The 72,089-nt window shown below is 38.2% G+C and overlaps 1 protein-coding gene across 1 annotated transcript; it reads right to left on the bottom strand.

Annotated features, from left to right (window-relative positions):
- Positions 1-20,540: 20,540 nt before the first annotated feature.
- LOC118574673 (circadian clock protein PASD1-like) lies at positions 20,541-51,262 on the bottom strand. The gene is made up of 16 exons (XM_036175598.1): positions 51,209-51,262; positions 50,346-50,509; positions 48,844-48,929; positions 41,501-41,590; positions 38,218-38,317; positions 36,415-36,564; positions 35,234-35,364; positions 33,532-33,605; positions 30,113-30,200; positions 28,666-28,834; positions 25,854-26,284; positions 24,359-24,427; positions 23,653-23,790; positions 23,477-23,565; positions 22,251-22,443; positions 20,541-20,648 (listed from the first exon to the last, which is right to left on the bottom strand). Exons 1-16 carry the CDS (start codon positions 51,238-51,240, stop codon positions 20,541-20,543), a joined length of 2,112 nt encoding a protein of 703 aa, XP_036031491.1. The 5' UTR covers positions 51,241-51,262.
- Positions 51,263-72,089: the final 20,827 nt, after the last annotated feature.

The following is a 72,089-nucleotide window of genomic DNA, read 5'->3' as shown; positions in this document are numbered from 1 at the left end:
TATAGAAGAAATCAAAAATGAAGTGGAGGAACAGATACAAAAATGGGAAGAACACAATAAAAAATACAGGAAAGGATGAATAAAGCAGAAGAAAACAATAAATCCTTGAAAGAAAATCATGATACACCAATGAAAGAGATGAGAGAAACAGTCCAAGACCTGAAAAGGGAAATAGAAAAAAATGAAGAAAATACCAGCAGAGGGAATGCTGGAAAGAGAAAATCTGAGTAAACAGACAGGAACTTCAGAGGCAAGTATAACCAACAGAATGCAAGAGATGAAAGAGAGGATCTATGGAGTTGAAGATACAGTAGAAGAAATAGATTCATTAGTCAAAGAAAATACTAAAGCCAACAAAATCATGACCCAAAATGTCCAAGAATTTTGGGACACCATGAAAAGACCAAACCTATGAATAATAGGGATAGAGGAAGGAGAAGAATACCAACTCAAAGTCAGAGAAAATATATTTAACAAGATCATAGAAGAGAACTTTCCCACCTTAAAGAATGAAATGCCTATGAAGATACAAGAAGCTTATAGAACACCAAACAGACTAGAGCCCCAAAAAAGTTCCCTTGCCACATAATAATTAAACTACTAAATGTACAGAATAAAGAAAGAATATTAAGACCAGCAAATGAAAAAGGCCAAGTGACTTATAAAGGCAAACCCATCAGAATAACACCCAATTTCTCAATGGAGATATTGAAATCCAGAAGGACCTGGACAGATGTAATACAGACATTAACAGACCATGAATGCCAGCCTAGACTAATATACCCAGCAAAACTTTCAATCATCATAGATGAAGTGAAAAAGGCATTCCAAGACAAAGCCAGATTTTAACAATGCTCACCCACAAACCCTGCCCTACAGAAAGCACTAGAGGAAAAATTCCAACCTAAGGAAGTCAGATACACCCTCAAAAACACAGGCAATAGATTACACCACAGCAGTAAACCCCCAAGAAGAGAAGTACATACACACACACCCACACACACTCATACACACCACCGCCAATAAAAAAAATAATAACAGGAATGAACAATTACTGGTCATTAATATGTCTTAATTTCAATGGACTTAATTCACCTATAAAAAGACATAGGCTAACAGAATGGATACAAAAGCAGTACCCATCTTTCTGCTGCATACAAGAAATGCACCTCAAATTCAAAGATAGACACTACCTAAGAAAAAAACGCTGGGAAAAGACTTTCCAATCAAATGGTCTTAAGAAGCAAGTCCATCCTAATATCCAGCAAAATAGACCTTAATCTAAAATCAATGAAAAGATACCATGATGGACATTATAAACTCATCGCCGGAAAGAGCCACCAAGATGAAGTTTCAATTCTGAACATTTATGCCCCAAACACAAGAGCATACACATATGAAAAAACAAAAAACAAAAAACAAAAAACTACTATCCTGCCCTGTCCTTAGTGCATGAGCTGGCTGTTTGGAACCTTGGGTTTATGCAGGGACACTTTGCTCAGCCTGGAAGGAGAGCACTGGACATGCCTGTACTGAATACACCAGGTTGATTGAATCCCCAGGGGAGTCTTGGAACTGAAGGAGATGGGAATGGAGGGGAGGGCCTCGAGGGAGGGTGGGGGCGGGGCAGGAGACGGAGGACAGGGGAACCCATGGCTGATGCATAAAATTAAAACACAAATATAATAAATAAAAAATGAGAAAAAAACTTTACTAAACCTTAAATCACATATAGAACCCCACACATTAATAGTGGGAGACTTCAACACCCCACTTTCACCATTGGACAGAACTGCCAAATTGACACTTAATAGAGAAATAAAGGAATTAACTGATGTTGTGACTCAAATGCACTTAATCAAAATGTACAGCATCCCCACTGAACCTTCTCTAAAATCAATTCATACTTGGCCACAAAGCAAATCTCAACATATACAACACAATTGGAATATCCTCCTGTGTTCTATCAGACCACCATGGTTTAAAGTTAGATTTCAACAACAACAAAAACTACAGAAAACCTACAATCTCATGGAAACTGAATAATGCTCAACTGAATCACCAATGGATTAAGAAAAAAGAAATAAATTAAGAACTTCCTAGAGATCAATGAAAATGAATAAATACACCACATACCCAAACTTATGGGACACTATGAAAGCAGTGCTAAGAGGGAAATTCATAGCACTAAATGCCCACATAAAGAAGTTGGAGAAATCTCATACTAGTGACTTGACAGCACACCTGAAAGCCCTTGAACAGGAAGAAGCAAAGTCTCCCAGGAGGAACAGATTCCAGGAAATTATCAAATTGAAAGCTGAAATCAATAAAATAGAAATAAAGAGAACAATACAAAAAATTAATAAAACGAAGAGTTGGTTCTTTGAGAAGATCAACAAGATAGACAAGCCCTTATCCAAACTAACCAAAAGATAAAGAGTGAGAGCATCCAAATTCACAAAATCAGAAACAAAACGGGGGATATAACAACAGACAATGGGGAAATCCAGAGAATCATCAGGTCATACATCAAAAGACTTTATTCCAAGAAACTGGAAAGTCTAAAAGAAATGGGTACTTTTCTGGATAGGTACAACACACCTAAGTTAAATCAAGACCAGATAAACAATTTAATAGTCTAATAACCACTAAGGAAATAGAATCATTCATTAAAAGTCTCCCAACCAAAAAAGCCCAGGACCAGATGGTTTCAGCACAGAATGATTCCAGATCTTCAAGGAAGAGTTAATATCAATACTCTTTTAATTGTTCCACACAATAGAAGCAGAAGGTACATCACTAAACTCCATCTATGAGGCTACAATTACCCTGTTTCATAAACCAAAAACAAAGAAGCAACAAAGAAAGAGAACTACAGGGCAATATCCCTCATGAACATCGATGCAAAAGTACTCAATAAAATACTGGCAAATAGATACCAAGAACACATCAAAACAATTATCCACCATGATCAGGTAAGCTTCATCCCAGGGATGCAAGGGTGGTTCAACATTTGAATGTCTGTCAATGTAATACACCACATAAACAAACACAAAGGAAAAAAAAAGACACATGATTATGTCACTAGACGCAAAAAAGACATTTGACAAAATCCACACCCCTTCATCATAAAGGTCTTGGAGCGATCAGGAATACAGGGGACATACCTAAACATAATAAAGGCAATTTACAGCAAGCCAACAGCCAACATCAAATTAAATGGAGAGAAACTCAAAGCAATTCCCCTAAAATCAGGAACAAGACAATGCTGTCCACTCTCCCCATACTTATTCAATATAGTACTTAAAGTTCTAGCCAGAGCAATAGGACAACATAAGGAGATTAAGGGAATAAAAATTGGAAAGGAAGATGTCAAGTTTTCCCTATTTGCAGATGACATGATAGTATACATGAGTGACCCCAAAAATTCAACCAAGGTACTGATACAGCTTATAAAAAACTTCAGCAACAACATAGCAAGATACAAGATCAACACAAAAAAATCAGTAGCCCTCCTAAATACAACAAACAAACAGGCTGAGAAGAAATCAGAGATACATCCCCCTTTACAAAGCCACAAATGATATAAAATACCTTGGCATTACTCTAAATAAGCATGTGAAGGACCTATATGACAAGAACTTTAAGTCCCTGAAAAAAGAAATTGAGGATGTCAGAAAGTGGAAAGATCTCCCATGCTCATGGATAGGCAGGATTACCATAGTAAAAATGGCGATCTTACCAAAAGCAATCTACAGATTCAATGCAATCCCCATCAAAATAACAACACAATTCTTCACAGACCTGGAAAGAATTATACTCAATTTCCTAAGGAAAAAAAACAAACAAACAAAAAAAAAAAAAAAAAACAGGATTGCCCAAAGAATCTTGTACAATAAAAAAACCTCTGGAGGCATCACAATCCCTAACCTCAAGTTCTATTATAGAGATACAGCAATAAAAAAAAAAGCTTTATACTGGCATAAAAACCGACACGTGAACCAATGGAATTGAATCAATGTCCCTGAAATTAATCTGCACAACTATGGACATATCATTTTTGACAAAGAAGCCAAAACTGTAATATAGAAAAAAGAATGCATCTTCAACTAATGGTGCTGGCATAACTGGATATCAAACTTTAGATGGCTGCATTAGATCCATATCTGTCACTGTGCACAAAAATTAAGTCCAAGTGGATCAAAGACCTTAACATAAATCCAGTTACTCTGAACCTGATAAAAGAGAAAGTAGGAAGTAGTCTTGAACGCATTGGCATAGGAGGGCTAGGTTCTGGTGATGGTGTATTGCTCTTTCTTTTGTTGTATGTACTTCTGCCTTGACGTCTGCCCTTTTCCTTGTGGATTCGTTCTTGTTCTTATCAGTGCAGTTGGTCCAGACAGAGCTGACAGATTTTGAGAGCCTCTCTCTGGTCCAGATGGAAGCTCTGAGCTGGATGGGAGCTCTGGTGCTGATGGGAGTGCTGGCCGGATGGGAGCTGGGGGCTGGTCTCTGAGTCTCAGGAAGTGGATGGGATCTGTGTGTCTTGTCCAGATGGGAGCTTGGGGCAAGAAGGGAGCTATGGGCTCTGGTCCAGATGGGCATACTGGGACAGGATGGAATCTCGGGGCTGGTATCTAAGTCTGTAGAAGTGGCTGGGGTCTCAGGCAGATAGGTGTGGGGGTAGGGCATGGAGGTTGTAGGGTCTACCTGGGAGTCTTGGAGAGGTGGAACTTTCCTGGTGGGGTTGGGGAGGTGTCCTGCCCTGCCAACTTGGGCAGGTCTTCCCCAAAATGGCTGGTGTTCAGTGCTCTGACCTAGGTGTAGTCCTCTTTGGGTATGAGTCCAGGCACTCAACTCTGGTCCAGATGGAAAAATCCTTTTTTTTTTGTTTGAAATTTTTATTATATTTGTGTTTTAACTTTACAAATCAGCTATGAGGTACCCTGTCCTCCCATCTCCCGTCCCCACCCCTACCTCTCCCCAATCCCCTCCCCTCCATTCCCATCTCCTCCAGGGCCAAGACTCCCCTGGGGATTCATTTTAACCTGGTGGATTCAGTACAGGCAGGTCCAGTCCCCTCATTCCAGGCTGAGCCCAGTGTCTCTGTGTAAGCCCAAGGTTCCAAACAGCCAGCTCATGCACTAAGGACAGGTCTCCGTCCTTTCTTAAACCTTTATTATTGACAAGTTATTTTTTAATGAAATTCTGAGGCCTCCAGCACATTTCCTTTCAATAATTTATCAATCTCATCAGTACCTTGTGCTAGAGAGCCTGGCATACCAGTATGGGATCAGGTGTGAGTTATATATAAAGGATGACTCCTTTTCCTGGTTGTAACTTGTAACTGAATAAATAGTGAATATAATTCTGACTCATCAGGGATAAATTCAGCAGTCTCAATATGTAATACCACTCTTTCAGCATACTGAGAGACAGTAACTATGTTGAGAGGTTCTGAAAAATCCATTAATATGAACAGAATAGCATACAATTTTGATTTTTGAACTGAATTATAAGGACTTTGAACCATTTTACTTAAATTTTCTGATTTGTAACCTGCCTTTCCTTGTTTGCTTGTATCTGTATAAAATGTACAAGCTCCAAATATGGCTGATTCCTGTACAATTCCAGGCAAAATCCAATCAGATTTCTTTATAAAATCAATTCTATTGCTTTGGAATATTTGTTTTTAATCTCCCCCAGAAGAATTACTGCAAGCTCTTTGCCAAGGTTCACTTACTTCCCATAATATTTCAATGTCCTCCTTAGTTAAAGGTATGACAATTTCTGCCGTGTCTATTCCTGCTAATTTATGAAGTCTCAATGTTCCTTTCAAAACCAAGTCAGAGATTTTTCAACATAATTTTTTAATTTTTTACTCTGTTTATTTGGTAAAATTATCCATTCAATATAATATCTTCCCTCTGCATTAAAATTCCTGTAGGAGAATGCCTAGAGTATGGTAAAATAACATAAATGCAATCCACCTTTGGATTGATATAATCCATGTGTCCTTAATGTACTTTCTTTTCTACCAACGCCAATATTTTCTCTGGTTCAGGTAGTAATTCTCTTGGACTCTTTAAGTCCTTGTCACCTTCTAAGGTTTTGAACAAATTATTCAGTTCATCATTTTTTACTCCAATCATAGTTTGTAGATGAGAAATGTCTCCAAATAATCTTTGAAAGTCATTAAGGGTCTGTAATCAATCTCCGAATGTGGACCTTTTGGGATACAATTTTTATAGACATGTTTTATATACTAAATAATTAATAGAATATACTTTTCGAATCTTTTCAGGAGCAATTTGTAATCCCCAGCAAGGCCAAATGTTCTTTACTTCTTCAAAAATTCTTTCTAATGTGTCTGCATTTGAGTCAGATAATAAAATATCCATATAATGATAAATTTTGGATTTAGGAAATTATTCACATATCACTTCCAATGGCTGTTGTACAAAATATTGACACAGGGTTGGGTTATTTACCCAGTTTATGATTTGTTTCTGAGGTTAGAGGGATGTTAACCTCAGTATTCCATTGTTGCAAAAGGTCTCGACTCCACAGGTTCAGAGATATGTTAACCACACTGGGTTTTAATATTCCTCTCTTTCCTTCTGTACCTATACATTCAAGCCATCTGGCACTGTGTTTCAATTAAGATAATGTTCCAATCCCTAACAACTGAATGTTTACCTCCTGAAGAGGCCAAGTTGGATGACAAAGTTCCAGTGTCACCACCTGTGTCTACCAGACCAGACAACAAAACATAACTTATTCTTATTGTTAATTTTGGGCTTTGTTCATTTATAGAAGTTTGCCATAAATTCTCTTAATAGTTTCTCCTTAATTTTCTGTTCTCTCTGTCTCACTTGTTCCATCATCCCAAGCAGCATGGTTTATTCCAATAGGCACTTGGTTATTTAATTTTTCTGAGTAGGGATTTTTCCATGAATGCAAGAAAGTTCTGGACTCTATTTGCTGAGGAGCCTCTGGGAGTTTCCTGACTGAGGCATAAAATTACCTTGTCTATCCCTTGATGCTCTACATTTGTTCATCCAGTGTTTACCCTTACCACACCTATTGCATACTCCAGAAGGAAGGGGCATTCTGTTCCCAGTGTTCCTTGAAGAAACATTGTTTCTAGGAATGCCAAGTTTACAGTCCCTTTTCCTTGCTTTCCACATTCAAAACTTCTGGCATTCCTCAAACCTCTTGAAATAACTTCTCCTTTCCATATATTATCATGGCCATGAGATTCAACATTTATTGTGTCTCTAATCCAATCCTCTGAGGTTGCAGATCTTGCCTTTGGTGGCCTGATTATTTTCTTGCATGCTGCATTTGTGTACTCAACAGCCAAACATTCAGTTATTATCTGACTAGCTTTTGAATTCATGACCATTGTATTTACTGCTGAAGTCAGTCTTTGTAAGAAATCCCTGATGGATTCTTTTGGGCCCTGTATAACTTTTGTGAATGACTCAGTTTTCTTTCCTGCTTCCTCAATTCTGTCCCATGCATTCATGGCTGCCATTTGACATAGAATTAGGGTTTGTTTATCATACAAATATTGTTTTTTATTTCAGATTATTGGCCTTCTCCAAAAGTTGATCCTAGGAGATTTCCACACCTCTAGCCCTCCACTCACTTTCTATGGTTTTAGCCTCATCTCTGAACCACTGTAGCTGTGCCCTTGTTTCCATGGCAGCATTTGCCTGCTCATTCTTGTCCTGAGGAATAATCTTATTATAAGTTGACCACTAGTTTTTGCTTTATAAATGGGAAATACATGCCATAAGTAACTATTACCTCCTTAAACCTTTGAAATCTGACATTTCAATTGGAATCCAATTATTTTGTACATCTTCTTGACGAGGTAGCTGTTGTACAGTTGCTGGATAAATTAAGTTTGATTGTTTGAAAACAGATTTTCTTTCTTTAACCTTATAATCCAATCCTGAAATAATTCCACCCTTAATTTCTTCTGAGTCTTGATTTCTCTATAATTCATTTTAATAGTATTTTCTTTTCTTTTTTCTTTCTTGTTTTGAAGATGCATTTATTTATTTTGTACACAGTGTTCTGGCATGTATGCTTATACACTAGAAGTGAGCATGAAATCTCATCATAGATAGTTGTGAGCCACCATGTGGTTGCTGGTAATTGAACTCAGGACCTCTGGTGTACTTAACCTCTGAGCCATATCTCCATCCCCTTAACAGTGTTTTCTAAAGCTTTTATCCTGGCACTTCATTGAATATCTTTTAAAATTGTAATATAAGGATAAATAAAGTAATAATATGCATAATTGCTGTAATGGACATCCCATCAACATTAATCTTCTCATATATTGTTCCATTTTCAGACTGCCTAAAGTCTTATCAAACAAAGATCAGTAGCCTTGTATTGTACAGATAATACTCATTTTTTAATGTGGAAAAATTTTCCTCTTTTAAGTAGTTTTTCCCTTTAAAATATCTGATATCTTAATTGACTTACCAAGTCTGTGTAGAACAGTAGAAATCCAAGGGAATTTCAAAACAGCAACCTAACATCTGAGGTGGGAATCCAGAGAGAGAGAGAGAGAGAGAGAAGAAAGAAAGTGTAGCCAATGTAAGGATTATGTCCTTAATTACATCCCCAGTCTGGGACAGCATCCTAGCCTAAAAAGAGTGCATGCCCTCGCTATGCCTTCTCTTTCTGTATTGCCTCTACTTTGTATTCTATCTCTTCCCCATGGTCTCTCTCTCTCTCTCTTTTTCTCTCCCAATGACGCTCTAGAATGTTAATCATGACTTACGATTCTTCTGTCACCAATACATGCAGCACTCTCCTCCATTGGCATTGCCACTACAGGTGGCAGCCAGCCAGCCACAATCACCCACATTTAACCAAAATCTGGTGCTGGTCAAACTCAGACCACTGAGGACCTGCTGTGACTGCTGCCTCTTGCCAGCTCCTTCCTCATCCAGTTAGACCACAACACCTTGTGCGTGCACATGTCCCTTGCCTCTTCTGAACCCCCACATAGCTACCACTGCTGCTACCACCATGATTCTTTACCACAGTGAGTGAGTCTGCCATTCTCATTGCTTTAATCTGAGCTATATACTTTGCAATGGACACCCAGGGGGTTTTCCTCAGGCTGCGCTGGCAACAGCACACATTTTTGCTCCTGACAAGGGGGTCAACGCTGTCTTGGGTCCACCATGGACTAACTACAGTGCAGCTGAAGCCCTTAGCATCCCTTGAAGAAGAAGATGGGTAACTTGAGCTGATTCATAGATCTTTCTTCACTCCTCAGTGATGCCTGAGATTGGAGTCTGATCCGAGTTTGTTCTTTTAATTTTTAATTTTTCTCTTGGCTACAGCCATGGGACAAAGGGGTGGATACATTTACCAATTATATTGGCAGATGGGGCGGGTACCAGCCAATCTGGCCACATAACAGTTTTGCTGGAACTTCTGTCAGCAAATGGGCAATAGCCATGGGAAAGAAAGAAGGGCACTGGTAAATGTGGCCACATAACAGCATCACGGGAACTTCTGCCAGTGAATGGGCAAAGAAAAGAGTTACTTTATCCCCAACATTTCTGCTAAAGCTCTGAACCCTTCTCCCTCCCCATTTCTGCCTCTGCCATGTGCAACGTTTTCTGTCTGACTTCTGTCGGCAGTGGGCAGGCTCAAATTGTTTGGGTTGGGCGGATTCAATGGACTCTCGTCCTAACTCACTCTACCCACTCATTCTCAAACTGCCTTTGGAGACACAGATGGATCTGGAAGAAGCTAAGATCCATACAAATAAGTTTACATAGTCAGGATAAGCCCAAAATCAGCTTATAGCCTCAGACAAGTCTTCCAAAAAGATCAGTTTAAAGTCTGCCTCCTAGCAAAGCTTCCAAAAGCTGTCATTAAGCCATCAATCATGAGGAAATAAATTCAGGACATGAAGTAAAATCTGTCTCTTGTTCCCCAGACCTCCCCAACTGAAACTTGAGCATCTGGAGATGGTGGGTTCCTGACCCCACAGACTAAAGAGTCATCTGTGGCATTTAAGGTGTGCCAGGGAGGACATAAAAGCCTGAAAACAAAATTGCCAAGTGCTGGCACCCACTGATTCCCAAAAGCTGTTGGGTCCCTGTTTTAAACCAGGAAAGAGGCCACAGGCTAGCAAATGCCCTGCCAGGCCATCACCAGCCTTGTTAAAAGTGCCGCCCTATAAAGACAACCAGTCAGCTGACTGCACCCAGGCACCAATACACATGGATACATAAAGCTAAGAACTCTAGAAGACCTATGCTTGGCTAGAGACATGGCAGAGAACCCAGAACACAGCAGGGAAGCAATCCATTTCTTTTCTTCTGGACACCAAAACCATTGACTCAGTCCTGGGAGTTTTGGGATGTCACCTTTCCTTTATCATGGGGTACAGAGGACAGCTTCACTTAGATCACCAGATTTAATTGCACTTTCAGAGTTACTTAATGGAAAAAATTTCCAGCTAAGATAAGAGCTCATTGCCTAACTCCAGAACTACTGCCTGTGTTTCTCACATGCACACAAACATTGCCCTGATCTTTGCTTGTTTCTAATTCAAAAAAGTAAGTTTTCATATACCACATGCTTTTCTCTTCCCAGTTCCCTGTTATAAGTCACTGTTCAGCTAATGGTACAGGACCACCACAGAACTGGAGTCCAGAGATCATCAAGTAAGAAACTATAACAGCTAAAAGGTATTTACACCCCTAGACCCAAAAGTGTCTGGGCGCTAAAAAAAAAAGACTTTAATGTAAACTTCTATTACTGTGAGATGCTTTTAGTTGATCACCTGTCTCCTGGATGCCAAATGAGTAAAGCAAACAGGTGCTGTAAAATAATCTGTCTCTGACAAAGATTAACATGTTTCAAAATCCATCTGGACAGGCCAAATCCACCAACATAAAATAATAATGATTGTTTTCTCTCTAAGGTTTTTTCTATGTCACCAACATCTTGTCAGACAGAAGGTTCCCAGCTACAGCCAAGAGGGATACATGTCTCCAGAGAAAATGGATGGCAGACAGTATCCCACAATGCCTGTCTACCTTGGAAGACTCCCCCAAGAGCCAACCAATGTCAAACCATCAGCTGGAAGCAGCTTTTGAGAGAAACGATGCCCCTATTCCCATCTACCTGATTTTTTTTTTTTTTAATAATAAGTGAAAGTCTGGGATGTAAGGATTGTGTGCTTAATTACATCACCAGCCTGTGATGGCATCCCAGCCTAAAAAGAGGGCATGCCCTCTCTTTCTGTATGGTCTCTCCTTCTGTATTCTCTCTCATTCTCTCTCTCTCTCTCTCTCTCTCTCTCTCTCTCTCTCTCTCTCTCCCCCAATAAAGCTCTAGAAAGGTAACCATGGCTCATGAATCTTCCATCACTAACACACCCAGCACTCTCCTGTGCCAGCATGGCCAGTGCCTGCAGCAGACAGTTAGAAGCTCTGCCTCTTAACTAAGAGCCAGGTGTTCTGGGGAAAAGATGAAATCTAGCCACATGCTTCTGCTTGAGATGATTTGAGCCTGAGATCCAGAGGCTTCCTTAGGCTCTGACCACATGAGTTGGTGATTTGGCTGCAAGCAGCTCCAGCTTCAATTTCATGTAGCTGCTGCAGCTACAGTTGAGTGCAGCACTTACCATGTGCAGCTAGACCAGTAGCTCCAGCCTGGCCTGAGGCATGTAAACTCCAGCTAAGCTGGGGACAAGCCAAGCTGTAACCACCAAACGTTTTTAAAGAATTCTTGCCATATGGATGCCGCATGTAGAAGTAATTCTAAACAGTCTTATTAAATAAGATACACAAAGCGAAATAGAGAGTTAAAAGCCCAGAGATCGAGCAGTAGCCAAGAAATAAGACCACCTTATCTTATCACTTGCTGCTGTACTTGTCTTGAGAGAGAGAACTTCTTCCTGTGTCCTGTTTTTTATAGTCCTTGTGTTCTGCCTTCTCATTGGTTCTAAACCCAACCACATGACTTCCTCATTACTGCCTCTCTCTACTGACTTCCAGGTCTTTATTGTCTGTACTGAGATTAAAGGTGAACACACAGAGATTCTGCCTGACATGTGATCTGATTAAGGACATGTGCTACCACTACCAGATTTCTGCTTAATGGCTTGCTCTTGGCTCTGACCCCCAAGCAACTTTATAAACATAAAAATAAAATCACATTTTAGCACAAATAAAATATCATCATGTGTATGGACTAAGGAATATTGTGTATGCAGATTCATGTTGTATCATCAAAGATTAAATATCAGCTGGTTGAAGATTCTTCCCGGAACACATAGTCCTTGTTAATTTCATTTATTTATTTATTTATTTCATTTATTTATGTATAAGTGTGTGTGTGTATACATATGCATAGAGATGTGAGAGTATAGCCTGGAAAATAGTGTAAGATTCCCTGGGGCTAGAGTTACAGGCAGATTTGAGCCACTCAACATGGGTGATATGAACTGATCTTGCTCCAATTGCTGTTCTTGATAACAAAATAACACCAAGTGTAAGTTACAAAGAAAACATCTGATTCTGGCCACATTTTTTGATGCAAAGGTGAGAAAATGAATGTTAACTTTGCTGGCAGAGTCTCAAGGCAATGAATGGATGAACTGGTAAGAGGTGGGGAGTTGTCACATTTGAGCATATTCATAATCTTCCTTATAAAATCATAGTATTCATGAACAGTTAGAACCCTGATGAGTTTATCTAATTCTAATCATCTCACAATGTCCCTTCACCTAAATCAGATTAGTTTTCTATCCTTTATACTTCACAATGGGGAATACATTTCAACATAATGAAACTTTGGGGACAGCAAAACCATATTGACTCTATAGGAAATAATGTCCAAGATTTCATGAATATGCTGTGGGTCTTCACGAATTACACTGTAGTTAGAGGAGTGCTGTTGAGATACAGTGGACTGATTTTCAAATAACATCAAATTCCCACATACTGGTGCTTAGAAATTTACACAGGCATGTTGTGAAGATACTATGAAACCCATGACAGCATATTTCTAGCAAATGTAACTAGAAAGATGGCAGTTCTATTCACTGAAAGATGCAGGATAATGGCAGGTTTTGAAATTCACATCCATGCAGATTAGAACTGAAAGGCCATGCAGATATTTATATTTTAGGGTTAAAATGTAAATAGGTACAAGAATTAGTCTTTGTTAAGTAAAGGAGTGGTGTGTGTGTGTGTGTGTGTGTGTGTGTGTGTGTGTGTGTGTATGAGGTCATCTAGGGTGTAAAACAATATAGATAAATCTAAGTTCCCAGTCCTATGCCCTTCAATATTGAGATGTGTCTCAAAGCATCTCCTTGTTGTTCTTCCTTGATGACTGTTACTCTCAATGAAGAACCCAGGGGAGGTAATGGTTGGCAAATGAACCAGCATTGCTAAGAGCCATAGAACATGGGAGTGAGAGGGAGATATGGCAACCTTCTAATTTTCAATCTCTTTAACAAGAGCTGATTCTGTGGAGTGGTAGGCACCAAGGCAGCACATGTGTGTTGATCATTCTGGGCATGGAGACAGGATTAGATGAAGACAAGGGCTTAGAAATGTAACAGGAACATGTGGTGCTTGCTAGAGAGAACACACAGAAGTCAAGAATTAATATGATTTTTGGGGGGAGGGATATTAACACCATGCTTGCATGCTGATGGGATTGGTAAAACAGAAAGGGGGATTTAATGATGCTGCAGGGGAGTTATAAATAGAATAGTATGAGATATGATCCAGCACATAGGTAACAGTATCACTGTTAAGAAAGAAATGTGTATTTTAGCATGAGGAAATGTCAGGTACAGAGGAAGTCAAAAGAATCCCCACTGAAGATATTCTGCAGCAACTTCTGTTCCATCCCTCTGACTTCTAAATTGAATACATAGAAGGGAAGGCATGGAGACCTGGAGAAGAAAGCAAACTGGTATGATACAAAACATGAACATCCTGAGCATGGAAGAGTGTCTAGGTGAGACTGCTGGAGGTTGTGAGCCTATAGGTTATGCGATTTGTTCACCAAATTTTGTGATTCTCTCTTGTCGAATGGAGACTCTGAGATCATGAGGGATGGGTTCATCCCATGTTTTCTACTTTCTTTCTGATCAACTGGAGCACAGGCAAGAAGAGCAAAGGAGCAACTATGGTGAGAGGATAGAATGTCTGAAAAGGTTGAAAACAGAACACCCAGGGTCACAAGAGAGCCCACTGAAGAGCTGCAATACCGCTAGTCAGCACTAGGGGGACAAAGATGACACGGAATAAGTCTGACCATGCCCCATCTGGCTTGGAGCTCCTTTGTCTAAGAGCATGTCTGGCCCTGCTGCCCCCTTTAAAGCATCCTAACACTGGGAGGTGCATGGAGCTACCTACTAAACTGGAGCCATTGCTGACACCACACAATGGCTGATGTGTGGTATGGTGTGGTGTGGTGTGGTGTGGTAGGCAAGAGCAAAAGAAAATATGAGCTTCAAGAAATAAGAAAAAGCCTTCTTGATTTACATGTCTTGGCCTCCTTCCTGGTCCACGTGTGGGTTTAGGGCAAGACTCCAACACTAAAGTAATCACAGAAAACAGACACTGAGTTTTGGGGGGACCCCACACTGTGGGAAGCTGCTGTGAAGAAGAAACCTAATTTAAATGCTTGTCTTAAAAAGTCATGAGACCTGTTCGCTAAGACTAGGACCATGACATGTAGCAAAATGAGCTGGCCCAGATCTCTGGGTCTCCTGTAATCAAATGGGCAGTGCCTTCCAAAAGTGTTCTTGTCCAAGGGGGAACCATTAGTTAGCATATCTTCCCTAATGTCTCATGGCCTGTCCTAAGATGAACTTGGGTAGATGAGACAATGTAAACACTACTCCTCACTCTTGCCTTTATCTCCTCATTCATTTATTCTTTACCTATTCCTTCATGAATCTCAGGAGAGGAGAAATACAGGCAAGTTCTTGATCAGTGCTTTTTACCCTTCCTAATGTGACCATTTACTACAGTTCCTCATACTGCCGTGACTCCAAACCATAAAATTATTTTAATTGCTACTTTATAACTGTAATTTTGCTACTGCTATGAATTGCAATGTAAACATCTGTGTTTTCTGATGGTCTTAAGTGACCCCTGTGAAAGGGTCATTTGTGCCCCAGTGGGGTTGTGACACATAGGTTGAGAACTGTTGTCCTAGGTGATAGATAGGAGGAAAGGGAAGAGTCAGATAGATGTATGAGTATTATCTTGATAATTGAGAGGCTGAGAAGGGCTGTTCTTGTGAGAAGAAAGTACAGTGGTCAGATGAGAGAAACAAGAAGAAGATCCACCTAGACCAAGAAAATAGAGAAGTGCAATCACTTAGGAAGGACTAGTCTTCCCACATGCTCATCCCTGCACAGGCTCAGTGCCTGTTCTGTACCTTCATAAGTGCTCAGGAGGAGGCCACAGGCTGATTAGAGATGACTAGTTTGTTCATTTATTCCTTGTTTCCTGGATCCTGGGGAGCTTTGGAATACAGAAGAAGCCCCTGCTGTCAAGCAACTGTGTTATCCTTACCCCTGCAATTCCATGAGTCAACAAAGGGATTTACAGGTGGTTCAAGTGAAAAGTCAAAGTATTGCCTTGGTTCTCTACCCTAAATCTCAGATGGACATTGGTGGACACTGACCATTGGCAGGTAAGGAAGGTGAAATAGAAGAGCACCACTAAGCCAGGAAACCACATCACCTGTCTTGGGGAATTTACTGTGAACATGTTCCCCACACAGACTTGCCTAGCAGACCACATACCCAAAGGCTCAGGTTTAAATCATCCCATGACACTGGCTCTTACCTAACAGCTAAAGAATATTTCCTTGCTGAAGTCACACTCCACTCTAAGTCATATGAATTTCTAGCCCCTCTCCCAAATACTTGCCCCACAGGCTGGGACTTGGATTACAGAAACACTTGAATTCACTATTCTAATTACAGCAGTTTGTCTGTACTATCTGCTATACTTTGCCTCTATGCATTTGACATGTTTTGATTCTATAGGAATATGGCTTTTGTTTCATCACCAAGGTAACTATGTGGTCAATTACCCTTTGACTCTTGGGCAGGAAACATCCAAGGCTCCAGAAGTTTCAGGTGTCTTGGCATTTAACTATCATTGTCAGCCTCTCATGCATTCATCACCCCATCTCTCTGCAGTGTCAGGATATGTTTGCACCATGGAGGAATGTCCAGAAGCTAATTGGAGCAACCAAACTGTTGGTAGTGTGTTGACTTGTCTCATCTACCCATTACCTCCCTGGTTTCATCTGACTGTAGCCATCGCAGGTGTCAGAACACTGATGGAGCAGGAAGCAGCAAGGGCTGCCCATTTACTGGCAAGGTACACTTGAGCCAGATAGACTCAAGTAGTGGAGGAACACTTTCTTGCCACATCCTCTCAGATTCTGTGCAGTGGTTTCAGCCAGCCTTGATTTCCCACTTGCTCTTTTCTCAAGCAACTGATTTTTTAAATTTTTTTTTCGTGAAACATTTTCCTGTTGTCAACTAAGCACAGAATTAATGAAGACAGTTGCCTTGACTATTTGGGGAAATCCAGTTAAATTCTGCAAGGCCATGAGTTGTGTGAGTTAAAGGCACATCTAAGGTCTGATCCAACTTCTACTAGTTGTAAGGCAGTTTAGTAGAGGTGACGATGCATGTACCTTAGATGCTGAAGTGAGTCAAGGATGCTCCAAGAGAGCCAGGGCCTCTTCCCACCTGAGTTCTGCAATGTGGGCAGGGCTTGGAGATGCACAAACAGGAGGAAAGGAACTTTGTGGTGTTTAGAATATTGGCAAGATAAGAAGGCAAAAAGATGCAGAATTTTTTTTTTTTATAAAACCAAGTTGTTTCCTCGATCTGAGGGCAGATTGTATGAGGGGAGGGAAGGTACAACTACAGAGGAAAGGAAATGATAGGACCAAGAAGGAGAACTTGGATTGCGTCAAATAAGAATAGATAGATGAGCATGCAGTAGTGCCTGGCTTACCCATTAATGCTCAAAAGTCCAACATTTAACATCGCCTGTGGCTTATTTAATATGACACTAGCTCTGAAACTCAGTTATTTTTTAATTTGAGTTGGAAAATGAATAAAAATATATTGATCACTCTGCCCTACTTCCTCCCCTCTAGCTTCTCATATTTCCCTTCCTACCATCATTCCCCACCAATTTCATGTACCCACTGAAAAACCCACTGAGTCTCTGTAGTGCAGCCAGTATGTGCATGGGTATAGGACCATTCACTGGAACAAGGACAGCCTATGAGAAGCTGGATCCCAAGAAAACCAACCTTCCCTCTCCCAGTATCCCTCTGGTATCATTGGTGAATGTAGTTTAAGGTTTAAAGCCTTGGGGCCACTCAGTGGTGCTGTGTAACTAGGGTAGCAGACCCTGTACCAGTTCAGCTAGGGCAAGGTGTGACTTCTTACCACACCAATGAATCCTGCTTTAGGCTAAAACACTCAGCACAGGCATTCATCAGACAGTTTTAGAATCCCAGTAGGTAGAGGGAGTGAAGGGTTCCCTTGGAGTGCACCAGGGGCTCAGATGCAAGTCTTCAGATGGCTCAAGATCATAGCAGGTGGGATGGGTGATTACTATAGAACAAGTGCACAGCTCAGTCAGGGTGAACAGAATTCACATGCTAGAATGTTCCAATAATACTTTCCTTTTCATTGTCAAGATACACTTTAATAAATTGCTCCAAATTTTCTCCTGTATATTAGCTCGTGCTGTGTTGTGTGGTGTGAAGTGTTAAGGAAGGATATGGACTGAGGCTGATAGTTTGTATAACACTCTTCTTTCTTTATTGTAAAGTCCATTTGGGAACAGTAATGTTTATAAATGTTTGAATATGCAGCTATAAGACTGTGAATGGAATGTTGCATTACATACATGTCAAGCCTTGTCCTGTCTACATGGAAATCAACAGGAGTGGGGTTAGAGTGACTGTCTAGAAGCTCTGTTGTGTTTCCTCCGTTCACTTCCACAAGCCACACAGACATTCAATTCCTGAGCCTCCCAAGATTGGTGAATTGAACTTGGTCTCATGCTGAGAATATAAAAAATTCAAACTAACTCTACCATCCCAGGTCTCATAGGGGTCTAGTAAGGTGGTTCATCTTGAGGCCACCTTATTGATATTATGGCTAGGAGCAGAGAAGCCCCTGAAAAGGGATATCAGATGTCTGATTTGAATATTGGGCATACTGACTACTGTATTTTGTGGTGTTCAGGAAGGCTGGGCTCTGGTACTTCCTTTTCAGTTGCTCCAATCTATAGGCTCTGATAGCCATTCCTGTGGTGTGTGTCAAAGTTGGGGCAGTGAGACTCTTTGATCACCATATTAGGCCAGCTCCAGCTATGGAACCCTGTGGTCACAAGCTCTAGCGAACTTCTCTGTGCTTCTACTTCCCCTCAACTGGTATGGGCTGAGCATATGGAGTGAGGGAAACAGACAAACCAGGAAACACTGCAATGTCAGCATTACCTGCTCCCTAACAATGTTAGGGCCTTTTTGCTCATCCATTTCAGGGCTGCTCAAGGAGATTGTCATCAAGAACAGGGATATTATAAACAGTAATGTAAAGCAGTCAACCACACAGGTGACCACCAGGCTCCTGGGACTCCTGTGCCACCCCCCGCCCGAATATTTGATCAATCTTACAGCTTCATCCAGCAGTCCCATGTTCTGTGAGGAAAGTGCTCTGTTCTCTAACATCCTATTCTCCAGCTGAACACGAAGAACTAAAATGACTTTCCAAATACATAGCTTTACCTTTGATTATGAGAACTATGAATACTGTCCAGAAAGCCACTGAGTAAACTTTAAAGTCATACTGGCACCAGGGCGATTGAGTAGCTATGAAAAGCCCTCAAGCAACTACCATCCTCTTGCTGTCCTCAAGACAGTAATCACGTCTGAAAGACTTCATCTCCAAATCCATGATATTTGAGGTTATGGCCTCTGATGAATTTAGGGGAGCACACAAACATTCCTTTTATAATATCATGGTACAAATCATGTGGCCTGAGATATGTCATAACACTCTTGGCTGTTTCCTTTGCTTTCTTAAGATTATAGTTACAAAAGATTATAGCCTTTCAAAAGACATGGGGTGATTTAGGGCAGGACCATCCATGCCCCAACCCCTTCTACGTCCACCACTGTATATACAGTAGGGGATATGTTCTTCTTGGTGCTAGACCAATGAGCAAGATGACCTTTTAGGCTGTAGTGCTGGGGGGATTATCCCCGGAGCACACTGTCCAGCCACTCTAGTATAATTGCGGGCTCTAGGTTCAGTGGTAGACTCCATCTTAAAAAGTAAGATGGATGCCTCCTAAACAGATCAAGCTATTCAATTGTCTCACTTATCCACCCAGTCTGTGGGACCAGGACCTGTCCTTAGTGCATGAGCTGGCTGTTTGGAACCTTAGGCTTACACAGGGACACTTTGCTCAGTCTGGAAGGAGGGGACTGGACCTGCCTGTACTGAATCCACCAGGTTTAAATGAATCCCCAGGGGTGCCTTGATCCTGGAGGACAAGGGAATGGAGGGAAGGGGGGAAGGTGGGGTTCAGGGCGGGAGGGGGGAAACCAGGGGAACCCATGGCTGATGTATAAAATTTAAAATACATAATAATAAATAAAAAAATATTTTAAAAAAGTAAGATGGGGACAACACACATGCACACAAAGGCAAATCAACCAAACAAAAAGGCTGCAGACTGGAGAAGGGAGCCTATATTCATTGCCACACAGGAGAGTAGTAGCCACTGATCTCTGTAAGTTTGGCAAATAGGATATGCCAGGAACAGGTACTGCATGAGATTTTTAGCTATATAACATGGGTTCTTCATCAGGACAAAAGCAGGGGTCCACCAAGTCAGTAATAGTCCTAGGATATCAAAGTCAACCACACAGAAACATGACCTAGAGTAAAGCACAGTGTTTATTAAGCAAAGATGTACCTTATTTTGAGCAGATATTAATTTCTCACAATTGGTACCTATTTAACACATGTTACACAATGTAACAGTGTTATAGGGCTACAGAAGGAAGGTGGGAATAAGTAAAGATTAAGACCCCAGAATTTGGGAAAAGGACACGGTGGAAAGTTTTTTTTTTCCATATTGCAAACGTGTGTGGCATTTTTTTATTCTGGCAAAAAAATGTCCCCTGAAATCCATCCATTGAAGTCAGCTTGCCACATGAAATAGCTTGGGGCAAGCAGGGGCCAGTGAATACTTGTTATCACACCCAAAGTTGGATGTGACCATTTGCTTCTGTAGCATCATTTCCAATAACGTGATTATGCTTTAAAAATAATTAGAAAATAAATTTGTGAATAGAGAAAAAATAACCCACCCTCCCTCTCCCATAAAAGGACTCTGTCCATTTGGTATGTCCCTTTCCCAAACAGACCACGGCGGTCTGTCTTCTGACTCATCTTCCTCTCATGGATGTGGATTGATGTTATATTCAGCCTGAACATAACCAGAATTTTCTTGACCACGGGGAATCACATGTGGCCCATTCTCTCTTTGGGGGTTAGAAGAGGCAAGCTGAAAAAAAAGAGGGGAGGGTAAAAGGGTGAAATATTTAGTTATAGTTCTTTGTCCCATTTTGTGGTAATGGGAGGATTCTTTTATTTCAAGCTAGGGAGCAACTGACAAACGCCTTTGCAGTAGGGGCTCACAGGGTGCTATCAGGAGAGAGAGAACAGGGAAAGACATGAGGCCTGTCCTATTCCTTCTTCCAGCTGCCTCTTGACTTAATGGCAGTCCTGAGACCTCAAAATTGCCTTTTAAGCTGAAGCATGTGTTTCTGGCCATCAACTTTTCTGCAACCAGGCCTAGAAAAATCCACCTTTAGGCTTGGATTTGCATTTCTACATTTCCACAGTGGAAGAAAGGCAGTGTTACCAAGATGTCAGTTGTTGGACTCTTTTTTACTCTATTTTGAAATGAAACAGGACCCAGTACATGAAACCAAGTGAGGTGAATGAGAAAAAAATGGAGTAGGTGTTGTGCTTCAATCTGGGCAGATAGCTGATAGACCATGGCAGTCAGAGTAGGAATGACCAGACGGCAGAGAGCTGATTCAGAATGTGGCCTCATGGTGAAGGCCTTAATGCTCCTACTCTATTTCTCTTAAAATGAGCTATCTGAAACCATACCCTCACTGGCCTGTGGTATCAGATCAACTTGGTGACCACTCAATTATTAGATCCCCATTCAAGGGTGTCATTGTCTTAGCAAAAGACAGTAAATGGGGTACTATTGAAGTGTACTTTGCTAAAAGCCCCATGAGATAATTTGCTCATTTTCATCTCTGTATAGGCAATCCCTCATCAGGACTCAATTTCTAATGACACTGATGGTTCAGTTGGCCAAGACATATGTTTGAAAATATCACACATTAAACTGTTTAGAATTTCTAAACATTTAAAGTGTCTAATCATTCTTTTGATTTTGTTGTAGGATGAAAACACTTTTGTATGGGTGAGTAATTTGTCATATTTTAAATTTCTGCTCCTCATAGATGCCTTATGTTAAGGCACACTCAGCAAAGTGAATTTTAGGAATTTTCTCAGTATAATGAGACATGCCCAAGGTAGGAACTAGAGTGTATTGCAGGATTATAAGATCTATATGTCCAGAAAGGAATATCAGCAACGAGTTTGGCATTGAAAATGAGTTGTGTCTTACTTTGATTAGGTAATCTAAGCTGTGGAAGACTAAAAGTTAGATTGTATTTAAGAATCATATGTGGAGCTCAGTTATACAAGGATCCAAGTAGACCACGATTTTATTCAGCAGTGAGTTCTACAATCACATGTATAACTTCCTTGTAACTGATGATGCTTTCTAGTCTGCATTTCAAACACAGAGCATATTCCTGTGGTGTACTCCTTTAAAAAAAGAGGCACAGAATCCCTGTTGATCTTGATCAATAAGTAGAAAGCTATAGGATATCTCTATCATGTCCATTTTCTTTGGCTGTTAAGCCAAGGGTTGTTGATCCTTGGTAAATGATGATGTTCTGAAATGTGGCTCATGGTATTATGAAAATTATTATTTCATCCATAGCTGCATGAAATTTTCTGAGAACTCCAGTCCAGATATGTTTGAGTCAAGACTTTCAGATGATTGGGGATCACTTACATGTGACCTTGCTAATGGGTGTCGTGAACTTGCAGATGGGTGACTTGACACTGCTGCTGATGGGTGATTGGTTCCTGCCAGACTTTGATATGTCTCTGTTACTGGGTGACGTGGCATTGGTGTTGTTTGACGTGACCTTGCCAATGGGCAATGCAGCAGTGGAGAAGTATGGTTGGCATTATCATCACAGAATCTGCAAAAGAAAATATATGGATCAGTGACATAGGTCAAAGAATGATGGACCACGAGAAATTCTCCTTGTCTTGAGTGTTAGGTGCACATTTGTTTTCAGTATAAGAACTTGCCAAGGTAAATGGAACATAGATGCTGAGATAAATTACAGTCAAGTCACTTGTCTCACCTGGTTCATTTGTGTCACATAAATAGTTTCACCAGGACTGAAATCTCTGTGGCCTTGTATATGCCATTCCATCTGGCTAAAAATGACTACCTCAGGGATCTGGTGGCTGAGTAATACATACCTGCAAGGCATATGTCCTAACATCAAGTCCATGGCTCTTCCACAACCAAAAGCTTGGGCAATTTAGAGAATGACATGGACTGCAAAACCTTACCAAAGACCCTGAATGTTCATTTTATTCTTTCTTAAGTTAGGCTCTGATGATGAGAAACCATACAAAACATAACACCAACCCACTTCACTATATGTAAGGGCAGATGGAAATCCCCATAGCTTTTTGAGACTCTGCTTCAGTAAGATAGCTTTCATTTAAAAGCACTTATTGGATCTTAAGTGCATGCGAGGAAGAAGAGCCTTTTCTCTCTGGAATTTGCAGTGAGAGACATTATTATTGGGCTAGAATGTATGCATGCCTTCATACTACATGATCCATGTTCAGCCTTTATATGCTGTTGCCTGTTCACAGAATGTAACAAATATCTTACATCTACTTCTCTGGTTTTTATGGTCAATGTCTTCATTCCAGAGAAGCTGGAGAATGGACATGAAATTCCAAAGTTACTCAGCTGTGCTTACTAAAGACTTCTCTACAAACTCTCCTGGCTGAGAGTCTGGACTTGAGCAATGAAGCCCAAATGATTTCAAGGTTTGTATGTGAAATCTCTAGCTTTTAGGCTGTCTTATCTAGTCTTTCTGTGTTGAAGTCCTTCCATTTCCTCAACAGATACTGAGATAGGCACTACATAGACAGGAACAGGGGAAAAGCAATGGCCTCCACCCTTTCCCCAGTCCATCTGTCTCTTACCTCTGTGTCTCATTTCGGGGATATGCAGAGTTATCATTTCCAAAGGAATTAATGGGAAATCGTCCCAGGTCATTAGTAACAGTTACGACCTGCACGAAACCAACAGTTATTGTAAAACCATACAGGTATGCCATTCATCCCCTTATCAATAGCTTAGGCTCTGACTACTCCTGTACCTGATCTCGTGGCCAATATACACGATTTTCTTGTCTTTGCCCCATCTGTTGCTGTGCCATGGGCCGTTGGTTTGGTAAATTGCGAAGCATCTCAATACGTTGAGCCAACTCATATTCACATTGTTCTCGTTTCCTTTCCTGCAGGTATTTATGAATCAGAAACAACTATTAAAGTATTTTGTTGCCTGGACAAGCACCCCTGCTAGTAATGAACAACTTTCAAATGAATTCAAAAATAATGGAAGTCTGGTCTCTGGGTACTGGGCTATGGGAACTACTGGCTGCTTTGGCAGCACACTAGTCACAGACATGTGTGGGAGGACAACTACAACCTTTGAAAATGTTCCTATAAAGAGGAAATCATGTTCAGATCTTACTAGGAACACTTTGTGGGTCTCCACAGACATGCCATTTGGTTACAGATTTGGGAATCTAGAACACCTGTACAAGCATGTGTATGTCATTGAGCCTGTACACATATCTACTTATTACAGATATTTTTAATGATTTGGGCAACTCAGTTTCATCCTATGGGGTAGGCTAAGTCAAGTTTAAAAAGCCAATCAAGCTTCTTATGCAAATGGAGTCGGTTTTCAGTTATAGAATAAAAATGGACTTTCCATACCTCTTCTTCAATCTCTCTGTAAGAAGCTGTTTCTTCATGAAAGGATCTACTTATACTCAAATCATAGACCTGTGTCCTCACCTGTGGGCCACAGAGTTGGGCAAACCTTTCCCCCAAAAGTGGACGCCGGAATTGACATGGTCTTCTTGGCTGTAATTGTAAGGACACAAAATTACAAAAGTTGTCCTTTAGTTAATGGTTTTCCTTAGTGCACAAAATACAGTGAACATGGAGAAGTATATGTCACCCAATCCTAAACATTCAAAACCTGCACTGACCCCTGCCAAGAGCTGGGTGGGCTCTCCTCAGCTCCTGTACACAGCCAGATTGCAGAACCATCACTGATTATTTTAGGAATTTAAAACCATAACTGTACTAAGAGTTTAATTGTGTATTAATCCAAAAATGAAGAAAAACCCAAGACATTTTAGCATAAGGAATTTTTGTTTGTTTGTTTGTTTTAGAAAGAGTTTCTCTGTGTAGTTTTGCTGCCTGTCCTGTAACTAACTCTGTAGACCAGGCTGGTCTGAAACTCACAGAGATCTGTTTGGTTCTGCCTCCAATGTGCTGTGCACTACTGCTGCCTGGCTGCCGCTGCTGTTGCTTCTTCTTCTTCTTTTCATCTTCTTCTCCTTCTTCTTCTCCTTCTTCTTGTTCTTCTTCTTGTTCTTCTTGTTCTTGTTCTTCTTCTTGTTCTTCTTCTTCTTCTTCTTCTTCTTCTTCTTCTTCTTCTTCTTCTTCTTCTTCTTCTTCTTCTTCTTCTTCTCCTTTTTTGGTAAGGACATTTTTCAAAGGGTAAATGTATTCACATACATTTCTTAAATATTTCAAAGAAATTTCATGGTACTCTAGAAAACTCTGCAAGGCAAGAAAGCCTTTTCAAAAATGGAGGCACTGAGGCTTAGGAATTTGCCATTGTCACACTGCTGGGACTAAAATGAAATGCATGTATTTTAGCTTTTCATTTTATGAAGATTGCTTTGGAAATTGAAGAAGGAGTATCTGGTTTTGGGTTAGTAATAGGTACATTCAATTCCACATTACTGATACAAAGCTCACTTCCTGGCTAGTTCATCCTGTATATTAAAGAATTATGTCTAGTATAAAAAATGATTATCCAAATCCATGGTTGTGTCCACAGTCTCAAAGATAGAAAAGCAGAAGAGGAGAAACATAGCTTGTTGTGGTATTTGCTGAGGGCAAGTGTTGGATGAGTTGTCAAGAAAGCTGTTTTTTCTTGAGATGGTTAGCATTGCTCATAAGGGATGAAAAGCAGGACCCTTAGAAATGCTGCATTTTCAGAGCAGCTCAACTTCCCACTTACTTCAAATTTTCTCAGAAGTATTTAACATCCTTATAAATTTAACAGGATAAGAACATCCAACCTCCCTGTTTGTAAAAGTTCAAGGGTTCTCATCTGTTTCTGAAAAGCTAGTATATCACAGTTATATATGTTTTGGAAAAATACAGATCATGCTTTCTATAAAGCAAACCTGAGCAAACAGTGAATTTAAGCTCAATGATGTTAGAGACGCAATCAAAATAAAAATGAATTTCTCAAGACTTTCACATGTACCTTAATGAAAACACTGTCTGGTAAATCTGTGCACACCCTGGGTTCCACCAACGCCTTTGGGTGCACAGGCCGTACTACTGTGCTTGGACACTTTGTGGCTGTCTCAACTATCTTTTGATGAACTTGGTCTTGGTCCACGATGGGTTCTTGTATTTTAGGGCCTTTATCAACTTCAATTTCTTCTACTATCCCACAGGAATCTTCAACTGAAGGACCAGATACTTCACGAATAACGTGCTCTTTGGGATTAGGGTCTGTTGCCTCTTCCAAGGTTTTCTTCATATTCTCATCACTTTGTTCTCCTTGTTCTGGGGAAGCCTGTTCTTCCTGGTTGTCATTCACAAGGAACTCTGGAGATACTTCAAATTCTATGTCTACAGGATCTTGTAAGTACCTTGGATCTATCATAGAGCCCTGTCCAAATGCAGAAGCTAAGGAAGGAAGCACAAAGGAGAACATGAATATACTGGTAAAATATGCCAGCTTTATACAAAAGAAGTGTGTGGTATAATTTTTTGATTAAGAATGACATGTGTCAGGTACTAGGAATCATTCGGGTAACAGTAGTTTAAAAGCCATTCATATTTGAAAGTAAAAGATAAGTGAAGTATTCTGAATTTCTGTCTACCTCCCAGTTTACACTGGTGCTTCCATCCAGCCTAGTTGTTAGTAACCTTTCATGGCAACATTCTCTGGGTTCTACTTCAGAATATTTGGTGTCCTATAATAATAAAGTTGATATAAGTTAAAGATTACTCTGTAAGGTGTTGCAATACACATTGGCTTTAAAAGCTGAGAAAGAACAATAATGAAGAATTATGACATCATTTGAAAAATCCACTTGACATATTTCCTATATGACCTAGCAGTCTCACAGTCAGGAATTTACCTAAGCAAACTTAAAGTTCCCCACAAAGCTTTTGGAAAAATATTTGTGGTAATGTTATTCACAATAGGCAAAAGCTTGAAAGCAACTCAGAAGTCCTTCTGCTGATGGATAGACTAAAATCCTGTAGTACATTTATAAAGTGCAATAAAAGGAAGTGGATCATTGTTTCCACTTGTGACATGGAAAGTTGCTAACTGTTCATTTCTAGGTGAATAAAGTCAGATGGAAAAGGTTTCACATTAAGAATTGGCATGAAACCCAGTGGTGTTTTCTTTATGTCATGTGTGCCATTGGGGGATCAGAATAAAATGGCGAAAATTTCTCTCTTTTGTTCATTTTTCTCTGTACTGTTTTTTCAACTCAAATTATTTTAATTTTTGTGACAGGATCTCATGAATTCCAGGATGGCCTTGAACTCCTGATCTTTCTACATCTACCATTTGAGAACTTCATTGAAATTTTCCTCTAAGTCCAAAATTATTTCAAAATGAAAAAAATACAAAATGAAAGCATCAGTATCAGGCAGAGTGACCCACCATACACCTCCCAAATGCTCTGTGCCAATTCAGTATGCCCACCTCACCATAATGCTATGGATAGAATTAAATTGCCCATCAATCATTATATTGGTTTTAGATTCTCCGTTTTACTCATTTTGGAAAATTCTAGTGTCTTGATAGTTTCAGTGTTCAGAATTTTGAGTAAACTCTTCTACTACCATACACTTCCAAATCACCTTTGAATCATAATAGTATATTTGCAAAATTCTGGTACAAAATGAAGAAACTCAAATATCAGGAAGCCATAGCAACAGACTCAGGAGTTTTTCAATTTCAGTATTTTTTGCTAGATATCTTGATGTCCTCTTTTCCCTGGAAAGGACAGCTGTAAGAGCTCATAAGGATTGTCCACAATCGGTTTAACAGTAATGATTATAATTCCTCAGAACAAACCTACAAGGTAAATCCAGACATGTAGATTATGAGCAATCATTGCTCATGTAAATGTAAGAAATAGTCACAAACACACACACACACACACACACACACACACACACACACACACACACACACACACTTAAGCACACACTTGTGCTGTTTTCACTAGTTTGAAAGAGCTCTGAAACTTATAGAAATAATGGAAGCATTATTACTAAAAACTATTTAAACCTTAAAACTACTTCTGGAACTGAGAAATAGAATAAAATAAAAGATTACACAATACCTGGAAATTTCACAATGCAAATCTCTAAAATAACATGGTAAATAGATACCCATCCTTTTCTCAAATGTTTTAGTTTTTTTGTACAATTGTGTAATTAGTACTTTAGTGAAACACATAAAAGGATCAGCAGTATTTTTGAGGGATTAACCTATTTTGCCTCTCCCATTAAAAATTCCTAGCAAAAAACATGCTTGTATTTCTGTCATCCCAGCACTCAGGAGTGGATGTAAAATGATTGCTATGAATTCTACGACAGAGTGAAGTATACATCAAGACTATGCCTCAAAACATCAACAAAAAACAACAAGAGCATGTTGCTGCAATAGACTAGACTACATGGACATAAATGATAAAACATTGTTCCTTCTAAGACAGGTCTATCACATGTTTGCAGTATTAAAATAATAAAAAAAATTGAACAATACTAATTCAGCAGAAAGGAGGAAAGTCTGCACTTTTCTTGCTTGGATTTATAAAATGTGTAAGAGCCCTGATTGCTTGAATCTATGAGAAGATTCTTCCATTATTGCTCTGAAATCGTCATCTGAAAACATTCACAGAAAATGAGCAATGTTGGACTTGACATCTGTGATTTCACACCATTATAAACCAGACACTATCTTCATTTTTAAACCTTGCAACCACCTCAAAGGTCATCCCATTTATTTAGTCCACATCCAAATAACTGCTTGTACCTACCTGGTGAAAATGATGCTGCTGAAAATTCTATGGATGAAATGCTTGTTGTCGGGCTCATGCTTGAATCTAGACTTATAATTGTGCATGTACTTGACTGAGACGGTGGCCTGATCTGAACTAAGTCAAATGGAATTTGTCGAGTGGCTGGTTTTATATCAATAATCTCAACCTGAATTTCCAAAAGAGGGTAATACATTTCACTAACCAGACAGAATAAGATACAAACAAATGGAATCAAAAGCAGGAACCCAAACTTTAGACATAATTTTACACATACATCTATCAATTGAAAAGCCAACACAAAATCCCATATATATCCTTTAAAATATTGTTGTATGGTACTAAGCTTCAAAAACTTTTGGATAGTAGCTTCTAGTGGGGTTTCCCAGGGTTCCTGCACATGGAAAGTATGCTTCAAGCAAGTGAAACCCAAGTAAGAGATGATTAATCTTTTACGTTGATTAAATGGATGGTATCAGTAACAGTATTTTGGCTGTAGTAAAGGCATCTATTGCTGTCAATTTCCTTTAGGCTGCTTGTGTTTTAGTCAAATGCTAATTTAAAACATTTATGGATCCTCAACTTGGAATCAGGCTAATTACCAAGAGACTAGCCTTAAACAGAAAATTCTCTAAGACTAAAATGCAATTTAGTAGAGGCTGGAGAGATTTCTCAGTGCTCAAGCACACTGGCTGTTCTTCTAGAGGACGTGGGATTGATTCCCAATAACCACATGGCAGCTCATGACCATGTGGCAAATGCGAGTTTTTGCTCTCTGTGGAAGCCCAGCATTGCAAGAGTGAACACAGCAGTCTATTGTTTAGCATTGAAAGGGTATATAAAAGAGGTTACCATGAGTTTAGAATGTACTAAAATTGAAAATTAAAAGATTTTTTTCTACAAATAATGTGTATATGTGTGTGTGTACACGTGTATGTGCAGGTGCTTGTGTACATGTGAAGTTGTATTTGGAAGCTACATGACAAGCATAAGTTTCGAGTCTTAAACACTATCCAAGCAAGTCTTGAGAAACTTGTATTTGTGACAAGGACTCACTTTTTAGGCAAGGATCTTCTGGAAGTCACTATGTAGCATAAGCTGGCCTGAAATTTGCAGCCATCCTCCTACCTCATTGCCCCAATATCTAGCATTACATGTATAAGGCAAGATGCACAACTTTCAAACTTTCTTTACAAAATACAAAAATAAATACTTTCTATGATGTCTGAAAAGGAGTTTAGATTGATTTTTTTAAGTTATCACAGGGACTATTCAAAGCATTGTCATTACTTACAGTAAGAAAAAAAACATACTATAGAACACTACCATGCTCACAAGACAGTTACTGAAATGCAAGATTTTTTATATTGGCTACACATATTACCTAAATGATAGAATACAAGAATACAGACCCAGGGTTCTACTTAATGGCTGTCAATGTACATACTTCGTTAACTGATACAGGATGTTTTGTTTTCAAGTATTTAGCCTTGCGATTTCTTTGAATTCTCTTCCTCTTGCGTCGTTTTCGAAGCCTTTATAAAATATTAAAGAAATCATTATCAAAATGTGTTTTGTGTACAGGCAAGAAAGTTTCCTCTCTGCTGGCTAGCTTTCAGTGTAATGGAAGGCATTATATAGGCTGATGGAGGAAAAAGTCATCACTGGTCTTACTAGCTGTGAACATTGTGATCAACAATAATGACTGGCATGGCAAGATATGCTCATGTCTGCAACATTGGCATGAAGCTATGAGGACAAACAACCCATTTCTGAATGGATTGAAGGACCCACCACAGGAGGAAGAACATAAGACTAGCAGCAAAAATCTGATGAAGGACACAAGGCTGGGGAGCTTACAAGCTGTAAGGGTGAATCAACTTGCCGTTATTTTGCTAAATATCATAGTATCAAACTGCCCTCTAAATTAATATGTTTATGCCCATGGATTAGTATAGCTCTCAAAACTCATCAAAGAAGCTTTATGTGCATTTGTCAGTATTTAACATTGAAACTTACAACTGGTCAATGTGGAGATAGTAAGTGTTACTGCAGTGTTTAGTGCTACATGGTAAATCTATGACCCCCTGCCACACAAGTCTTAGGGACTATTGCAGAAGGCAGGGCAAGAAGACTGTAAGAACCAGAGATCAAGGATAAAAGAGAGTCATTTTGACCATTACAGGATCACTGCACTCATGAATTCATGGCAGTGGTATGGCCTGCATGAGACCTATGTACGATTAGGTCAGTCAGCATTCCAGAATGGAGTGCGGAGGGGCTCATAAGCCTCTATCTCTAATTTGGGAAGCTGTAGACAGTTGGTTTCTGGGGAAGGAAGCATCAATTTTCTTTAAGAGTATGATCATTGGTAGGCTGAAGAAGTTTTATTGGATGTACCTAACCCCTGAGTATGTAGCCAGCATAAATCAGACTCAGTGGAATATGTAAAAAAAAAAAAGAGGCCAAGAAGTTGGAAATGGTAGGGGTAGAAAGTGAGGGAAGGATATAGGAAGAATTAGAAAGAGAAGCTGCAGGTGAGTATTATCTAAATATATCATGTGAAATTCTCAAATAATTATTAATAATATGATATTAAAATATTTTATTTAATGATAGATAAGTATAGAAATGTCATAATGCAAATGCATTACTTTGTATGCTTAACTTTAAAATGTATTGTGTCTTAGGATTAGAAGACTGATTCAGTATAAGAATATTAAGCCAGTAAGTGTAAAAGCCTGGTAATCCCTAACATTCCAAAACACACAGACACACACACAAAAAAAAAAATCCCAGAGTTTTCTTTGAGAGTCCAAACAACAGAAAAACTCTAGCACTCCAAAATATCAGAAGCTGAAATATGTTAATAAATAAAACTTTAAAAGACAAAATCAAGCAAAATAACCTAACAGTAAATGTAGTAAATGATACCTTGGAAATTTTGAGTGCATTCAGAGGAAATAAAATAGTTTAAAAAAAGCAAAAAGCCAATTAATGAGTTATTGCTTGCATTTGTATATATAATTTGGATATGAAATGTTTAATAATTACACTTACTGGTTTGATTTACAGTGTGATAATTTAAAAATAAACAAACCCATGTATTATTTATAATATCTAAATACAGAAATTCTAAGACAGCAAACATGTGTTTATGTGTGTGTTTGTGTGTGTGTGTGTGTACATATACAGACACATATATGTTGATTTTGATTTGGAGGCAGAATCTCAATGTATCCCAGACTAGTCTTAAACTCACTATGCTACCAAAGAATACCTTACAATTGTAATCTGGGTGTGGGAAGGATGCCTCAGCAGCTAAGAATACTGGCTGCTCTTTCAGAGGGCCTGGGGTTCATTTCCCAGCACCTATGTGGCATTTCACAACTGTCTGTAACTCCTGTTCCCTGGTATCTCATACCCCACTCTGGCCTCCATGGGCACTGCATACATGTGGAGCACAGACATACATGCAGGCAAAGCACCAGACACATATATTTTTTTTTTTAAATTGATCTGCCTGCTCCCACCTCTTGAGTCTGACATTATAGGTATGTACTACTAACTACTCCAGGTTTATGCACTATAAACTGAACTACATTCCCAGCCCCAGAGCTTTTTTTTTTTTTAACATCAAATTTAAATTTCATACAATTCAATTAAAGCTTTTACTTCAATGATTTTGGTTACATTCAGATCATATAATAATTGGAATAGTTTTAGTACCCTTGAGGGTTTTATTCCTTTTTATTTACATATTTATTTATATGCTGGTGACTGAACTCAGGACTTTGCAGTTGCTGAGCAAAGCACTAAGATAAATCCCCAACCCCTAGAGAATTAAAGAACATTTTCTTATCAAAAGAAAAAAAAAACTACACTGCTCTAGCACTCATTCCCTTCTGGCCCCATCCACATACAATACCTGGCCAGAGGCAACCACTAATCCACTTTCCCAAGTACTTCAGATGTTAATCGATCCTTCATCTTAAATTGACTTAGCTTGGTAACGTCTTAAAGGGTAAGCTTAGGGTTTTCTTAAAATCTTGAAGCAACTCTTCGTCTTAAATATATCTTGCCGGCTGTACACAGTGGCTTGCACCTTTTATCATAGCAGTTGGGACACAGAGGCAGGTGGATATATGTGAGTTTGATGCCAGCCTGGTCTACATAATAAGTTCTAGAATAGCCAGGATAATTCTGAACTATTGATTCTCTTACTCCATATCTCAAATACTGTCATATCTGCTTTCAATATTCTATTGTTTAAAAAATATTGATTCATTTACTATGTATGCATATTTTCATTCATGAATGTCACTTGTGTGAAGGACTGAGGAAAAGTTTCAGGAATCAGGCCTCTCGTTCCACAATGTGGGTCCCAAGAATTGGACTCACATCCTATGATGTATATTGTATGTTTTTTTCTGTCATTTATTCTAGGATAATTATTGGACCAATCTAGAAAATAATGCAACAGACACTGGCTACATAATCACTTACATACATTAAAATACACAGATCTGTAAGCTGGAAGTGGTAGTATACACAAATACCATACAATTAGATAATACATGATAATGATAAATAGATAGATAGATAGATAGATAGATAGATAGATAGATAGATAGATAGATAGATAGACAGACAGATAGATAGATAAACAGACATTTTAAGATAATTAGAAATTTAAAAATTAAAAATAAAAAGACAATTATCAGTATTCTGTGGGAAAACTATAAATTATATTAAATGATGAGGTATGTTCAGACCAACAAATTGGTCATTTTAGAATTATTAAAATCCTTAGACGATCTTTCAATTGCTTTGATTTTAATTACTCATAGCCATGATATCTCTTACCTGCTGTGCTGTATATCAGTGTCATCATCTGATTCAATAACTGTAACAGTGGGTGGAATTTCAACCGGATGTTCCTGAAGAAAAGTTAGCATATTGCTTTCCATTGTTGTCATCATCATTTCAGCATTTCTGAGAGTCTAACCTATATAGCCTTGTACAGAGTAGAGCAACACTCTCTGCCAGCCCCCTAATTGGCACTTAAATGTATCTGTATGCTAAAAATTACCTGACAATTGTTGCATTCATTGCATATTCAAGTTACAACTGATCCACATGTTATTGTGAGGAAGACACTGGGGTTACAGGTATGAAAATGAGGTATACACATACAATGGTTTAGGCAAACACTAGTAGATTCAGAAGATGAATTTCACTTCAACTAAAGTTCTCACTATTTCATACCATCATACTGTACAGAATGTTTTGACGACTATCCCTCTGTTCTCTTGAGATTTGTTTTCCAAAATATCCACTGATATAAAAAAAAAGTGTCGTAGAGGCCCAGAGAGAAAAACTAGAGGAAATCACAAAATAACTTCCTGGTGTCATGACAGAGACTAGTGGAATATGGGTGAACCTAGTAAGATTTGTTTTTTCTCTTTCTCAGAAGAGCAAATAGACCTTGGCGCTGAGTCCTACACATTAGAAGACAGTATTCTCATGGCAGATGATGGAATTCAGGTCCCAGAGAGTTAGTACAAAGAAAGAAAGAATGAGGCAATCAAATCAGACCAACTTCCTTCAGTTTTTCCCTCTATACCACTTTCCTTACTATCTTCAATATAGAGAAGTGGTTTATTCTAAAATTTAATGTAGGAACCATCTACTCTGCCATCACAATAGGAACATGGTCCACAGAACAAATGAAGCTTCTCATCTGGGCCATCAATACTGCACAGTCTACAATGTTCTAGTCCTGTCTGTATCTGCTGATAGTGCCTCCATTCATCCCAAATCCTGGAATTTACACTCCCATGACTAGAGTCAGTCCAGACATGCTCTGGTCATCTGGTCAGCTCCATTGTTATTTCTTTAAGCTTCATTGTCCACCTATAAAGCAGCCTGGTGATTTCAATCCATATCATACTACCCCTATCCTTTCTAGTGTATTAAGCATACATCCCATATGCATTAGTACAGACAGTGAAGATCTGTACAATCTGTCCCCTGCCTTCCTCTACTTCACCCTTACCACTTTCCCCTTATTTGAGTCACATAAAATTTTTTTTCCTTCAAATTCTCCAAATTGGAGTCAAGGCACTCTCTGCAGATTGCCTTTTTTATCATCCTTGAAGTCCTGTATTCCAAACAATAATCACCAGAGGTACCTTAGCAACTCTCATGCCTATGACATTTTTCATCAATGCTTTGTTCGTTGTCTGCCTCTATGTGTTCCCCTGGCACTTACCACAATATCTGGGACATGAAAAGTGTCCCATGTTATTGAAAGAATAAACTAAGGGAATTTAAACCTATCACTTGGATTCTAAAAACTAGCTTTTTCTTTGAGAGGTACAAATCCTTTACAATCAACTATCTAAGAGGAAATAACAGTTGCTGTTACATGGAAATTCACTTCCTACCAGAAATGTACAAGTTGTTCTTTCTTCACTGAGTATTGAATGCTTGTGCACCGATGTCCAGAGGCTGAAAATGAAAATCACATGCCCTTCAAGCTGTGAGAAACAGAGAGCATACTCACTGATTCAGCCTTTGTAGAAAGAACTGAAATGGTTCCCACAAGATAGTACTGTTGATCCCATAACTGCGTTGGAGTTGATGACTGAATTTTTCTGCTATTTGGACCATAGTTTCCAAAATATACAAATGACTCTAAGGGCGATAGACACAATGGCAATTAAATTAAAATATATACTGCTAGATAGGCAAGGATGCAGACAACTGCCACATCACAATGCTATTTATCATCCCTTTGGCATTTTTCAAGATTCTGAGCCATTCTGAGCTCCCCAGATGGTCACCACCAAAATATGAGACACTCATATCGAAAATCAAATGTGAATTTTTGCTGATGTCAACCTTTTGCTATTGCCCTATGTATTTTGGTAGTCTCTGAAAGAAATATGGTGTGTATATGTGTGTGTGTTTGTGTGTGTGTGACTGTGTCTCATGTCTGTATATATAAATGTACACACATCCATCCAAGTGTTTTTAAAAGATATTTCAACTTTAACTTCCAGAAAAATGAGAAATGTTTTAACAAGAATTTGGGTACCTAAGGCATAAAGTATAGTTTACCTCTGATTATGTTAGATGTTTTATGGCCCCAGAGCAGTTGATTTTAATTATGTATGTTGATTTATCATCTTGCACTTCCTTAAATCTCAAAAATTACATACCAGGCCCCATAGTACACATGACATAAATTTGAAAATATATTTTTTATTTATAGAAAATTTTATAGTGATGACAAACTTCTTTTCCTATGTTAGTGTGCAGAACTTTAGTGTTTGTATTTTTTATATTTGTCTTTGATAGGATGTTAGAACATTAGACCCCAGTTAATCCAATCTGTGGTATGATTTACAAACTACAAAATCCATTTGTAAGTTTGGGTATTCATGGGGTTCCCTTTAAGCTTGGCAGTGGTTTAAACTTTAGGAAGAGATTTTAAATTTTATTTTGATTTGTAAGAGGAGACAGCCGTTCTTTATCAATCTAATCCACCATGTTTCTCTATGACCATAACTTATAAATTTCACTATTTTTTTAATGCCTAATAGGTGTAGCCAGAAATTGTCAGTGTAGGGGTATCAAAGACTTTGTATATACCAATAATACAAGAACGTGTATGCTAGCAATTAGGAATACACCACTCTTGAACATCATTTAAAAATCATGGGCTGGGGCTGGGTTGCTTACCATCATAAGAATCCTGCAGGTACAAGATGAATTTTACATACTCATAAGTATCCCTGACTTCGTATATGTCTCTGTAATCATATGTATCCTGAGCTTCCCGGCCGGCATGTCCTTTTCTTACATAGCAGCAAAATTCAATAAGGCTGCCAACTAAAGAGAGCAAGAAACAAATAAAGTTGTATAGTCAGAGGGATTATTTCAGTCGATGAAAATCTTATTTAGTCAAAACAACATTTTTTTTGGTTGGGCAAGGGTTTCTCCATCTAGCCCTGGCTGTCCTCAAACTCTCTCTGTAGACCAGGCTGGCCTTGAACTCACAGAGATCTGCCTCTGCCTCCTGAGTACTGGCATTAAAGGTGTGCACCACCACACCATGTATAGGACAACATTTTAAAGAATATAATACTCTATCCATGAATGATGGTACTCACCTTTATAGAATAGGGTACCATCCAGAATAGATCACACTGGTATTTATATAGCACTACTGCAATGTGTTGATATTTTATTTGTGCTGAAATTTGGTGATATTCCATTCATATGTTAATAAATAAAGTTTGCCTGAAGATCAGAGGTCATAGCCAGCCATAAATCAATGTCAGGTGGTAGTACATGCCCTTAATCTAATCATAAGGCAGGCAGAGTCTCTGTGAGATAAAGGCCACAGCCAACATTGTGACACACCCCTTTAATCCCAGTACCAAACATAGAAAACTGGAGATCTGTACAGGCATGCAGTGAGCAGGCAGTGAGTTGGCTGGGCTAAGAGCAAATGAGAAGGCAGAACAATAAGGCAATAAAGGCACAGGATAAACAGACAGAAGCAGGTTCTCTTGGGAAGCAACAGTGGCATGTTGAGCTAAGGTTAATTGGTAGCTATTCCTATTTCTCTGATCTCTATGGCTTTCATCCCTGTATTTGGCTCTGTGTTTCTTATTTAATAAGACTGTTTAGAAATATGACTACACCACAATTAGAAAAATACTGCTGTAATTAGGGTTTAGGGAAAAGAAAAAGACAGGTCTGGGGATGACTTTTCAATAAATAATTTTTATTAGTTATTTGAGAATTTCATATATGCATGTGGTATATTTTGATCATGTCCATATCCCACTCCACCAGGCCCTCCTTGAACCAATTACACATCCCCACTAATTCTTTCCCAACTTAATGCACAAAATCCCACACAATTCCAATTTGTGCTGCCCATACACTTCTTAATACAAACATTCACTACAGGAGTCGTCCTTAACACATGGGCAGTACCTCCTTTGGGGGACAAATGACCCTTTCATAGGGGTCATCTAAGACCATCAGAAAACAGACATTTATAATACAATTCATAACATTAGAAAAACTAGAGCTATGGAATAGCAATGAAAATCATTTTAAAGTTGGGATCACCATGATATGAGCAACGGTATTAAAGGGTCACAGAATTACGAATTTTGAGAAACACTGTACTAGATCATGGTCAGACTGCCAGGAGCCACATCCTTGAAGAAAACCCACTTACCTCTCCCAGTATCCATCAACTGTCACTAGCTCCTCATCTGAGGGTGAGGGCACGTGAGCTGCTCCTCCCCACTACCACACAGGAGAGATTTTTTTTAAATGTTAGAAAGGAGTGTTTGATACTATATGCTATAAACTTGAATGACTATATGATCAGCAGCTAGAGTGAATAATAGTTTTTTTCAAAAAATTACTAAGGGGTGAGAGAGCAAGAAATTCAACTGAGTGTTACTTGTCACTCAAAACCTCAAAATTAAATTAAAACAAAATAAAACCATTTAAACATACCTGGCATTGCCAAAGGAATATTAAGAACGACCTTCTGAGATATTTCTTCTTTTTCCTCATCAAGAAGAATATTTAATAATGTCTTCCCCACAATATCTTCCTGGAGAGAAGGAGAGAGAACAGATTTTGCATTCTATACTGATACTGTTATTATACAATATATTATATAGTATACTGTCCTGTCTCCTTTTCACCAGTGAATTTAGTTCTGCCTTTGACCATTTATGGCTATAGTTACTGTGCTTCAGTCAGTGTTGATTACCCTCCAGCAGTTACTGCTTGCTACAATCTATACTGGATACAGTTTTTTTTCTGTACATGTTTCTCTCAAACAGTTGAAGTATCCTCTAGCCATCTCAGAGACGACCGATGCTGTAATTATTACCATGTGTTATTTCCCTCTGTACTATGTGCCTGGAAAAATCTCAGCTGTTTGTCCATGGTGTCCAAGAAACTGAGTGTGGATGGGAAACCCCCGTACTTCCCCACTCTTCAATGTGAATCCTTTTTCTTATGGACATTCTTCACACTTTTGGGTCCAAAGACCTCTCTTCATTTTAATCTAGCCTTTGTTTATTTTGTTGGAGAAAGCTCAATCCCCAGTACTATAAAGAAACACTTATTTTTTTTCTATAAAATGTTTTCCTTCATTCATCTATAAATATAAAATTCAAATACACAAACTAATTTATCTCTGATTAATCTGGACGTCCATTGATTGTCACATCCAACAAATGATTAAACAATCTCCTCACAGACACTGTCTAAATATTTACACACAGTGCAGCTTCATTATTCCCTACAAGATGAAGAATTATTTTCCATTTTATGCATCATTGTTGTTCGTTTTATTGCACCACAAGTGTCTCAAATCCAACTTTTACTCATCCTACTAAATGTGCTACTGAAACATTCTTACTTATAATCATTATATATGAAGTAATTAATGTTTCTGCAGGGAAAACATTTTCAAAGATGAACATTATATGAATTATAATTTTCAGGAGTACAATAAGAATAAGGTATGTCATATGCAAACAAAATGTGCTAATGAACTAGAAGTAGATTCATTCTTGTAATCACAGGACGCAGGACACTAAGGCAAGTGGAATACCCTGAGTCTAAAACCAACCTGGGCTACATAGGGAGTATCAGGGCAGCCTGAACTGTAGAATACTACTTTATCTTTCTAAAAAAGAAGAAAGAAATGACACAGAAAGAGAGCTATAATGAAATCAATTACTTTGTATGATAGCTTTTTTTCTTTAAGAAATTTTTTATTCATTTTACTTATCAACCAAAGATACCTATCTCATGCCTTTCCTAGCTCCCCCTATATTTACTCCCCCCAAACTCCCATTTGATCCTCAGAAAAGTTACAGGAGCCCATGGAGAGTCAGCATACCATGGTACATTCAGTTGAGGTAGGAATACGCCCTACCCATGCATCCAGGACTTTGCAAGGTGTCCCATCATAGGTAATGGCTCAAAATGCCAGCTCATGCACCATAATAGGCCCTGACTGATCATACTGTCAGGGGCTCCTTAAACAGACCAAGCTACACACTGTCTAGCTAATGCCAAGGGCCTAGTCCTGCCCCATGTAGGCACTACAGCTGTTGATCTAAAGTTCTGTCCGTGTGATCCATTATACAAACAAATTGAGGGGAAAAAAAACCACAAGGTCATATAGTTAGATACTGAAAAAAAGCCTTCAACAAAATCCAACACTACTTCAAGTTAAGTGCCTTACCAAGATAAGAACATACCACAGACTACTGTGAATATAGGCTCTTGTGTCATGGGATGTCTTGGCCTATGGCAAGGCTGCTTATAGGCAGGCAGGAAATCCAAGCAGATATACAGTTAAAAGAAAGGAGAGGAGAGGGAGAGACTATCTGCCACCCCAGGAGAAGCAAGATGCCAGCAGACTGGTAATGCCAAGACCATGTGTCATCTTACAGATTAATAGAAATGAAGTAAGTTATAATAGCTAGCTATCAATAAGTCTTCCATAGGCCGTGCATATGGTAATTAATATTATGCTTCTGAATGACTATTTTATAAACAGCACATGGACAGTGGGGCCAGGCAGGACCTGAGAAATTTTCTGGGAACAGTCTTGGAGAGATCAGGAATACAAGGAACATGCCTGAATAAAATAAAGGCAATTTACAGCAAGCTGACAGACAACACCAAATTAAATGGAGAGAAACTCAAAGTGATTCCAATAAAATCAGGAACAAGACAAGGCTGTCTATTCTCCTCATATTATTCAATATCGTACTTGAAGATCTAGCTAGAGCAATAAGACAACAAAAGGAGATTAAGGGGATACAAATTAGAAAGGAATAAATCAAACTTTTGTTACTAGCAGATGATATGACAGTATGCATAAGTGAGCCCAAAAACTCTACCAGGAAAAAATTACATTCAATAATGTTGCAGGATACAAGATTAACTAAAAAAAAAAAAAAAATCAGTAGCCCTCCTATATACAATTGACAAACAGGCTGAGAAGAAATCAGAGAAACATCACCATTTTCAATAGCCACAAATAATACAAAATACCTTAGGATAACTCAAACTAAGCAGCGAAAGACCTATATGACAATAACTTTATGTCTTTGAAAAAAGAAATTGAAGAAGACATCAGAAAATGGAAGGATCTCCCATGCTCATGGATAGGTAGAACCAACATAGTAAAAATGGCAGTCTTACCAAAAGTAATCAACAGATTCAACGCAATCCCCATCAAAATCCTAACACAATTCTTCACATATTTTGAAAGAACAATACTCAAGTTCATATGGGAAAAAAAAGCACTGGATAACTAAAACAATCTTGTGCAATAAAGCCACATCTGAAGGCATCACTATCCCTGGTCTCAAGGTATACTATAAAGCAACAGTAATAAAAACAGCTTGAAACTGGCATAAAAACCAACATGCAGTCCAATCGAATGAAATTGAATACCCTGACATTAATCTGTACACCTATGAATACGTGTTTTTCGACAAGAAGCCAAAACTGTACAATGGAAAAAAGAAAGTATCTTTAACAAATGGTGCTGGCATAACTGGATGTCAACATGTAGAAGAGTGCCAATACATGCATATCTATTGCCATACTCAAAACTCAAGTCCAAGTGTATCAAAGACCTCAACATAAATCCAGTTTCACTGAGCCTGAGAGAAGAAAACGTTGGAAGTGCCCTTGATTGCATTACCCCATCAAGAGAAAACCAGAATGACCCTTTTCCCCAAAAGCTGGAAACACTTACTGGTCGATGGCCAAGAAGAGGTGAGACATTCTGTGATATAAAAACAATTTTTCCATCTATGTTCAGTACAATTGAAATGCTTTCAAATGACTACAAAAGAGAATAGTAACATAATCAAATAGTTTAACAACAATAAAATAATAGCTTTATTTATAAGTTCATAAATAATTTTAACAGAATACTGAAAATATGTATTACTTACATGTCAATAAAGCAGCACAAACTTAATTTAAAAAAATCTGTAATTCTGCCTCCTACACAGAATCTACTTAACCTTGAGCATGAAATATTTATCAAATTATGTGTCACTTAGACAAACAAATTTTAATGTACACCCAACAAACACTAAACTCTCCAGTACAAGGGAGGAAGATTCAATTCTGTGTCTAGATTGTCACACTTCAAGTATATTTTATTTTAAATGCTAAGAATTTTTAAGGGCACTTTCATTTGTGCCTAGTCTTGTTATCCACTTATAAAGATGATTAATGCCATCCCTTTTCTTCTGTACAATGGATTTAATATGTAGACAAATTCTTCCTTTTTAATAACACTTAAATGAATTTTTAGTCAATAAAATGTTTTCAGGTTTGATGCTATAAATTTCCTTAGGGCTGCTTACAGGAGCATTTGCTGAGGGGATCAATGTAGGTGTTTGAGTACATTTACTGTGGCTACAGGTAGAAAAAAATGTCTCCTGTTCCTTTAACAACCATTAATTTCCTAGAGACCTTTAGGAAGAGCTGGGGCCTCATGATCTGCTCACCCTTAGCTACTGTTAACTATTAATTCTCAGGGAAGGGTGTGGTGTCATGAAATCCTTTTCCTCCAATGTATGATAGTAGAAGGGTAGAGTCGATGGGAGGTGGAAAGGGATCAGTGAGAAGTAGAAGATACAAGATAGGGTAATAGGATGCAAATTTGATCAAAACACATTATATAAATGTATGAAATGTCATAGTGAAACTATTACATGTAATTCATGTATGCCAATAAAATAATGAACTTGCTTTCAATAGTAGGACCAAGCTCATAGTAAAGTAAGGGAAACAATATACCACAGACTAGGCACTAGTACATAAAGGAATGTTAGAGACTTGGGAAACCTGTCCATCACAGACGACTTAGAGCTTGGGAATAAATCAAAGGTGTGTTAACAGATAGTACAAGAAGTCAGAAATCATGATGTGAAGCCAGGTTCCCCAAAAGGTGACATCAAGAGCACGTGAAATGCCAAAAGATTGTTCAAAGGAGATGTAGACATGTTTGTGCCTGCCTCAGTTTCAGTTCTAAGAAGAGGACAACTAAATATAGGCTACCTTAGGAAGTACTAATCAGATGTCCACATTCACTTTAATAGAGCTACCTACAATCCAGATAGTGCATGTGTGATCTTCAACAACTCCAATCTAATGTGTCATTCAAAGCAGTCATTAGCCCTGTTCTGCAATAAAATGATTATTTTAAGAAACAGGATGTCAGAATTCATGCAGACAAACAGTTACAAATAAAGGATCTCATGGTAAAAACAAAATAGCAAACACAGGGAGGGACAATCTATTATAAATGAAGAGTGTATAGAAACATGAAAATGCAGAATGAAATAAAAACATTGCAGTTTTAAGACACAAAAAGGGGCTGAATATAGGAACATAGATAACAAGGGTTTTAAAATGTTGAGTAAACCCAAGACTCTAAACAGATCAGAGATGTGAACATAAGCAAAGGGTCTTCAAATGAAATTATCATAAAAATATCAATTCAGGAGCTGAGATTATAGTTCATTGGCAAAACACTTCCTTATCATGTATGAGGACCCAGCTTCTATCTTCAGCATAAAGGAAAAGAAAATATCAAGTAGAGGTTAAATTGCATGGTAGAACACCACTGGAGAGCTTGTGCATGTGGTTATGTTGGTACAGTACTTGCCAGATGCTCAAGGCCCTGGTACCCAAGCCCAGTAACAAAAATCAAAGCAAACTCAAATGGAAAAGAACTAGAACTGAAGACAAGACTCTGACTACAAGCTTTGAGAAGATTGTGAAGGAATGTGAATCCCTATGTATTGTCACTGAGAGATTAAAATGAAGAAGCTGTAGAAAACTGTATGGCCATACTGCTGTGGATATCGCTCTGTGTAAATAAAGTTCTGATTGGCCAGTGGCCAGGCAGGAAAGTATAGGCGGGACAAGAGAGAAGAGAATTCTGGGAAGTAGAAGACTGGGGAGAGACACCGCCAGCCACTGCCATGAAAAGCAACATGTAAAGACACTGGTAAGCCACAAGCCATGTGGCAAAGTATAGACTAACAGAAATGGGTTAATTTAAGATAGAAGAAGCAGATAACAAGAAGCCTGCCACGGCCATACAGTTTCTAAACAATGTAAGTTTCTGTGTGCTTTCTTGGTTGGGTCTGAGTGACTGTGGGACTGGCGGGTAAGAGAGATTTGTCCTAACTGGGCCAGGCAGGAAAGCTCTAACTACAAATGGCGTCCAACGTGTTGGCAAGAATTTCCACCTAAACCCTGAGAAAAAAGATTCTAAAACGGAGCTAAAAACAGCTTCCTAGTAGTCTTTCTCAAGGTAAAGGCACCCTGCTGGTTTGAGCTACTATGGCGATTCCCGGCTTGTGCATCTGATCTGCAGTGTGGTGGGAATAATGAATCTACAAGCGACACTTTACTCTACTGCATGGTGAATTTAGCCTTTGCTAGTTTAAAAAAAAAAAGGTTTCTGTGCTATGCGCTGCTTTGATAGAACTGCTTCTGATAGTTGATGGTACACATGGCTCCAGGCCCAGAGCTGGCGTTAAACTGTACCACCGCCATGTTGGGAAGCTGAGGTGGGTGGAGCCAGCAGCCACAGGGGAGTTTCAATCTTACAAAGATGGATATTACACAGAGAATCTGGTTTGTCTTCTCTTTGGGATTTTTAACTGCAAAAAAAGATTTGACCGTAAAAGCTGTTGAGTTAAACAAATATGTAAATTTTAAAGGTACCTTGACTTCAAAATTTGGATATAAGGATATGTTGCTTTGGAAAAAAGTCTCTGCTTTTGTTTCCACAGAAAACCAGAGGCTGTGGATTTGTTCCAGATTAAGATATATCAGGTTTGATCAGCCAAGACCACCAGAAAGGTCTCCGATGACACCATGGCCCAGATGATCTGACATCCAGAATGGTTTCAAGGCAACTGGCTCAGAGGTTTACCCTCACGGACTACTCCATAATCCTAAAATTTTCTTTGTGTCCCCATAAGATACAGCGCCCCCCTCCAGCAGGAAGTAGTAAGAGAAACTACGCCCACATTCCCAAAATTATCAAGCTGGCTTTGGAGATGGAATTGGCTCACTCCTTCTCTAAACCCAGACATATTGCTAAAAGAAAAGGTTAAGAGATTCTTGTGTCCCAAATCAGAAGAGCCCTCTGGTGTGGGGCAGAGAAAAACCAATATTTTTATTTAAATCGGGTTGATTATAAATGCGATCTCCTTCTAAAGAAGAAAAGGGGATAGGATATAGATATAATAGGACAAAAGGGTAGATTAAGGAACTTACTTCTAAAGAGCAGCAACTTGTTTAAAATGTTTTACATTGGTATAGACTTTAGTCTATTGATACAAACTTAAAGTTAATTTTGTTATACTATGTGCATAATTCTACTCATGTTTAAGGTATTATGTTTATATAGCTCATTTAAAATTGTAATGGATAATTAAAATAGATTAATAACTGGTCATCTATGATAATCATACTCATAGCCATGTTAGTTAAGTCTTCTAGGTATACACAGAGATATTTCAGATAGACAGGTAATCTTCAAACATTTCAAAGGTCTACAGAATATGGCATTTAAAATATTTTTAAAATTTAGACTTTCTGGACAGTGAGACATGTCTGCTCCTGGCAGCACCAATTTACTTCAGAGAGGAGGATAGTAATTAAAGACACTTCATATGGAGTTTATCTTCACCTTGGCAAAAATAGCCATTTGGGCAAGAAACTGTTTTTGCCTGGACTGCTTGATCAACTGGGCATACAGGACCCATAGAAAGGTGACCACTACACTTTGCTTGACAAAATGGTCCTTCAGGTTCCTGCTTCACAGAGGAAACTGCCAGACATTCTACAGGACACTGAGAGAAGTGACCGAGAGACTCTAGCCCTGTGGGCTGAAGACAAATGCCCCAACTTTACAAAGGAAATTAGGTGACTGTTCAGGCTGCCAGCTGTCTCTGTCTACCCTGCAAGACTCCCGAAAGTTGCTTGCATCCTTATCCCGGTTCTCAGGTAATATTATATCCTTCTGAGGTCTTTGATGTGGTTGAAGACTAGATAGTTATGATTTCCTCAGTTATGATAAAAGATACGTTAGATATAAAACCTTAGACTGATAAATATAAGATAGATAGGATATCTTCTTTAATATTATAACTGTAATTCTTGCTTGATAATTGTTTTGTTATATGTAATTGTACTATGTAAAAGTTAAAACCTTCCTTAAAAAAAAAAAGAAAAGGGGAAGTGCTGTGGATATCGCTCTGTGTAAATAAAGTTCTGATTGGACAGTGGCCAGGCAGGAAGTATAGGCAGGACAAGAGAGAAGAGAATTCTGGGAAGTAGAAGACTGGGGAGAAACACCGCCAGCCACCGCCATGAAAAGCAACATGTAAAACACTGGTAAGCCACAAGCCATGTGGCAAAGTATAGACTAACAAAAATGGGTTAATTTAAGATAGAAGAAGCAGATAAGAAGCCTGCCACGGCCATACAGTTTCTAAACAATGTAAGTTTCTGTGTGCTTTCTTGGTTGGGTCTGAGTGACTGTGGGACTGGCGGGTAAGAGAGATTTGTCCTAACTGGGCCAGGCAGGAAAACTCTAACTACACCATACATCAAAATATTAGAGGACACCATAGATTCTAGTGTTTCTACTTCTGGGAAAACATCAGAAAGAGTTGAAAGCAGAGCCTCAAATGGCTGTGTTCATCCACATTCACATTAGCCAAAATGTTGAAGCAGTCTAGTGTGGTTTAGATATGGTAGTGATACTGTGTCCCCCAACACATTGTGCACCTTCATTAACTTACCTGGGGTCAGAGATCAGAACAGCCACTAGATAGACATAGAGGCCAGAAAATGATGGCATACACACCTTTAATCCTCACATTCTGGAGGCAGAGATCCATCTGGATCTCTGTGAGTTCAAAGCCACACTGGAAAAAAACAGGCATGCTGACACACGCCTTTAATCCCAGGAAGTGATGGCAGGAAGCAGAAAGGTATAAAAGGTGTGAAAACCAGGAACCAGAGTCTGTTAAGCTTTTAGGCTTTTAACCAGCAGTTCAGCTGAGATCTATTCAGATGAGGACACATAGGCTTCTAGTCTGAGGAAATGAAATCAGCTGAAGAATTACCAAGGCGAGGTTAGCCATGCCTGGTTCTATTTCTCTGCTCTTCCAGCATTCACCCCTATACCTGGCTCCGGGTTTGCTTTTATTAATAAGAGCTCTGCTACAGTATATGGTCAGTCCTCCAAGCATTCATGTATTGGAAGCTTGGTCCTCATTGCACAATGGGAGAGTTGATAAAGTCTTTAAGAGGAGAGTAGTGTGAGGATACTGAGGAAACTGCCTTCATTAGTAATTGATTTAGTTCTTAGGAGACTGTGGTTGATTCAAACAGGTGTTTGTTACAGAAGACAACTGCTGATATCTCCCCACTCTCTGGCTTTCTGTCTTACAGTATGATTGTTCTCTCCTACACATGAAGCCAGTTCCATTGTGAAGCCGTCTCACAAATGATAGAGCCAAGAGGCCATTAAAAGAGGAACCAATTTTGAACTTGCAGATAAATAAGCCTCATTTCTTAGAGGACAACTATGTTCACCACTTCACTACCAAGTTAACATCAAGCTTCTCGTTTTCATATAGTTCTCTAACTCAACATTTGATTTAGCTACAGAGAAGTATTAACATTTATTCCAAGCAACTGAAAGATAAAAGTTTCTGCAAAATGTCATATAACATGTAAGTGACTATTAATCAGCTTTCAGAGAGAATTCTGTCACCAGCTACAACATGAATGGATCACATACATATTTTAGTGAATGAAATAAGCCACTCAGGAAAAGAAGAATGTAAGGTTCTATTTTATGAAATAAATAAATATCTAAATAATCAAATTTATAAAGAGACAGTATGGAAGTTAAGAGCAAAATGTAAAGATACAATAGAGCCTTAGAAAAGAAAGTAAAAAATAAATTCTTTGGAGAGAATACTGGTAATAAACCTCTGATAAAGTAATTTGCAAAGTGAAAAGCACAATCTTCTTAAAAATATTTTTGTTTTATATGTATGAGTGGTTTGTTCCTGCATGTATGACTGTGTACCATGTGTATGTCTGGTGCCCAAAGAGGCCAGAAGACAGTGTCAGATCTCCTAAAACTGGAATTACAGACAGTTATGAGCTGTCATGTGGGCACTGGGAATCAAACTCAGATCCTCTGCAAGAGTAGCCAGTGCTCTTAACTGCTGATCTATCTCTCCAGGCCCCAAAACAATCTTAAGAACAAAAAGTAGATATCATTAAAGAAGCTTCAGCCATAACAAATATGACTAGAAAATACTATCATCAATTTTATGCCAGTAAAATTGAAAGTGATGCGATCAACAAATTCTTAGGAAAAGTAGAAAATTTGAATCATAACAATCATTAAAGAATTGAACCATTAGTTTAAAATATTATCTTATTAACTTATGTGGTTTTCTAACTGGTTTGAGTGTATCATTAGCCAAAGGTTCATGTGAGAGGAGATATTTGTAGCATATAATTAGTTGTTAGCAACTGACAAGTCCCAGAATCATTATGTGTTAGTCAAAACTTTCCTGCTACTTTTATTATTGTCAGGGTATTGAATCCAGGATTCTGCATATGCTAGGCAAGTTTTGTGAGTGAAGTACACCCTTAGCCTCAATTGAAATAAAAAAAAACCACTTTTTTCATGAATCAAAATAATGAAGGAAAGTTACTAACATCTGTCAGAAGCACACATCATAATGTTCAAGTATGCATTTGGTTTCATAAAACTATTGACAGATTTCAAACGATATATTTGAGGCCTCAACACAAATTTCAATATTTCTTCTTAGTAAAAGTGCTAGAAAGGACATAATATGTCCCCATGTGGCTTAGGATTTTATCTAAGAACATATATCGTTATAACAGTTGTTGTATTATTTGAAAGCATATGCTCTTCCAGCTATACTTTGAAAAGTGCTGTAGTGCATCTTGCACTGTCAGTGATTCACATGTGAAATAAGCAATGAACAAAAGCACCCTTACCTGAAGAACTGTCTTATGAAATTCTTCATAGGAATTGAAGACAGGAACTTGATTTTTGCCAAAGTTTTTTCTCATATTTAACACTCCTGTTCAGAAAAGAAAGGAGAGATGTTATATTAAGATAACTAGCAGTCAATATTATATTCCTTAAACTTATAATTTAGGAAGTATTTTATTATTTTGGGAATGTATGTGAGGGGAGGGCAAGTTCCATAGCTCATATGCAGAGGTCAGAGACAACTTTTAGGATTTGGTTCTCTCCTTCCATTTTTATGTGAGTTCTGAGGATAGAACTCAAGTTATCAGGCTTGCATGCCTTGTGCATTTAACCACTAAGCCATCTTTCCAGACCAAAGTTATAATTAATATTATAAAAAGGACTCCAACTGTGGAGTACCAATTCTCATAAAGAAAGAAATTATGGAACTGTAAATGACCCAAGTTATTGGTTTTCTTTTGGTTCTATCAAAACTCAGGATCCATAATATCCCAAGTCAAGAACTGTACATAGACTCATACTGCCAATCCCTAGCTAAAAATTGAAATTGTACTCTTTTCATTTCTGGACAGTGGTCTTTCACTGGAGAATCTTCAAACCTCAACAATTGTCCCTGTTTTGCTTCCTAATCTCCAGGTGTGCTCAGTGAGCAGCACACTTGGTCTTGTCCGCTGTTCCTCCTCCTCACAGCCCTACCATCCCTCCTCCTTGATCTGAATCATCAAAGGAATTCAGCAACACAACCTCCTATCTCCATGCTTTGCATCCATAATAATTAGCTCCTCTACACAGAAGAAAAAGAGAAAGACTCAAGATATACAACCTTTGTGCCTTGTGACTCTGACTTTAGGGCTGGAGTCTCACAGCAGGCCCTTGGTGAATATTCTGGGGGGAAGAATAGCTCAAGTGTCTTCACTAAAGAGGCAATGAGAATAGGGTGTATAGCTTCAGTGCAGTTAAATAAAGATTGGCAGCAGCTATAGACTGGTAGAAGAGGGTTGAAGAATTAATTCAATGTGAGAGAGTGGACATGAGGCCTAACAAATATTTTGGGAAGTTTAGCTACAGAGAGGGCATAGAAACAGAGAAACTCCTAGAGGAATAATGGGGTCAGGAAAATAGTTGTTTCACTTAAGATTAGGAGCGTTAGATTTTCTGCTAATTAGCATAAAGCCATCTCATGACCTTAACTAATTGTGCCCATTGACGTAAATATCATCTTACAGGTCCACATAAATGGACATTATTATTTTCCATTTATACTTCTAGTAATCTCCATTCTTGCACAAAACTTGGGGATTTTTTTATGCATTGAACATAAAACAATCCAAAAAGCAAGACCAAACTAAGCCATATGAATGGAGAGAAACAAACTGTATAGCCAAAAGTACTTCAAGGTCTCTCCCAACCAATACTCTGTTCCCTAAGACCCTTGAAGCATGGTGAGGGTTGTGATGCTCTCAAGTCAGAAATGGCACATGGTGGAAATGGGCCTAAGTCAAACCTCTTAGATCACAAGGTGAAGATGTAGAGTCAGAGGCAACAGTTGCCTGACGCCTTGCAGTTGGTGCTTGGAATCTCTGCCTAAAGGGTCCATTTCCAAGCTTATCCATTATTTTCTCAAGTTTTTTCTGCAAATTGCGAAGATCCTCATATATTTGCCTCTGCCTGCAATTAAAGGACAGCATAATCAACAGAAAAGTAAAGATTGAGCTTTATAAAGGGTAAGGATCAGCCAAATTTTTCATATGATGGCTCAATAAGAGGCATAAGATCACAGAAAATAGACCTTTGTATTAATTAAGCATCCAGTGTCTTCATTACACAAAAGAACTACTGTAGCAGAATTTGTCATCAAATGGCCTTAATTCCAATACTCAGATGGGAACGAAGGAGGATTGAGGATTTGAGGTAAGTTTTGGGATAAGTAGCATGAGCTAGGCTTTGAAATAAATAATACATGAACAATAAAATATACATCTAATTTCTACTTAAAACAATGAAATGAAGATTGATGTTATTGTCCTTGATGGTGAGGCTCTTAAAAGTAGAGACCAATTTATTTCTACATCTCCTCAGCACCGCCTAACACCATGCCTGAAGCTGTAGTTTAGCAGTTACTTAAAGAAAACTCAAATTAGCTTGAGTGTAATGGCTTTACATCTGTTTTCACCTGCTTTAATAACAATAATTCAGAGTAGGTGTTCCAATGCAATTGAATCTGGAAGAATGGAAAACCCAAGAAAGAGACTAAATTTCTCCAGAGACAGCCAGTCTTTCATCAGAAAGTCTGCTTGGCTAGATGTGAAATAAAAATAGGGGACAGGGCAGAAGGCTTTGACATCTACAACAGTTATGAATTATTACCTCTTCAATAATTGTTGCCGAGTTTGCCTCATTGTTCAGTCAGGTACAGGTGGAATCTAAAACCAAACCAGAGCAATATTTTCTCAAGTAATCATTCTTCTACAATCTGGACCATCTACCTGTGAGATATCAACCAACTATCAACTTTCTATCCTCCATTTATCACATTTTCTCTCATCTATAATCTATTTTCGATATGTCATCTCTCAACTATATACCATCTATCTTTCCATCATCTATTGTCTATCAGTTATTTCATACATATTATTATTTATCTTCTACCATCTATCAACCTATTATCTCTCTTCTATCATAAGCTATATTTCTTTCACAGATCACCTATCATTTATTATCTATCAAATCTGTCCAAACTCTCTCATCTGTCCATGTTTATTAAATTAACTCACTATTTTCTATATGCTATGTATTTATCATATATGTACCTACCATTGATCTATATAACACCTACTTTCTATCTACCATGTATCACTTATTTTATATTGCCTTTATTTTATGCTGTATATAACATCTGTCATGGATTTATACTTATCATCTAGCTATGCACTATATTCAAGCCATCCTGTCTTTCACTTATTTCACATCAATAATCTATCCTCTTACAAACCTGTTTCTATCTTTCAGCTATTATTTTCTGTCTTTAATCTATCATATACCTATCCTGTGCTTTCATTATATGCGCCATTTATATTCTTGCTATCTGTGTTTAATTTCCATCTATCATTGATCAACTAACTATATATACTGTATCCCTAACAGACCTATATTTTTTATCCTTCATGTATCTTCTTCTACTCTAAGACTTTGATCTATCTATTATCTTCATTAACTACTGTCTATTCTCTAGCTATCCTGTATCTATCATCCATCATCTTTCATCTAGCTACCCAATGTCTATCTCCCAAATTTCTGCACTCTACCATACATATCATGTGTCTAAATTCTCTCTCTCTCTCTCTCTCTCTCTCTCTCTCTCTCTCTCTCCTTATCTATCTATCTAAATATCTATGTATCTATATTCTGTATTCTACTATATGTATCTACCTATATACTATCTAACTATCCTCTGTCTATCTTTGCATCTGTCCTGTAGTTATCTATCCTGTGTCTATATTCCATTGATGGAACACCTATACTATACCTGTCCCTACTCTGTCTTCCATATACAGATCATCTATCCTTGAGCTACCTTGTTTGTTTACCAACAATCTTTTATCCTCTAACTATTGTACATCTTCTTTCCATTTATCTTTCATCTATCTTTTAGCTATTCTGTGTCTATTTTCCAGTTGTCATTTTCCATCTGTGTATCATCTATTCCCAGCTATCCTGTGTCTGTCTACCATCTATCTAGACTCTAGCTTTTGCATGTCTTTCTTTCATCTATCAATCATTACTCTTTAAGATATCCTATGCCAATCTTCCTCTATCAACTACCTCTATCACCTCTCCTGGGTCTTTTTTCCACCTGTAATATATCCTCTAGCATGTCTATGCCCATCTTCCATCTACTTGTTTTACAGCTATATATTACATAACCTCTAGCTATACTCAGTCAGATTTCCATCTATCATCTTTCCCCCAGGTTTCCTTGTAACTATCATCCAACATCTACATTCTAGCTGCACTATGTCTGTCTTTCATCTGTCATTTATCCTCTAACTATCCTTTGTCTAACTTCCATCATTCTATCATCTATCCCTTAGCCACCCGCTATTGTATATCTAGCCAAATTTCATCTCTCTTCTTTCTTCTATACCCCAATTCTTCAATTGATCACCTATTCTTTATCTTACTTCTTCATTTTCTATTATCTATACATTATCATCTACTGTCTATAATCTACCATCATTTTTATATCAATGACCAATAATTTATCACCTATTAATCATTTACCATCCTTCATGTGTTTTGGTACCATTTAGCCCTAACGATAATACTTATCAGTATTTAACAATACAGCCATTCTGGTCCTCTTTGCCAATGGTATCAGAGATAGTGAAATGTACTATGAATAGTATTACTTGAGAAAATGAGAGGCATTTCATTACAGCACATCACCAGTTGGCTTAACCTTACCTTACCACCCACTTGAAGTCAACTGCTCTTATGTTTACTGTATCCAGGCAACCACAGAATGCACACTGCCTATGTGATTGGTTGAGAACATAAGACCCATCAACTGTGATTGGTCAAAGGCTGTGATTGGACAAACCACAATTTTAAATTATTCTGGTTTCTGTTAAGAACAGGACTATGATTTGTCTAACAATACAAACTTCAATAACAATGATTGGTCCTAAGTGTCATTGTTATGATTTGTTAAACACATAGTCTTTGATGAATGATTGGTGGTAAGTGGCAAGGCACTTGTGACTCATTCTATAAGCCAAAGCAATTGGGCTTAATGAGTAACTCAGGAGGCATTCACAAGTTACTGCCTTTCCTGGTTTGTAACACCAGGCCACATAAAAGTTATCTCTTAAGTAATCAAATACATACATACATACACACACACACACACATTCATATATATAATTTTATGTTAATTTTTGCATGCATGCATGATTGTGTACCATGTGCATGCCTGGTATATGTAGAGGTCAGAAATGTGATGGTTTTCACAGAACTTGAGTTACAAATAGTTGTGAGCCACTATGTAGATAGTAGGACTTAAGCCTGGGTCATTTGCTAGGGCAACAAGTGTTCCTGACCACAGAACCATTTATCCTTCTCCTCAAGTGATATTTTCTTGCCTCCTCTTCATAATGTGAGATAAGATAATATCCCAGGGATAAACCTCAGAGGCAGGATAGTTACAGAAGAGGCAACAGAGCAGCAGTGGCTGCTGAGGTATCCACAATTGAAATGTGAATGCTGCAAGGCAGCTGTCTACACAGCTACAGGTGATAAATAGCTGAACAGTTCAAGAGAAGCTAGGGCAGGAAGAAGGGTAGAATAAGAAACAGAACAGGAGTGGGAATAGACCTGAGCCAGAAGAAGAGAGAGTTTTAAAGTGCCATACAAAATAAACAACTGTCCCTAGACACCGGAAAATTCCACACAGCAGTCAAGTCTTTAGTTCAGAGGTGTTTCCAGTCTTGGCCTAAGAGCTCTAATGCTGGCTTGTGTTAATGGCTAAGAAATCCCTCCTCTTCATAGGCCTACATATAACCAATAAATGTCCGCTGCCAAGGATTGAGACATTTCAATATCCAAGCCTGCCTTGGAGCTGCAAGTTTAACCACAGAGGAAGGCTGAACACTCTCTACTTCCTTGGCCCACACAAGAACTGAAACACCTATAGGGTAAGGGTCTCAATATCAGAGGCTTGCATAAGAACTGCTATACTAGAAGGTGTCACTTCCTGCTCCTCACTTTACTGTGGATAGTTTTAAATTTTAATTTTTTGTTTTATTTGTTTGCTTTGACAAAGGATGCCGTGTAAACTAGCTGACTCCCAAACTCACTTATAGGACCTTGAACTCTTGATCCTCCTGCCTCCAACTCCCAATTACAAGGATTAGAGGTCTCTGTCACCATATAACATTTCTGCATGGCTGAGATGGAACACAAATGAGTCATATAGACAAATTTTAAACAGTCTTATTAAATAGAAAACACAGAGCCAAATACAGAGGTAATAGCCTACGAGATCAGCACAAATAGCCATGACTAGCCTTAGCTTACCACCAGCAGTAGTTTCCAGAGAGAGAGAGAGTGAGAGAGAGAGAAAGAGAGAGAGAGAGCCTCTTCCTGTCTTAACTGAGTTTTTATTGCCTTCCTATTCTGCCTTCTCATTGGCTCTAAGCCCAGCCACATGACTTCCTCATCACTGCCTGTCTATACAGACCTCCAGGTCTCTGTGGTTGGTACTGGGATTAAAGGCTCATTTCACCAAGGTTGGCTGAGTCCCTGAACACAAAGAGATTCTGCTTGTCATGTGATTGGATTAAGGGTGTGGGCTACTGCTCCTTGACTTCTGTTTATGGCTTGCTGATCTCTGATCACCAGGCAGAATTTATTTATTAAAATACAAGCACAATTTTAGCACAAATAAAGTATCCCAACAAAGTCATATCACCAGCCCAGTATTTTTGAATAATTTGTTAAGTTTATGCCATTCATGTACCTGTGGAAAATAGAGAGCCCCTAATCCCCATAATAATTTATGTACAATAGTATAAAATATAATGGGTCTTTATTTACTAGCTATCAGGGGTTATTAGAAAGCTCCAGCTAGAGGGAAACAATGACAACATAGAAACAGAGCTATACATAAAATAATTTTTAATTATAATAAAAAGAAATTATAATTCTGAGGATTATACCATTAAAAAAGAGGCAAAGTTTATAGTTACTGTTGTTCTATACCTCAGAGAAAACAGCCTTCGTATGAAAATAATTTGAATGTGAGATCATAGTACTTTAACACAGTCTTTTCCTAAAAGAGTGAGCAATAATCTATGGTCTTAAACTTATCACTGAAGTTACATGTAAGCACCAGGATGGTCAAAAGTGAAAATACGTCTCTTTAAATATGGGTTAGTTTGTTTCCATTTTCCATTTACTTTTTTTTTTTTTTTTTTTTTTTTTACTGCTAGCAAGTGGACCCAGAACCTTGCATATAGTAGGTATGTCTTCTACCAGAGTTTCACCTTCAACCTAAAAACCAGAGTCAGGACAGAAGGCTTTGCCATCTACATCAGTTATGAATATCTATCTCTTAATTTTTTGTTGCCCATTTTGCTTAAATATTCAGTCAGGTACAGGTGGATTCTAAAACCAAATCAAATCAATGTTTCACCATATAGTCATCTTTCTATAATCTATAGCATCAACCTGTGCTTTATCTATCACCTATCAACTTTCTATCCTTCATTTATCCAGTATCCTCTCACCTACAATCTATCTTCTGTATGTCATCTCTCAACTACCTACCATCTATCTTCCCATCATCTATTGTTTACCATTTATTTTCTACATATCATTATCTATCTTCTATCATCTATCAACCTATTATATATCTTCTATCATATACTGTATTTCTATCATATATCTCCTCTCATTTATTTTCTATCAAATCTGTCTAACTATATCATCTGTCTATATATGTATATAAATCCATACTCTATATCATATATGCAAAGGTATTTATCATATATGTACCTCTCATTTATCTATATAGCACCTACTTTTGTCTACCATGTATCACATATCTTCTATTGCCTGTATTTTTTGTAATATATAACATCTGTCATGGATTTATACTTATCATCTAACTATCCACTATACTCAAGCTATCCTGTGTTTTTCTTATTTCACGTCAATAATCTATCCTATTACTAAACTGTATCTATCTTTCAGATATTAGCTTCTATCTTTAAACTGTCATCTAACTATCTTGTGTTTACATTCAATGTATTATTTATATTCTTGCTATCCTGTGTCTAATTTTCATAGATTATCAATGAACTACCAATATACACTGTATGCTTCTCAGATCTAGTATCTTTCATCTATCATCCATCTAGCTACCCTGTGTCTATCTCTCAAATTTCTACACTCTGACACACACACACACACACACACACACACACACACACACACATATATATATTTATGTCTTGTGTCCACTTCAATCTATCTATCTCTATTCTGTACCACTCCTATGTCTATCTACCAATATACCTTCTATCTATCCTGTGTCTACCTTTGCATCAGTCCTGTAGTTATTCTGTGTCTATCTTCCATTGATGGTACACCTATACTCTACCTATGGTGGCACTATCTTCATAAATGGATCATCTATCTTCTAGCTATCCTGTCTGTCTACCATCAATCATTTATCCTCTAACTAGCATATGTTTTCCATCTATCTTTCATCTATCCTTTAGCTATTCTGTGTCTATTTTCCATTTATCATTTTCCATCCGTGTATCATCTATCCCCCAAATATCCTGTGTCTGTCTATCATCTTTCTAGCCTCTACTTTTTGCATGTCTTTCTTTCATCTATCAATCATTTATCTTCAAGATACCCTATGCCAATCTTCCTCTATCAACTCTCCTGTACCTCTCCTATGTCTATATTCCACCTGTAATATATCCTCTATCATGTTTATGCTCATCTTCCATATACTTTTTTTACATCTATATATCATATATACTCAGGCTACCCTGTATGTTTTCCATCTACCACCTTTACACTAGCTATCTTGTAACTATCATCCATCACCTATATTCTAGGTGTACTTGTCTGTCTTTCATCTGTCATTTTTCTTTTAACTATCCTGTGTCAATCTTCTAACTATCATCTGTCCCTTAGTCATCTTCTATCATATATCTAGCCAAATTTCATCTCTGTTCTTTCCTCTATATCCCCTCTCTTCAATTTATCACTTATTCTTTATCCTAGTTATTCATTTTCTGTTATCTATACATTACCATATATTGTTTATAATCTATCAACATTTTGTATCAGTGCCTGAAAATTTATCACTTATCAATACTTTGCCATCCTTCATGTGTTTGGTACCATTTAACCTTCATGATAAAACTTGTCATTATTTTAAAATACAGCCAGTCAGGTCCTATTTGCCAATGTATGGCACAAGGGTAACAGAGATAGTGAACTGTACTATAAATAGTATTACCTGAGAAAATGAGAGGCATTTCATTAAGATCAAGTTAGACAATGAAACTTAAAGACCACAGATAGGTATGTACTTGACTACATGAATTCAGACTAAACTAAAAACTGATATAACTGAAATATGCTATTATCAAATCCACAGTTTACAGTTGGTGAGTTCACCATCCCTGTCTCAATGATAGGTACAGCATTAAACATACAATAACAAGATTATAACCATACAGCTCAGCACCAGTTAACTTAACCTTACCTCACCACCCACTTCAAGTCAACTGCTCTTATGTTTACTGTATCTAGGCAACCAAAGAATGCATACTACCTATGCCATTGGTTGAGCACATAAGTCCCATCAAATGTGATTGGTCAAAGGCTGTGATTGGACAAAACACAAGTTTAAATAACTCTGGTTTCTTTTAAGAACAAGACTGTGATTGGTCTATAAAGACCAACTACAATTACTATGATTGGCCCTAAGTGTCATTCACTTAGGTCCTGAGTTCAATTCCCAGCAACCACATGGTGCCTCAAGCCATCTGTAATGATATCTGGTGCCCTCTTCTGGCCTTCAGGGATACACGCAGACAGCACACTGTATACATAATAAATAAATCAATAAAAAATAAGTTTCTGCAACAATATAAAATTTCTTTATGGCCAAGATGGGACCCAAATGATTCATATAACTCGACCAATATTTTATGAATAATATTTGATGTTTTTGCCATTCATGTACCTGTGGAAAATAAAGAGCCCCTAATCCCCATAGTAATTTAAGAAGAAAAGTGTATAATAGAATCGGTCTTTACTTACTAGCAATCAAGGTTTTTTTTAAAGCACCAGTAATCAGGCTTGTGGGAAACAATGAAGACATGTAAAATATAATGGAATGGAAGGAAGAACATAGAAATAGATCTATATATAAAATTAATTTTTATTTATAATACAATAATTATAATTATGAGATTTATACCATTAAAAAAGATGCAAAGTTCTCTGGATGTCTTTCTGTATGATGTGAATATGTGTTACTCTGATTGGTTGATAAATAAAGCCATTTGTCCTATGTCAAGGCTGCTTAGATGCAGGTAGGAAATCCAAACAGATAGACAGAAGATAAAGGAGAGTGGGAAAGATGTTGGCAGCTACCACCATGAGAAGCAAGTAACAAAAGTACAGGCAGGACACAGGAAAACTTTCAACTACAAATTGTACTCACTTGGTGACAAGAGTTTTTGTCTTGTGTTAATGGCTAAGAAATTCCCCTAATTCTTAGGCCTACATGAGACCTAAACATGTCTGCTTCCAAGGGATGTTACATTCCAATATCCAAGCCTGCTTTGGAGCTGCAAGTCTAACAACAGAGGAAGGCTGAACATTCTCTACTTCTTTGACCCACATAAGAACTGAAACACCTATAGTGTTAATGGTCTCAATAAGCAGCTTACACAAGGTTTTCTATACTAGACCACTAAGTATTTATAATGTTATTAACAGAAGGTAATCATCACACAAAATCACAAAGTTCTCTGTGTATATTCAAAGATCAACTTTTTATAGCAAAGAGATATTCACATATTTTTCAAACCTCTGCTCAAGTAAACAAAAAATTGTCTTCCAAATCTCAGTATGATTCTACAATTTATTTTACCTTTGTAGGGATAATGCAGGATGACATTTTATCACCTTGAGAAAGACTAAAATATATACAATTTTCAAGGAGACAGAACAAGCCCTGGAAACATTCAATTTATTTTCAATCAAAGCTTTTTTCAAAAATTACAATTCATAAGACTTTATTTGGTCATTTACATATTCATCATAAAGTATGGTAACTTTGCAATGAGGGAAAGGCAGCTCCATCCAAACCTGATGACAAGTATTACCTTCCTCATTTCACACATAAGGGAAACAAAGTTCAGAGATTTCAGTTTATTTCTTAAGGTCACCAAGTCAGTGGGATGTGTTAGTACTTGTGCCTCAGTCACTGTGCTATTACTTCACCTCTTAGCATTGCCTGAAAGGAAGCTATCATATGTCAGTAGCTGGGGCTAAAGGAGTGAGATCCTAAGGGCTGGGATTAAAGGTATGTGCTACCACTGCCTGGCCTCTATGGCTAACTAGTGGCCTGATCTTCAGGCAAGCTTTATTTGTTAGATCACAAACAAAATATTACCACCCTTGATTTCTTGTTTTTTCTCCATCATAATATAAGTCTTTATAACCATCCCTGTTGTAGTTTAACAAAAAATAACAGAGGTACATATAGAATTTGGGTTAGATTGACTATCAGCTTCCTTCTGTCTGTTATTCTTAATTTCTAAGTCCAGATTAGGGGGCAGTGAAGGTTGTAGGTTCCCATCCCCATATACAGAGAAAAGAAAAAGGCAAGCATAGCATTCTGGCTTAACAATCTGAGGTCAGTCTTATCTTTAAGGTTTCTGAATTCTGAGCCATGATCCATCTGTTACCATCCTCAGTAGCCCTCTTTAATTGGGAGTGATGGATCCAAGGGATGGTGCCAGCTACTTTCACAGAAGTTGGAGTTGTAAGGGTAAATGGGTAGAATCCTTTACAGGCAGGTTCCAGAGGCCAGGTAGGGATTCTCTTTATCTAAATTAAGTCTGCTGACTGGAACTAATGGGTGGGTTTGGAGATGAGGAATAGCAGGGTTCCCTTCATGGTCCATTTAATGGCCTGGCAAGTTTCCTGCGAAGCCTGCAAGGACTTGAGAAAGTAGTAATTAGAAATTTCTTTCTGGGGAATATCTTGGAGTTTGAGAAGGATAGGAGATGGTCTCCCAAATGTAACTTCAAAGGAGTAAGCTCCTCTTGGCAAGAAATACATCAAGCTCTGAGCAGGGAAAGGGGAGGAGGTTGGCCCAGTTTTCACTAGTTTCTAGGACCAATTTGGTAAGTCTCCTTAAGAGTTCTATTCATCCTTTTTGTCTGACCTGAGCTCTGTGCTTATACACATAATGTACTTTCCTTTAATATTTAATACCTTTGTCAAATTTTGAGATAAATTGGCTGTGAAGGCCAGACCATTGCCTGACACCAAAACTGTGAGCAGTTAAAACCTAGGAATTATTTTTTTGAGACAGAGTTAGGTTTATTTTTATTTTTAATTATGCATACATATGTGTGCCTGTATGTAAAAATTTGAGTGTGTGTGTGGGGGGGGGGTATATCACATGTGTGAAGATACCCTTAGATGCCAGAAGATGTTATTGGACCCCCAAGAGTTTCAGGTTTTTGTGAGCCACCTTACCATGCAGGTGCTAGGAATTGAATTCATGTCTTCCTGGAAAAGTAACAAACACTCTTAGCCACTAAGCCATCTCTGCAGCCTGGAGGTTTCTTATTTATAAGAGTATTGACTTTAAAAAGTAGAGAAACAATTCAAATATATATTTCAAATTATAGAAATTCCAGTATCTTATAAATGATCAGAAATTGTATATTGCCTTACTTTAAAGTTTCTCAACTTATTAGCTATTCTCTTTACAACTAGAAAAAGGAACCAAAGAAATCATGCATTTCCCAGAACAATGTATGCTCATATTTCAAAATGATCTCCAGAACTGTTGCTGACCCTAGACTTCTGTGCCTGAGCTACTCTCTCCAACTCAACTACAGGCCCTACTTCCTGCACCATGATTTTTATCAAGGCTAATGGTTAATTCATATACAAATTAAAGTGTGGCCCACTGCTATATGATCCTCTTTGTTCAAAAATACTTGCAATCACTTTATGATCATGTGATAGAACTTGACATACTTCTAACTTGTTTCTTTACTGTAAAACTTACAGAAAAGTGAAGCATTTCTCACCAAAGGCATTCTGATTATCTATGTTGCTGAACTTTATGAATTTTAGCTCACTACTAGTACCATCACTTTGTACAGGGAGTCAAATCTCTGTTTCTTATTTTTAAGGTTCTGTGCTTGGAAGATCTAGGTATTCTATGCCTCTGCCTCCTGAGTGTAAAGCACCTAAGTGTATGAAGATGACAAGTTGGTGCATGACAGGAAAAAGTTGTCCATGCTGAATGTGGCAAAGAGTAAACTGCCAAGAGAGATTTTGTTGCCACTGACTAAATTAGACTGTTTAGGAATACCCTCCCCTCAAAAATCCACCCCAAGCCTTTAATCCCAGCAGTCAAGAGGCAGAGACAAGAGTATCTCTTTGAGTTCAAGGACAGGCTGGTCTACAGAGTAAGTTCCAGGACAACCAAAATTTCATAAAGAGACCCTGTCTCAAAATAACAAGAAACAACAAACAAAAGACCCACCCCAAGCTGAGGAGCTACTGACATATGATAGCTTCTAGGAATCTGTTTCCTTTAAAGTGTAATATAATCAATACACTGGAATTCTCAAAACATTAGTAATTTTTTTTTTTTTACAAAAGAATACCCAGGAATGTGGTGATGGATTCATTCTTAACATAAGTGAGGTCCTGAGTTCAGTCCTCAGTCTGGGCAAAAAAAGAATAGACAGGAGAGATTTTAACTGTTTTTTGAAACAGTTTTTATTTACTTAGAAAATAAAACATACATTTATTATTTTGTTCAAGGAAACAACTTAGTTACTAGTTCATGGCTCTAACTTTAAGACCTAAATTTAGGGCAAAGTAAGCCCAATGTAATTGCTAATAATTACTAATAGAGTGGCTTAGCTAGAGAGAACTTCAAAATCATTGGAAAACAGCACAATCCTTTAGGTCAGAATTCTTGGAATCAATTCCAGCTTTGCAGTAGCTGTGTGGCTTTCAGTGAGTCATATGACATTGGTGTGAGAGGCTATAATATTGTGTTAAACTCTTACCTTCCCATCCCTTAACAGCATTCTCTTGGGAGAATCAGATGCTGGAAATAGTAGAGTGCACAGATGTCTACAGACATATATTGCTCTGCAGCCCAGGATAGCCTGGAATTAATGACCCTCCAGTTTTGTAAGAACCTCAAATTAACCTTGAAATTTAAAGTGTACTTTAAAAAGGAACAAGTTTGAAGGGACAACACCAACAGTTCAACACGTGAAGCTAAGAAAAACAGAATCAAGTAAGCATATGTTGTCAGTAAGCATACATTGTCAGAAAATAAATATGAAGCATAAAAGAAGCTTTGAGAATATTCAGTGCATATATACACATATACATATACATGTACATATACATGTACATATATATATATATATATATATATATATATATATATATATATATATATAAAATTACCACATAAAATAAGAGTAACCAAATTGGTGCATTTATGCTCAATCATTTCCAAAGCTAAATAAATACTAACTTGACTGAGTGACATCTCATGTGCCTTGTGAAAAAGTTGATGGCCCTCACCTTCCTGTCTTCACAGAGGTACAAATTCTGTGTGTAAATATGGAGGTCATTTATTACCAATTATGAACATTATAATCAAAGAACAACTTTTTACTTAAACAATGTACTTAATTATTAGAAACAGTATCAGAAAGAAACTTATTACCTGCAATCATCCTCTTCTCTAGAAACATTAGGGAAAGTCAAGTCAGAACATATGCATAACAAATAATGGAAATACTATCCTGCTTCTTGTAAACAGCATGAGACAAATTAATATTTATGTACTGCCCAGAGATTGTAAGTTCCTCACCATGGACAAAGAAAGGGTGTATTGGGTAGCCATTCCAGCTTTGACCTGGAAGTTCCAACCCCCATTGAGGCTTTGGTAATGGTCACACCTACAAGGTGGGGCTGAGAGAGGATTTTGAAGACCCGAGTTCCAGATGCCTGGGCTCTCCTGGTTCCAGGACCCTGGACGCTGGAGGTAGACTGAGCAGAGTTCTCCAGAGAACACCACTGGACTGCGACATACATTTGTCAGACCCTACAACCTACCTATCCCTTAATTTGTAAGTTACCCCACAAAATAAACCTTCCTTTTAATTACATGGAGTGGCCTAAATAATTTCGCCAATATCTGGTTCTCAGGCCTGGGTGGGTCCCTACCCTTAGCCTCCTCCCTGGCTGGTGGGTACCTAAACCTGCCTGCCTTCAAGTTCCATATAACCAGGAATGCCTACATGGTTCCATTCCCCAAAAAAAGGGAGCAGGTCACAGTTCCCTAGCATAGCCCCCAGACCAGCGAAAACCCGCTATGACTGAGGCATTTCCACTCCTCCCTGAGTGCCAGCTCCCTGCTATCTTGGCTCCTGCCTTCAACTGCCTTCAGCCAAGGTCACCAGCAGGCCCTGTTTGGAGCTATACCAACACCTCCTGCTGGCTGAAAAGTGCTACTGTAACCGCCAAAACCATGGACAGGTAAGCTAGGCAAACAAGCACCTTATTTCAAGTAAAAGTACTTGATAATTTTACACCTTAAAACTGACTAAAAATTCTGAGTAATTCTTGTAATATGGCTGACAACATTACCCCACAAGAATTTAAAAATCTTTTTGCCTGTATGGTGGATGACATTTTCTTGTAAATATACAACATTCCTAAGGCATATCTGGGCTGTACCATTTTGGCATTCATTGTAACAATTCACACAATGTTCAAACACTGGTTTAATAATAAGAACAAAGATGAGTCATTATTGGGACTGATACAGGCTTTAAAAGATAGCAATGAGGGCTTACAGAAAACGATTCTTTCTCTGAAATGTGCTAATTAGGATTTACAAAACAGGCTTGTACCCAAAATTGATTTTATTGATAATAAATGTGAATATTTAATGGCTAGAACACTAACTCTCCAGACACTATATAAGGAAGAAAGACTCTCATTAATTGATAAGATAAGGTCTATGGAATCATGTGTTTCTAAAGAATATAAAAACTTCCATGATTCCATGAGAAATCTGGAGTCCCTAGTAAGAGAGTTTTACTCCCTAGAACAGACCCTAGGTGCTTGTTTGCAAGCGCTGGAAGAAACTCTCAGTAAACATGACAAGGGACCTAATAAGTAGAAGGGCAAGACAATACAGGTTGTAACATCTCCAAATGGCTCTCATACAATGGCTTATCCTGTTATCATCCATGAGAAGCCAGAAGATGACACACACCCTGAGCCATATGTGACATATACATTACAATCAATTTCAACAAGGGACTTTAAAAATATAAAGGAAGCAGTAGTTATGTATGGGATATGCTCCACATATCTAAGACAGATATTAAATTTGTGATCTACCTCACATAGAATCATTCCAATGACTGGCATCAGTTAATTTCAGCTGTTATAGAATATACCCAGCAGTTACAGTGGAAAAGCTGGTTGAGAGGAAAGGCAAAAAATTATAACAAAGTAAATCAGAAGTTTTGAGATCTCCCAAGATCAAATACTTGGTGAGTGATGTTTTGCTGACAGGAAAGTACAAGCCACTTAGCTCTAAATGCTTGGTAAAAATTTCAGAACCTGGAAAACCACCTGAGGTATACACAAAGATATTTCAGGGAATACACAAACCCTTCACTGATTTTTTTACAAAGGCTGAACATAGCTCTAACAAAAACTGTGTCAGATAAAGAATTAAGAAAAGTATTAACTGAGTCTTTGGCATTTGACAATGCTAATGCAGAATGCAAAAGAATACTTACACCATTAAAGATTAGATCAGCTCCTTTGGAAGAATGGATTCAATATACTAATGGTGTTGAGTCTATTAACTACAGTAATGGGGCTTGGATAGGAGAGACAAATCCCAGAGGTAAAAGAAGGCCCTGTGGTACCAAATGTTTTAAATGTGGTACACCAGTTCATACAAGTTAAAACTGTACATGTGATAATCTTAGAAGTAATACTCCTTCAAGGAATAGCGTAAACAGGAGACCTCAACCACCTCCTGGATTATGTAGAGGTGGCAAAGGCCGACATTGGACCAGTGAATGCAGATCAAAAATAGATATATGAGGCAACCCTTTAATGGCAGGAAATGCCTCAAGGGGCCTTTTGCAGGCCCCCAAATCAAACGTGGCACAAACATTCCCAGCCACTGTGGAAGAAATTCCTCTCCAGGTCAAATGAATAAACCAATGCCTAATGTAAACACTGGCATGGCAATAGATTATAAAACAGCTGTGATAGATGAATCACAGTTTACAAAGAACACAATAAAACAAATATTTTGGCAGACTTCCATAAAAGAACCAAGACAAAAGCTTAGAATTCAAATTAATGGCCTGGTTCTGGAGGGCCTAGTAGATACAGGTGCAGATGTGATTATAATTACACAACAATCATGACATACCTCTTCAAGAGGTAAATGCCCAACTTTTAGGGATTGGCACCCTGTCTCAGAAAAATCAGAGTACGAGATGGGTTGAATGCATAGGGCCAAAAGGACAGAGAGGAAGGCTGAAGCCATATGTGACAATGTATCAGTAAATCTTTGGGGCCAAAATCTGTTACAACAGTGGGATACACAGATTAAAATCCCTACACTCTCAGAAAAGGAATACAGACCAATGCATGTTTCTGGGAATAATATCATAACATGCTATAGAAAACAGTCACCAACCATTCAGGCTGTACACAAACAGAGCATAACTGCTGTTGAACTCTCAGAAGTACCAACTGCCTTACCTTTAAAATGGTTAACTAATAATAATAACTAATAATAACTAATAAATCTGTCTGGGTTGGACAATGGTCTTTGACAAAGGAGAAGCTACAAGCTTTAGAACAGCTGGTACAAGAACAGTTATGCTCAACAAATTGAAGAATCTAAGCCCTTGGAATTCTCCTGGATTTGTTATTTTTAAAAAAAAGTCTGGTAATTGGAGAATGCCAAAAGATCTTAGAGCTATTAAAAAAGTAATTCAGCCAATGGGCTCCAAACAGACTGGAATGCCCTTGCCCTCTCTGCTACCCAAAGAATGACCTGTAATAGTTATTGACTTAAAAGACTGTTTCTTTACCATACCCTTACAAAGAAATGGTAGAGAAAAAATTGCCTTCACAGTTCCTAATTAAAACAATTCTCAGCCAGTCAAGAGATATCAATGGAAGGTCCTCCCACAGGGAATGTTAAACGCCATACCTTGTGTCAATACTTGGTGCAAAAACCATTGGAGATAATTCATGTAAAGTTTCCACAATCCAAAATTTATCACTATATGGATGATATCCTATTAGCTGATCCAATGTTAGACACATTAGAAAGCATGGTTGAAGAAGTAAAAAAAGTTTTACCTCACTGGGGACTACAAATTGCTCCTGAAAAAATACAAAGAGGAGATTCTATTAATTACTTAGGATATAAGATAGAGGTACAAAAAATTAGACCCCAAAGGTACAACTAAGGAAAGATCAATTGAAGACTCTTAATGATTTTCAAAAGTTGTTAGGAAGCATTTCCAACTTACTGGGTATCATGAGACTAACCAAAATGGACTAAAAAAATTGGCTAATACTCCAGAAAGGGAAAAAGAATTAAATAGTCCAAGAGAATTATCAGCCGAAGCTGAGAAGGAATTGGCTCTAGTAGAAAAGACAATTCAAGAAGCACATTTGGATCGTGTGGATCCTGAACTTAAATGAATTCTTGTCATATTCCCCCAAAACATTCCCCCACTGGTATTTTGATGCAGAGGGAAGATATTATAGTGGAATGGATATTCCTACCGCATAAACCAAATAAGAAATTAAAGACTTATATAGAAAAGATCTCTGATTTGATTCAAAAAGGTAAATTAAGACTTCACCAGTTGACAGGAATGGACCCAGCAGAAATTGTAGTACCTTTAACTAATAACTAATAAGGAAATTTCATCACTATGTAAAGATAATGGATACTGGCAGAGAGCCTGTAGTAAATTTTTGGGAGAGATTAACAACCATTATCCCACAAGCAAGAGAATAGAATTTATAAAGAAGACTGAATGGGTCCTTCTTCACATTGTATGACAAAAGCCAATTTCTGGAGTCCTCACATTCTATACTCATACAAATAAATAAGAGAAAGCAGGATACTAATCAGGAGACTTAAATAAAGTGGTAAAAAGTCCATTCAGTTCTGTACAAAAGGCAGAACTGTATGCCATTCTTATGAATTAATTCCTGGTAATACAGAATTAACTTCATTATTCATAAAATTCCAGGAAAACATCAGAAAAAGTGAACATCATATATATATATATATCACATATCAGATCCCATACAGGTCTGCCAGGACCTCTATCACAAGGTACTGATGAGATTGATCAGTTCCTAATAGGTAATGTGCTAGAAGCCTCAGAATTTCGTAAGAAACACCATGTAAATGGCAACGGTTTGAACAAGGATTTCTCCATCACTTGGCAACAAGTTAAGGATATGGCGAAAAAATGTCCTACTTGTTCCTTCTATAACCATACTCCATTACCTACAGGGATCAATCCAAAAGGTATACAAAGAAATGAAATTTGGCAGATGGATCTGTTTCATTTTGCAGAATTTGGAAAATTAGAGTATGTACACCATACCATTGACACCTATTTAGGGTTTTAGTGGGCAACTCCTATGAGTTCTGAAAAACCTGATTCTGTGATTACACATCTATTAGAAGTTATGGCCACCATGGGAATACCTGTACAAATTAAGACAGACAATGCCCCAGCATTTGTCTCTAATAAAATGAGACAGTTCTTTGCTTATTACAATATAAAGCATGTTACAGGTATACCACACAATCCCACAGGTCAAGTAGTCATAGAAAGATCCAATCAAACTTTAAAGGATATGCTAAATAAACAGCAACAGGTTACAATGACTCCTAAACATAGATTGCATAGTACTTCATTAACCTTAAAATTTCTCAATGTTGATGAGAAAGGAACAACAGCTGTGGAGAGATATTGGATGACAGAAAAAACTCCTGAGCTAAACCAACCAATTTATTTCAAAGATGTGTTGACCTCAGAAGGGAAATCTGGATATGTCCTACATTGAGGAAGGGGTTTTGCTTTTTATTTTTCTGCAGGAGAAGAAAAGCTATGGATACCAACAGAATTAATAAAAATTAGATTTGAACAGGAGAAAACCCTTGATGAGGAGAAGTAAAAGATCATCCACCAATGTGACATCTCTTCAAGTTGTAAAAAAAAATTAACAATCAAAGGTTGGGGGAGGGTTCTCTTTTTGTCTTTCCAGGATAATGGAAGTACCCATCTTCCAGAAATCATACGGCCTTGGATATCCGGATGTTTAAAGCAGAAAGAAAGAATCTATTGGTCCCAATCTATGCAGGGTAAAAATCTCACTGTCTAACATCTATATCTCTATCAATCTAGAATAGTTTTGGTTCTGATTCAATTATAAACCAAGCTGGCTTTGGAGATGGAATTGGCTCACTCCTCCTCTAAACTCAAGCATATTGCTAAAAAAAAAAAAAAAAAAAAAAAAAAGGTTGAGAGATTCTTCAGTTCCATAACAGAAGAGTCCTCTGGTGTTAGACAGAAGGAAACCAATAAAAAGGGATCATTGTCTTCCAGATTCTAATTCTCTCCATGCTTACTCTTGATTTCTCTGAATCCTTTCTTACATTTCATGTCATCTTTAAATCCAAACTTTCCATTTTGATAAAAATTAAGTTGTTCCAATAGCAATCTCTGAAGTCTCCAGAAGGAAGATGGGGCCCCAACAACAACAACTCTACCCAATCCAGAATGATGCCATGGTAATCATCATCATACTACACTTATTGCCAGAATTTCAGACGTTACCCATTACTCTGAGACTTTCTGTAGAATCTAGTTAGTGTAACTGAGATTTAACTATCATAGCTTTCTCACCGTACCTAACAGAGATACCATCACCCCCTAAACAGCAGGAAGCAATTCTAAGAAAATGATGCCCCTTCTCCCTAAGGTTTCATATTTCTCAGGGTTATGGATGATGGTTATAGGGATGGAGGTGGAAGAAACTATTAAACTCAGTATTCTCCTTAAGAAAAGAAAAAGTGTCTTAAAAAAGGGAAAAAAAGAAATGGAACGGATAGGTATGAGATATTATGGTAGATTATTGTACATACTAGTAAACAAATTTAGTAAAATAGCAGCCTTAGATAATTTGCAATGTAATTTGTACTGTTATGGATTCTGATATGTTGATACAAATGCCTTTAATCCAGATCTTGAGATGGGAAGGCACCTTTAATCTGGGCCACACCTTCTGCTGGAAGCCTGTGTATCCACAAGGAAGAAGGAAGGGCCCATTCATTCTTCACTTCCTTGCCATTGTCCTGTCAGCACATCCGTTCCTTGACTTCATTGGAGCCTCCTACTTCAGGATTCCAGTATATACAGAAAAACAGCTGAGACACCCAGGCAGAAGCAACTACTAGATTCTTGGACTTTCCATTCACAGCAGCCTGTAAGTCATTCCAATAAATTACATATAAATAATACATATTATATATAATTCTATATATTTACACAAACACGTGTGTGTGTGAGTGTGTGTGCGTGTGTGTGTGCGTGTGTGTGTGCATGTGTGTGTGTGTGTGTGTGTGTGTGTATGTAATTTGAGAGAGATTCATTCCATAAATTTTGACTCCAGAGAACCTTGACTAATACAATAACCCACACTTAGAATATCAGAACTTAGGAGGTAGAATCAGGAGGTTCATGAATTCTAGGACAGCCTGGGTTGCAGAGTAAGAATAATAGCTTAAAAAACAAAATCCCAATGAGGGCTGAGAGCTGGCTTAGTGGTTAAGAGCACTTGTTGTTCTAACACATTACTGGTTCTTTCCCATGAGGTATATCGCAATCATCAGAAACTCCAGTTCTAGAGGATCCAATGCCCTCTTTGGACGGCAGATACATGCGTGGTAGGCAGAACACTAATACATGTAAAATAAAATTAATCAATCTGAAAAATTAAATAGAAATCTAAATCCTTATCCTCTTTAATCTAAATAAATTGGTTACTGCATTCTCTGCCATACAAAGATTATTAAATCATGTTTTTTTCATGTTTTTTAAATTTATTTTATTATTATTATGTGCTTAAATTTTATACATCAGCCATGGGTTTCCCTGTCCTCCCCACTCTGGCCCCCCCCCCCACCTTCCCCACAGCCCCTCACCTCCATTTCCATCTCCTCTAGGACCAAGACACCCCTGGGCATTCATTTAAACCTGGTGGATTCAGTACAGGAAGGTCCTGTCCCCTCCTTCCAGACTGAGCATGTGTCCCTGTGTAAGCCCAAGGTTCCAAACAGTCAGCTCATGCACTAAGGACAGGTCCCGGTCCCACAGACTGGTGCCTCCCAAATAGATCAAGCTATTCAATTGTCTCATTTATCCAGAGCGCCTGATCCAGCTAGGGGCTCCACAGCCGTTGGTTCATAATTCATGTGCTTTCTTTTGATTGGCTATTTGTCCCTGTGCTTTTTGCAATCTTTGATTCAACAATTCATGCTCTTGCAGTCCCTCCTCTTTCTCGACAGTTGGACACCTGGAGCTCCACCTGAGGCCTGGCTGAGGATCTCTGCATCCACTTCCACCAGTTATTGGATGAGAGTTCCACCATGACATTTAGGGTGTTTAGCCATCTGATCACGAGACTAGGTCAGATCAGGCTTTCTCTCGACCATTGCCAGCAGTCTACAGAGGATATATCATTGTGGATTTTTGGGGGCCTCTCCAGCACTCTGCCTATTCCTGTTCTCATGTGGTCTTCATTTATCATGGTCTGTTATTCCTTGTTCTCCCTTTCTGTTCTTGATCCAGCAGGGATCTCCTGCTCCCCTAAGCTTTCCTTCCCTCAAATCTTGCCCTTCATTACTCCCACTGTCATCCAGGTTGTTCATGTAGATCTCAGCCATTTCTCCATCATTGGGTGATCCCTATGTCTTTCTTAAGGTACCGTTTTCTAGGTAGTCTCCCTGGAGCTGTGTAGCAGTCTAGTCATCTCTGCTTAAAATCCAATATCCTGCCATGAGTGAGTACATACCATGTTTGTCACTCTGAGTCTGGGTTACCTCACTCAGGATGATTTTTTCTAGATCCATCCATTTGCCTGCAAACCTCATGATGTCATTGTTTTTCTCTGCTGTGTAGCACTCCATTGTGAATATGTACCATATTTTCTTTATCCATTCTTCAGTTGAAGGGCATCTAAGTTGTTTCCAGGTTCTGGCTATTACCAACAAAGCTGAAATGAACATAGCTGAGCAAATGCCCTTGTGGTATGATTGAGCATTCCTTGGGTATATGCCCAAGAG

The sequence above is a fragment of the Onychomys torridus genome, chromosome X (genome assembly GCF_903995425.1).
Source record: "Onychomys torridus chromosome X, mOncTor1.1, whole genome shotgun sequence".
In the NCBI taxonomy this organism is placed as follows: Eukaryota; Metazoa; Chordata; class Mammalia; order Rodentia; family Cricetidae; genus Onychomys; species Onychomys torridus.
Note: the sequence above shows the minus strand (reverse complement) of the source record. Positions and strands in the feature narration are given on the sequence as shown.

Excerpts from the sequence above, each read along its gene's own strand:
- LOC118574673 (XM_036175598.1), bottom strand. The coding sequence starts at position 51,240 with ATGAGGCAAACTCGGCAACAATTATTGAAGAG. Across the intron at positions 50,510-51,208 it reads CGGCAACAATTATTGAAGAG|GCAGAGGCAAATATATGAGG; the intron begins GTAATAATTCAT and ends CTTTAATTGCAG. Across the intron at positions 20,649-22,250 it reads ACCCATTAGCAAGGTCACAT|CTTGCCTCTTCTAACCCCCA; the intron begins GTAAGTGATCCC and ends CTTTTTTTTCAG.